The 72,089-nt window shown below is 44.6% G+C and overlaps 1 protein-coding gene across 1 annotated transcript; it reads right to left on the minus strand.

The window, feature by feature from the left end:
- Nucleotides 1-15,758: 15,758 nt before the first annotated feature.
- On the minus strand, nt 15,759-17,780 carry LOC123161246 (protein DETOXIFICATION 49-like). The gene has a single exon (XM_044579103.1). It carries the CDS (start codon nt 17,711-17,713, stop codon nt 16,151-16,153), a length of 1,563 nt encoding a protein of 520 aa, XP_044435038.1. The 5' UTR covers nt 17,714-17,780; the 3' UTR covers nt 15,759-16,150.
- Nucleotides 17,781-72,089: the final 54,309 nt, after the last annotated feature.

A 72,089-nucleotide genomic window follows, 5' to 3' on the forward strand; every position in this document is an offset into this window, starting at 1 on the left:
ACCTTGAAGACTTACTAGAGTGATTAGGCGAGGACTGGGTGTCCTTAGCTCAAGGGAATAAGATGAATACACGGTCTTCTGAGTTCAATCTCAGCCTCCCTAACCAGATGTACAGTTGTCACAACAACTGGAACTGGTCTACCAAATCATTGTCTTCACAAAGCAACTGGTTCTACCCCCTACTCTCATTACTCTTCAGCTTGTCTTCGTGAAGTCATTGCTTGCCTGCCTAATTCATTTGACTTCACTGTGTGAAGACTTATATTTGTTTAGCTTCGTACTGTCTTCCATCTTGATCCTGTCTACCTAGCTGCAGTTAGTCTTCTTGCTTTCACGGTATTGTATGCTTGACTAGTGCAGTTTTCGTTCCGCTGCTTACTATATAGGTTCAGATTGGTTGTTTGTCTTCAAAGCCACAGTGTTTTGAAGACTCTCGTAAAAATCGCCTATTCACCCTCCTCTGGTCGATAACTAGCACTTTCAGGTCTATGTAAGAGCTTTGATTTAGCAAATCCCACATACTCAACTATCATACAGTCTTCAATGATTGCTACCACTCAAAGCATATTTTTAGAACAAATAGCATCCATTGAACACAGAGAAAGATAGGGGCTTAATGTTTCACCTCCCAACTTATTTATCATATAGATAATTGTCAACAATGATAATTCATGATCAAATATACTTGAATGGCCATATATGCTTAGATATTTCCCCATCACGTGATGCTTTCCAACTAAAGAGTATGTTGGAATGAGAAGGAATACTACTGACTCTTGCATGAAAGTAAAAGATAGGCCCTTCACAGAGGGAAGCAGAGATTTGCAGAGGTGCCAGAGCTCGAAGCTTTTAAAATAGAGATGAAAATAATTTTGAGAGGTATGCTTTCATTGTCAACATAACAACCAAGAGTTCTCACTATCTTCCATGCTAGATACATTATAGGCAGTTCCCAAACAGAATGGTAAAGTTTTTACTCCCCCACCACCACCAACAAGCACATTCCACGGCTGGTCTGAATGTGCCGTCAAACTATCAACAATCCTGGGGGAGTTTTGTTTATTATTTTCTATTTCGTTTTTGATCTTTTGATCATAGGACTAGGCATCCCAATTACCAACCAGTTTCTCGTGAATGATGAGCGGAGTCCACTCATCGTGAGAATAACCCACCTAGCATGGAAGATACTGACAGCCCCTAGTCGCTACATGAGCGATTCAGTCATACAAAACAGATTATTATTTTAACATTTAGAGTTTGGCACATGCAAATTTACTTGGAACGGCAGGTAAATACCGCATATAGGTAGATATGGTGGACACTCATGGAAGAAAATTGTTTCAAGGGTTTTTGGATGCACAACTAGTATCTCTACTTAGTATAGAAATTTTGGCTAGCAAAAGATTCTAAAAAGCAAGCACCACATGTTGGAGGATCCATAACAATATAACTTCTATACAAATATACCCAAACATAACTCATTAAGTTGTCTTCCTTGTCCAACTTGAACTAATTTGGTCAAGTTTGAAAATATTTAATGGGGCTCACAATCATAGAAGATGCCCAAGATAGTACATTTATATGTGAAATCTCTCTTCCTTCAATATTCTTTCATGAATTGTTCAAGTGACCAATACTATGTTTGCTTACTTTCAATACATTTACCACCTCTACATCTTATATACAAAGTCATTACTCCCCATGGTATAAACATATGAAACATAAATAAATTCAGATATATGACATTTAATTCATTCAACCATTTACTCATGGGATATAAGTGAAGGATGAGAGTAAAGGACAAACTATGTGACGAATAAAAATATAGCTCTGAGTAAGGTATACCCATGGTTTTGAAGACGAAAGAGGGGATGCCGTCGGGGCATCCCCAAGCTTAGGCGCTTGAGTATTCCTTGAATACTACCTTGGGGTGCCTTGGGAATCCCCAGGCATAGGGTCTTTCCACTCCTTATTCTCCTCATATTGATATCTCACCCAAAACTTGAAAACTTCAATCACACAAAACTTAACAAGACTTCGTGAGATGGGTTAGTATGATAAAGAGCAAATCATTCACTTTGGTACTATCAAGAGAAGACTCATAATTGTTGTCACACAATGCCTACTATACCATATCATTTCTACAATTTATATTGAGCAATGTAATCTGTAGAAACTAGAAAACAAGCAAACTATGCATTGAAAACAGAATCTGCCAGAAATGGAACAGTCTGTAATGATCTAAACAACAACCATACTTCTGCTACTCCAAAATTCTAAAAAATTAGGACAACCTAGGAAATTTGTATATCAATCTTGTGTAAAAAATTCATATCAAAATCACGTTTCTGTGATTTGTTAAAATTCTGGCAGTGAGCGCAAAAGTTTCTGTTTTTCAGCAAGATCAAATCAACTATCACCTTAAGCCATCCCAAAGGTCTTACTTGGCAGTTTATTGAAACAAAAGCTATAAAACATGATTACTACAGTAGCTTAATCATGTGGACACAAAAGCATAGTAAGGATAAATATTGGGTTGTCTGCCAACAAGCACTTTTCTCTAATGCCTTTTTAGCTAGGCATGGTATTATATTGATACTCTTCCAAGCCCAATTCGGATGATAGTCTTAGTCATACTCCAAAAGATATAAGTGAAGTTCATGGAGAATTCTATAATTAATATAGATTAACCAATATCCAAGCTCAAAATATATAAGTGAAGCACATGAAGCATTCTATAAAACCATACTCAAAAGATTTAAGTGAAGCACAAAGAGCATTCTATAAAGTCATACTCAAAAGATTTAAGTGAAGCACAAAGAGCATTCTATAAAGTCGTACTAAAAAGATTTAAGTGAAGCACATGAAGCATTCTATAAATCATTGAAGGACTAACTCATACTATCATGGTGCATAAAGAAAAATAAAAACACAAAGGACACATATCATGTGAACAAAACAAAAACCAAGGTATACCGGTAATTGTTGAAGAAGAAAGATGGGATGCCAACTGGGGCATCCCCAAGCTTAGTTCTTTAGTATCCTTGAAATATTTACTTGGGGTGCCTTGGGCATCCCCAAGCTTGAACTCTTGCCTCCCATTATTCTTCTCGTATCGTAACTCCTCGTTCTTCGAACACTTCATCCACACAAAACTTAACAAAAAAGTTTGTGAGATCCGTTTGTAGAATAAAGAAAATCACTACCTTTAGGTACTGTTGCAAACTCATTCCAATTTCATATTAGCATTATATCTACTGTATTCCATCTTCACCATGGTTCATACCCCCCAATACTACCCATAGATTCATCAAAATAAGTGAACAACACATAAAAAAAGAATCTATCAAAAACAGGACAATCTGTAGTAATCTGGAAACTTCGTATACTTGTCTAACTCCAAAATTTCTAAAACATTAGGAAAACCTAAACAAATTGTATAGAAGTACTGAGCAAAAAGTTTCAGAAGCTTTTGACATTCCAGTAAAAAAATGTAAATTCACGCACTACAACCAAAGTTTCTGTTTTTGCACCGAACATAGCAAACAAGCAATCTAGACATCCTAAAACCAAAACTTGGCACATTTTTTTATAATACAATGAATACATACAAGGGGATAATTTTTTTTTGAGAAACTTCCATGAAAAATTCTACATTGTTTCCATGAGCATGAACACAAGTGTTCAAGGTCGAGCCTCACTTCTCCAATGTATAACCTTCCAATCACTTCTCTTTTTGAAAAAGTTTTTAGGCATAAGAGGCAAGTAATTTTTTTGTATTTTCATTCTTTTAATAATTTTTTGTTTGTTTCACCCATAACTAAGGAAAACAAAACCAAAAGGGAAAACAAAATATACTTAGTGAAGAAAGCAAACAAGCATACATGAAAATATCAACCCCATGCTATTGGTCCCCGGCAACGGGCACCAGAAAAGATCTTGATAATCCCCAAGTGCAAGGAATCATCATAGCAATTTCCAAAGGTGGAAGTGATAAGTATGGAGTGTCGAACCCACAAGGAGCTAAAGGTAAGATCAATATTCTCTCAAGTCCTATCTGCCACTGATACGACTCTACGTACACTGAACGTTTGCTTCCATCTAGAAACGAGATATAATTCTATGTTGTGGGTGTGAAGAGGATAGCTTTGCATGATATCGGTGAAATAAAATATAAAAGTAGGTGTTGTTAACATAAAGTTAGAATATATTACTATATATTATAAATAGCGAGTGTGGAATAATGATGGGTCAGTGTGCGGAATTGTCCTAGGAAATTGTTAACAAGATCGGTAGTCGTCATTGCAATTTCATATGAGGGAGAGGCATAAGCTAACATACTTTCTCTTCTTGGATCATATGCACTTATGATTGGAACTCTAGCAAGCATCCGCAACTACTAAAGATCATTAAGGTAAAACCCAACCATAGCATTAAAGTTTCAAGTCCCCTTTATCCCATACGCAACAACCCCCTTACTCGGGTTTAAGCTTCTGTCACTCTAGCAACCCACTATAAGCGAATCATGAACGTATTCCAACACCTTGATACGTCTCCAACGTATCTATAATTTTTGATTGTTCCATGCTGTTATATTATCATTCTTGGATGTTTTACAATCATTTTATATCATTTTTGGTACTAACCTATTGACATAGTGCCTAGTGCTAGTTGCTATTTTCTGCTTGTTTTTTACATCGCAGGAAATCAATACCAAACGGAGTCCAAACGCAGCAGAACTTTTTGTAGATTTTTTCTGGACCAAAAGACACCTATTGGGCCAAAGAAGTACCAGAGGGGTGCTCTGAGGGGAGCACAACCCATCAGGGTGTGCCTGGGGGTCCAGGCACGCCAGGGTGCGTTGTGTCCACCTCGGTTGCCTCCAGCACCGCCTCTTTGCTCTATAAATACCCCAATATTCCAGAAACCCTAGGGGAGTCGAGGAAAATCAATTCCAGCCACCGCAAGTTCCAGAACCACCAGATCCAATGTAAACACCATCACGGAGGGGTTCATCATCCTCATTGGTGCCTCTCCGATGGTGTGTGAGTAGTTCATTATAGACCTTTGGGTCCATAGTTAGTAGCTAGATGGCTTCCTCTCTCTCTCTCTATTGATTCTCAATACAATGGTCTCTTGGAGATCCATATGATGTAACTCTTTTTGTGGTGTGTTTGTTGGGATCCGATGAACTTTGAGTTTATGATCAGATATATATTTTTATCCATGAAAGTTATTTGAGTCTTCTTTGATCTCTTGTATGCATGATTGTTTATAACCTCGTATTTCTTCTCTGATATTTGGGTCTTGTTTGGCTGACTTGATCTATTTATCTTGCAATGGGAAGAGGTGCTTTGTGATGGATTCGATCTCACGGTGCTTGATCCCAGTGACAGAAGGGGAACCGACACATATGTATCGTTGCTATTAAGGATAACAAGATGGGGTCTATTTCTACATAAATAGATCTTGTCTACATCATGTCATCGTTCTTATTGCATTACTCCATTTTCCATGAACTTAATACACTAGATGCATGCTGGATAGGGGTCGATGTGTGGAGTAATAGTAGTAGATGCAGGCAGGAGTCGGTATACTAATCTTGGACGTGATGCCTATATAATGATCATTGCCTGGATATCGTCATGAGTATTCGAAGTTCTATCAATTGCCCAACATTAATTTGTTTTCCACCGTTTGCTATTTTTCTCGAGAGAAGCCACTAGTGAAACCTACGGCCCCCGGGTCTATTCTTTAATATATTTGCCTTCATGATCTATTTTCATTTGCTTTTATTTTTAGATCTATTAAACCAAAAATACAAAATTTCTTTGTTGCACTTTATTTTATTTGCGATGTACTTATCCAATGTATTACAACTTTCTCCCGTCCACTTGCCAATTTCTGGCGCCGTTACCCGAAAGGGATTGACAACCCCTTTAACACGTTGGGTTGCGAGTATTTGTTATTTGTGTGCAAGAGCTATTTACGTTGTGTTGTGTGGTTCTCCTACTAGTTCGATAACCTTGGTCTCATAACTGAGGGAAATACCTACCGTCGATGTGCTGCATCATCCCTTCCTCTTTGGGGAAATACCGACGTAGTTCTAGCAGGCATCAAAAGGAATTTCTGGCGCCGTTGTCAGGGAGACATCACCAACATCTACCAAGTTCCTAATCACAAATCTCCTCTCCTTGCAATTTACTTTATTTGCCATTTTCCTCTCCCTCACTTCACAAAAAATGCCTTTTTACTCGCCTTCTTTTTTTTCGTTTGCGTTTTTCTCGTTAGATCTCATCTTTGCTTGTGTTACCATGTTTCTTCTATTTGCTTGCATCTTCGCTTGCAAAAAATCTATTGATATGGATCCTCATCCAATTGGCAATTGCTAATATTTTCAAAAGATCCAATTATGATGAACCAATTTCTAGTGAATTGAGTTCACTAGATTAACTTTATGAAGTTTTGCTTGAGATTTATGGATCTGAAAATTGTGATGAAGTGTTAAACGGAGAAATTTATAAAGTGATCCATGATACCTCCTTGAATGAAAAGCATAATTGCAATGATATTATTATAAATTCTATTAATGTCAATTGTGTTAATGATATGCAAAACCCCAAGCTTGGGGATGCTAATTTTGATATGTCCACTACTTATTGCAATGATCATGATTGGGGTGATTATTCTTATGATCTTGAAAATTTATTTGAACCTCATGATGAATATGCTTGTGCTAATATTAAAAGTGGGTTTGGAAGAGTGTCAACTTTAGCTAAAAATAATCCCACATATTTGGGGAGTGTTCAATCTTATGACCTTTTTGATAAAAGTGGGCTTAGAGAGGTCATGGCTTTATTTGATGATAATCCCACTATTTTGGAAGAGTGTCAACTTTGCATTCATGTGGATCATAAAGAGAATATTTTATGTGATAGCTATATTGGTGAATTTGATTATGATCCTACATGTAATTATGAGAGAGGAAAATATGGTTGTAGAAATTTTCATGTTACTAAATTACCTCTCATTATGTCGAGATTGCTATTGTTTCTTTCTTCTCCCTTGCATATGCTAGTTTTTGCTTGCCTTGATAATTTGTTTTCCTATAAAATGCCTATGCATAGGAAGTATGTTAGACTTAAATGTGTTCTTCACATGCTATTTATCCAATCTATTACAAATTTCTCCCATCCACTTGCCAATTTCTTGCGTCGTTACCCAAAAGGGATTGACAACCCCTTTAACACATTAGGTTGCAAGTATTTATTATTTGTGTGCAGGAGCTGTTTACATTGTATTGCGCATTTCTCCTACTGGTTCGATAACCTTGGTCTCATCATTGAGGGAAGTACCTACCGTCGCTGTGCTGCATCGTCCCTTCAACTTTGGGGAAATACCGACGTAGTTCTAGCAGGCATCACACCCTACAACGGGAATCCTTCACGTGTGCGCGACACAGAAGGCACCATAGGACAGCACCAACATAAAACATACAACTCAAACCAATCTAGATCATCAATCAACCCAAAGGACAAAAGAAATCTACTCAAAACATCTTAGGATGGCCACACATTATTGGATCATAATATGTGGCATAAAGCACCATGTTCAAGTAGGTGATTACAGCGGGGTGCGGGAGAGTGGACCGCGTAAAAGAGATGAGGATGGTGATGAAGATGGTGATGTTGATGAAGACGATCACCGCGGCAATGGTTCCCCCGATGGCACTTCGGTGCCATCGAGAGAGAGAGGGATAGGTTCTCCCCCTTGTTCTTCCTCCTCCATGGCCTCCCCCCTAGATGGGGAGAGGTTCTCCCTCTGGTCCTTGGCCTCCATGGTGATGACGGCCCCTCCGTGATCCTCCTCCATGGCCTCCGGTGATGATGGCCCCCTCCGGCAGGGTGCCAGAGAGGGCCTAGATTGGTTTTTCGTGGCTACAAAGGCTTATGGCGGCGGAACCCCCGATCTAGGTTTCTTTTCGGGGGTTTCTGTATTTATAGGAATTTTTAGCGTCGGTTTCACGTTAAGGGGGTCCACGAGTCAATGACAAGACCGGAGCACCCTCCCAGGGGGGTAGGGTGCGCCCTCCGTTGTTGTGGTTGGCTCGAGACTCTTCTGGCCAACCTCTTTTGCTTCGGGGGGTTCTTTTGGTCCATAAAAAATCACCGTAAATTTCCAGCTCATTTGGACTCCGTTTGATAATTCTTTTCCGCAAAACTCAAAAACAAGGGAAAACAGAAAATGGCACTAGGCTCTAGGTTAATAAGTTAGTCCCAAAAATCATATAAAATAGCATATAAAACATCCAAGATAGATAATATAATAGCATGGAACAATCAAAAATTATAGATACGTTGGGGACATATCAAGCATCCCCAAGCTTAATTCATGCTCGTCCTCGAGTAGGTAAATAATAAAAACAGAATTTTGATGTGGAATGCTAGCAAGTGCACAAGTTTGATCAATGATAATTTCAATCAATTTTTCTAGCATCATTATATATCATAACAATAGCTCATATCATAAAGCTTCTCGTGATCAAGTAACAAGCTATTCACATGTTAAAGCATAGACCGTAAACTTTCTTGAAAACTAACAAACAATGTTCTTAGTCATCAAACAATTGCAATTCATCTTATTTTCAGGAAGGGTCTATGTAAGAGATTTGATTTAGAAAATCCCACATCCTCAACTATCATATAGTCTTCCATGATTTCTACCACTCAAATCTTATTTTTAGAACAAATAGCATCCATTGAACACGGAGAAAGTTAGGGGCTTAATGTTTCGCCTCCCAACTTATTTATCATATAGATACTTGTCAACAATAATAATTCATGATCAAATATATTTGAATGGTCATATATGCTTAGATCTTTCCCCATCACATGATGCTTGCTAACTAAGGAGTATGTTGGAATGAGAAGGAATACTACTGACTCTTGCATAAAAGTAAAAGATAGGCCCTTCGCAGAGGGAAGCAGAGATTTGCAGAGGTGCCAGAGCTTGAAGCTTTTAAAACAGAGATGAAAATAATTTTGAGAGGTATGCTTTCATTGTCAACATAACAACCAAGAGTTCTCACTATCTTCCATGCTAGATACATTATAGGCAGTTCCCAAACAGAATGGTAAAGTTTTTACTCCCCCACCACCAACAAGCACATTCCACGGCTGGTCCAAATGTGTCGTCCAACTATCAACAATCCTGGGGGAGTTTTGTTTAATTATTTTCGATTTCATTTTTGATCTTTTGATCATAGGATTGGGCATCCTAGTTACCAGCCATTTTCTCGTGAATGATGAGTGGATTCCACTCATCGTGAGAATAACTCACCTAGCATGGAAGATACTAACAGCCCCTAGTCGCTACATGAGCGATTCGGTCATACAAAATAGATTATTATTTGAAGGTTTAGAGTTTGGCACATGCAGATTTACTTGGAACGGCAGGTAAATACCGCGTATAGGTAGATATGGTGGACACTCATGGAAGAACTTGGTTCAAGGGTTTTTGGATGCACAAGTAGTATCTCTACTTAGTATAGAAATTTTGGCTAGCAAAAGATTCTAAAAAGCAAGCACCACATGTTGGAGGATCCATAACAATAACTTCTATACAAATATACCCAAACATAACTCATTAAGTTGTCTTTCTTGTCCAATTTCAACTAATTTGATGAAGTTTGAAAATAGTTAATGGGGCTCACAATCATAGAAGATGTGCAAGATAGTACATTTATATGTGAAATCTGTCTTCCTTCAATATTCTTTCATGAATTGGTCAAGTGACCAATACTATGCTTGCTAACTTTCAATACGTTTACCACATTTACCACCTCTACTTCTTATATGTGAAGTTATTCCTCCCCATGGTATAAACATATGAAACATAAATAAATTCAGATTTATGACATTTAATTCATTTAACCATTTACTCATAGGATATAAGTGAAGCATGAGAGTAAAGGACAAACTACTCCAAAAGGGTATAAGTGAAGATCAATGAGTAGTCAAATAGTTAAATAGCCATGGGAGAACTGTCTCTGGTTCAAGATTTCAGATCCAATGATTTTATTCGAATGACAAGTAAAATGAAAATACGCTCCAAGCAAAACACATATTATGTGACGGATAAAAATATAGCTCCGAGTAAGGTATACCGATGGTTTTGAATACGAAAGAGGGGATGCCTTCTGGGGCATCCCCAAGATTAGGCGCTTGAGTCTTCCTTGAATATTACCTTGGGGTGCCCTGGGCATCCCCAAGCTTAGGGTCTTTCCACTCTTTATTCTCCTCTATCGATATCTCACCCAAAACTTAAAAACTTAAATCACATAAAACTTAACGGAACTTCGTGAGATGGGTTAGTATGATAAAGACAAAATCATTCACTTTGGTACTGTCAAGACAAGATTCATAATTGTTCTCAAATAATGCCTATTGTATCATATCATTTCTACAATTTATATTGAGCAATATAAGCCATAGAAACTAGAAAACAAGCAAACTATGCATTGAAAACACAATCTACCAGAAATGGAACAGTTTGTAATGATTTGAACATCAACCATACTTCTGCTACTCCAAAAATTCTGAAAAATCAGGACAACCTAGGCAATTTGTACATCAATCCCACGCTATTGCTCCTCGGCAACGGCGCAAGAAAAGAGCTTGATAATCCCCAAGTGCAAGGAATCATCGTAGCAATTTCCAAAGGTGGAGGTGATAAGTATGGAGTGTCGAACCCACAAGGAGCTAAAAGGTAAGATCATTGTTCTCTCAAGTCCTATCTGCCACTGATACGACTCTACGTACACCAAACGTTTGCTTCCATATAGAAACGAGAAATAAAACTACGTTGTGGGTATGAAGAGGATAGCTTTCCATGATATCAGAGAACTAAAATATAAAAGTAGGTGTTGTTAACATAAAGTTAGAATATATTACTATATATTATAAATAGCGAGTGTGTAATAACGATGGGTCGGTGTGCGGAATTGTCCTAGGCAATTGTTAACAAGATCGGTAGTCGTCATTGCAATTTCATATGAGGGAGGGGCCTAAGCTAACATACTTTCTCTTCTTGGATCTTATGCACTTATGATTGGAACTCTAGCAAGCATCCACAACTACGAAAGATCACTAAGGTAAAACCCAACCATAGCATTAAAGTATCAAGTCCCCTTTATCCCCTACGCAACAACCCCCTTACTCGGGTTTAAGCTTCTGTCACTCTAGCAACCCACTATAAGCGAATCATGAACGTACTGGAACACCCTACAACGGGAATCCTTCATGTGTTCATGGCACGGAAGGCACCAAAGGATAGCACCAACATAAAACATACAAGCAAACCAATCTAGATCATCAATCAACCCAAAGGACAAAAGAAATCTACTCAAAACATCATAGGATGGCAACACATCATTGGATCATAATATGTGGCATAAAGCACCATGTTCAAGTAGGTGATTACAGCGGGGTGCGGGAGAGTGGAGCGTGTAAAAGAGATGAGGATGGTGATGAAGATGGTGATGTTGATGAAGACGATGACCGCGGTGATGGTTCCCTCGATGGCACTCCGGAGCCACCGAGAGGGAGGGGAAGAGGTTCTCCCCCTTGTGCTTCCTCCTCCATGGCCTCCCCCTAGATGGGGAGAGGTTCTCCCTCTGGTCCTTGGCCTCCATGGCGATGATGGCCCCTTCGGGATGCTCCTCCATGGCCTCCGATGATGATGGCCCCCTCGGCAGGGTGCCAGAGAGGACCTAGATTGGTTTTTTGTGGCTACAGAGGCTTACGGCGGCGGAACTCTAGATCTAGGTTTCTTTTGGGGGGTTTCTGTATTTATGGGAATATTTGTCATCGGTTTCACGTTAGGGGGGGGGGGTCCACGAGTCAACGACAAGACCGGAGCACCCTCCTAGGGGGGGTAGAGCGCGCCCTCCGGTCTTGTGGTTGGCTCGGGACTCTTCTGTCCCAACTCTTTTGCTTTCGGGGCTTCTTGTGGTCCATAAAAATTCACCGAAATTTTCAGACCATTTGGACTTCGTTTGATATTCCTTTTCTGCAAAACTCAAAAACAAGGAAAAAAACAGAAACTGACACTGGGCCCTAGATTAATTGGTTAGTCCCAAAAATCATATAAAATAGCATATAAATGCATATAAAACATCCAAGATAGATAATATAATAGCATGGAACAATAAAAAATTATAGATACATTGGAGAATCAGCTCGCGACGGTGGAACTCCCGATCTAGGTTTCTTTCTGGGGGGTTTTCTGGATTTATAGGAATTTTTAGCATTGGTTTCACGTCAGGGGGGTCCATGAGTCAGCGACAAGGCAGGGGGGCGCGTCCTCCACCCTTGTCGTTGACTTGGGACTCTTCTTGCCCAACTCTTGTGCTTCAGGGGCTTCTTCTAGTCCATAGAAAATCATCGTAAATTTTCAGCTTGTTTGGACTCCATTTGATATTCTTTTCTGCAAAACTAAAAACTGGAAAACAACAGAAACTGACACTGGGCTCTAGGTTAATAGGTTAGTCCAAAAAATAATATAAAATAGCATATAAATGCATATAAAACATCCAAAACAGATAATATAATAGCATGGAACAATAAAAAATTATAGATACGTTGAAGACGTATCAGGGACCCCGTCAAAATGTCAACAAACGGAGCATAGGAGGAGTGTCGAGCACAAAAATAACCTATTCATCATCATCTTCATCCACAAACCCTTGCGGCTACCATTTTCACCTCCATAGCCATCTCCACCACCATAGCCCTCTCTCATCCAGTTCATACTTATAATCGTGCATCTCACAAGGCATACATTGTAAGACATTTTGCAATCAATAAATCTCAAGATGTGTTCTTCAATAATTTCTTCTCGCGATCTGATCTCCATGTGTGAGTAGTTAGGTAAGGTATGGGGTGAGGCATGAGCCTTGCAACCCTAGGTATTTGGTGAAGGGATCAATGTAAGCCTTTGACACGATGTCTTGTATGTGTAAAATAAAATTGCATCGTGAAGTATCTCTGGTCTTATCTGTGATCTTCATCCCTGCAGGTACCCATGATCATGAAGATCGAGCACCGGTGACGCTAGGAGCAAGGGAAATGTGAAGTGTTATACCGAACACCCGTGATAGTAAGGTTTAGTAGGGTAACATGGATCATATCCTTGGGGATTCATGAGGTGTAGTCATTGAACGCTCAAAGCTTTTGTTTGATATTATTATCTTGATTATCCGGGCAACCCGCGAGATGGATAGAGCCTTCAATACGACAACTAATTCTTGATGCAGGACTCATGTCGATCAGGACGTTATTTCGAGACATCCCCCATTCCAAATAATGCAATCACCTCTTGATGGGTGGCTTCCCGAGCACAAACTAATATCATTCTTTATCCCAACACCAATACTATAAGTGTTTGAATCAATATTTGCTTGCTGATCCGGTCAAAAGCTAGATTTGACACTTTAGCAAAATCTTGCTAGAGACCATCGCTAGAAGGTAATCTTCCTCTCGTGGGTTCGATAACCCAGGGTCATCTCTAGGGAAATAGGTGCAGGATACTCTTTTCAGTTCCAATATTGGGTCAACAAAAAGGAGATATCAGTGCTCCCCCTGTCGCAATGGAATGGTGCGAGGTGGCCACAGAGCTAAAGGCTGCTCGAGGAGGTGGAGCGCCACCACAGGGAGGAGGCCTACGTCATGGCCGCCCACCATCGGATCTAGGTTGGCGTGTCGTCCGGCCCTCGAAAAGGAGGTGCTTGTATTGATGTGAAGGTTGCTCAACGATGTGGAGCGCCACCACTCGTGAGGAGGCCTACGGCGGAGAGGTTCCCTGCATCACGCCGCATGTCCACACGTTCTCTCGTTGGAGGTAAGGATCAAATCCCCTCTCTATCATGCTAGTTTATTTTCTATTTTTGAGGTGATTCGGGTATGGTGTCAACGATGGCAAAATCGAGCTTGCTAATGTAGGGGTGTGGTTTTGGGATTTTTGATCCACCAAATTGATCCAACAATCCGAGGTATGATGTGGTTGAATTTGAGGAGCTGGTGAGATGGATTTTTTTTGGCCACATTTTTGCTGGCGCAGTAGATGTATCATAGTGTATGGAGAACTAGGTGTATATTTCTCATGATGTTTTTCATGGTTTTTTCTCCGATCTAAACATGTGCTTTACCATGGCAACTAAGGACAAGTTGCTATCAAACTAGAGAAATGTCGATACAGTTTACGAATTTGTGATGTTGTTTTTGTCACGACAACCTAACATGTACTGGCACTGTAATTTTGGGGCGATGGTCACATGGTGAATGTGGGATTGCTCTTATCTGAAACACAGCAAATTGTAAAACATGGCGAATTCAGAAAGTTTCCACGACACGTCAAACTTGCCATCCTCCAAATTGTTTGCCACCATTTTCTTCAAATGTATATTACTGTTTATATCTCTAAAATGACAAACTTACTGTATGGATCATGGCAAACTAAACGTATGGACTATGGCAAGCTTAAACTAAGTACCATGGCAAACTAAATTTATGGACCATGGCAAGTTTAATTCAAGTATCATGGAGAATATCATGGCAAAATCATTTTACACACATTGCAATTTTCTTTTTACGCAAAGCATGAAAAAATATAATAAAAGTACAATGGAAATTTTCAACAACATCTCCCATGGGTATATTTTGTATTTCTAATATGCCCTTACAAGTTCTAGTTCATTGAGCATATAATGGAACAATCACATGACAAATGTATGACAACCCGATCCTCATAACAATTTTACCTTTTGAGAACATGGAAAATTTACTTATGTAGCATGGTAAATTTACCTTTATTGCCATGGAAAATTTCATTTTTAATTGCCAATGCAAATTTTACTTTTATTTCCCACATGGCAAATTACCTTTACTGCCATGGAAAATTTACTTCAACATACAAGGTAATTTTTTTTCCATGGCAAATTTACTTTTGTTTTGCCGTGGCAAATTTACCTTCATTGCCATGGAAAATTTACCTTTACTTTCTGGGCAAAATTACCTTTATTGCCATGGCAAATTTACTTCAACATACAATGCAAATTTCCTTTTAAATTTTTCCATGGCAAATTTACTTTTGTTTTTTTTATCATGGTAAATTTACATCCACTGCCATGGCAAAATTATCTTTACTATCAAGGAAAATTTACATCAAGCATACATGATTTTTTTACTTTTAACTTTGTCATGGCAAATTTAACTGTATTTTCATGGCAAATAAATCTTAACTTTTGCCATGGCAATTTTACTTTAACATACATGGCAAATGAACTATTTTTTTGTACGTAGCATTTTCTCATGTTTCTTAATTCTTTTAGACCAATGGGGTTTAACAGAATTTTTGTTTTTCATAAGTCATGGGCAAAATTAACATACATGGCAAATGAACTATTTTTGTACGTAGCATTTCATAAATTTTCTTATATTTGGACCAATGGGTTTTTAGTGGTAATTTTGTTTTGCATAAGTCATGGGCAAATTTTTCACACTCAATTTTGTCATGAAGTCAGTTTGGACATCACGGCAAATACTGAACCTTCCGTAATGTAACTTTTGATTTTTTTTTAAGTATATAGTAGTTGTATTCACTAGAGCATGGCAACCTTCTTATCATGTGGTATGGATTTCCTAGATATTTTTAGGTTTAAAGGTTTTTTGTTTTTCTATATACTCGCTGGGAGAGGCAGGAGCACACAACATTGCAATTCTTTTTTTTTTACATCCTTCATGGGCTAATGGCATTTTTTGGGCTTGTCCGATGGGAGGCATTTGGCTGGCCCACTGAAGGCCATCTTTCAGGCCATCTGGCTGCACGTGGTTAGTGCTGTGGGAGTATTGTAGCGAACGGCAGTTCGCTCCAACCAATTGTTCGATCTGCCGAACGTCAGTTCCTTATCGGGGACCAATATAAAAGCAAAGGAGCCCGGGCAATTGTGCATTATGCTCCCTCAATTCAACGAGGGATGCATTGATAATTCTGCTGCCTATTGTTCCAAATCCTATGCCAATGGACAACTGAAAATTAAAGGTGAAAACGAAAAAAGATACTGATATATAAATGTAAAGTACTCTATGCATATTCAACTTAGCACAGTCACCACGAGCAAGCCGTTGCCCGCCATTACACTGTCTGCGTCTGCATGGCAGCTTTTGACGTCGCCATGGGCCTCCGCGCCGGTCAGCTCGCGCGCGCGAACGGCCTGATCTTCCCAGTCCGTGCGCTGCACCGCTCGCAGCATCAGGGCCGCGCACACCAGCTGCGCCGTCAGCATGCCGGCCCACATGCCCCGGAAGTCGAGCCGTGCCGGCCAGAACGCCAGCGCCAGAGCGGCCGGCATGCCGACGCCATAGAAGGCTGAGGCGTTGATCCTCGCGGCCTTCCCCAGCCGCGCGCTGCCGCGGAGCACGCCGCAACCCGCTGTCTGCGGGCAGTTGCCCAGCTCGGCGGCGCCGAGAATGGGCAGCGCCACGGACGTCAGCCGCAGGATGGCCGCATCTGCGGTGAACATTCGCGCCCATACGCCCCTCACGGACGCCGCGAATGCGCACGCCACGAGGCCCAGCGCGGCGCCACAGGCGAGGCCGACGCGTGCCGCGAGGCGCGCACGCTCCGGCCGCCCCGCGCCGAGCTCATGCCCGACGCGCGTGGACACGGCGCAGCTGAGGGAATGCGGGAAGATATACACCAGTGACGTGGTCTGTATGAGTATTCCCATAGCTGCCACCGCCGCTTTCGGGTCGGTGAGCACGCCGCAAAGCATGACCATGATCTCGTACCACCACCACTCCAGGCATATCGACATGCAGCTGTGAACGGAGAGCCTGACCAAGCGGCCCCATTCCAGAGCAGGTTCCTCCATCGGTGACAAACATGCACCATCTTTGCCATCGCTGCCGCCATTGCCATGGGTTACTCCGGAGAAGTACACGTAGGTCACGAGGAACAGCAAGAAGTTTAGGTTGGTGCAGACGGCTCCGAGGGCGACGCCGCGGATACCGAGGCGGAGGCCCTGCAAGAGGATGCAGTTGATGGGAACGTGGAGCAGGAGCGCGGCGGCGGCTGCGTACGTGATCGGGAGCGTGATGGCCTGCGCACGGAGGTACACGCGGATCGGGTGGAGGAAGGACTGCACGAGGAGGTCTGGCAGCGAGCACATGATGAAGTCGTAAGCAGCGGCCGCAATGTCGGGGTCCTGCCCTGTGGCGACGAGGATGCGGTGCATGGCGACCCAGAGCAGGCTGACGGGGATGGACGCGACCAGGAGCAGCGAGATGGTGCGGCGGAGCGCCGCGGCGAGGACAGACGTGCGGCCGGCACCGAACGCCTGGCCGCACACCGGGTCCATACCGGCAGCCAGCCCGGAGAGCACCGAGTAGCCGGTGATGTTGGCGAAGCCGAGCGCGAGGGAGCCGCCAGCGAGTGGCAGGCGGCCGAGCCGGCCAAGAAAGATCATGGACACTAGGGAGCGCGCGTACATGAGCAGCCCCGCGCCGACCATAGGCACGGCGAGCCGCACGATGGAGGCCACCTCGGCACTCGCGCCGCCGCCGCGTCGCGCTTTCTTTGGCCGGTCATGCAGCACGGGTGGCTGGAGCAGAGCCTCGTGGACGCATCGTGCTTGCTGCTGGGAGCAATGGCACATTGCAAATTTGCAGTGTGTTGCGTGCGTGCGTGTTGTTTTGGCAGCAGGGTGCGTGCCAGATGCTAGCTCAGGTCAGGGCTTTGCTTGCGTACCTATCCATGGTGGCTTTGGATCGTATATATAAACCGTTGTGCTGACATCCTTTGAAAACTTTCGGTGTGTTTCCGTCCCATATTTTTGTGTGGGGCCTACAATATTACGGTTTGCGAAATCCCAGTCGAGCGAGATTTAGCCATGGAATTTTACTAACCTGTGGGTCATCGAGTAGTTTCTTTTTTTCTTTTGAGGGGTAATGCTTGTTTCTATCTTAGCAGATGGTGGGCTATCGCTTGGGGACATTGTCCATCCATCCCGGCCTTTTTTTATGTGGGCTATATGTTTGTGGCTTGCTGTGTTATTTCTATTTTGTTTTTAATTTTTGTTTTTCTCATAGTTTATCCGCGTAACAGTTTGGATTCTCCAATGAGTCCACATGCCACTCATGGCTTCGTCACTAGATTCAGATCCGAATTGTAGTCCTTGAAAACTGAGTCCTGCAAAGCAACGCATCCAGTTGCTGGTGGGATGCGGGTGAGAAGGACGACGAAATGGACATCACCGAGCCCCGGGGTGGCGAAGATACAAGTTGACGGAGGTCTTGCAAAAGATGGTAATAGTGGCGCATCCGTTACAGTTTGCCATGATCACATATGCCTCTTTTTGGGTTCATCAGCTATGGTATTTACCGACATTTCAGACCCGACAACATTGGAGGCAGTCGCTTGCCGTGAAGCTCTAGCGCTTGCGTTGGACTTGTCCCTCGGCAAAGTTGTTATTGCATGTGATAAGAAAGTGGTGGCGGAGATAAAGAATAGATCTGAAGGAAGGTATAGTGCAATCATTAAGGAGATTAACGCTCGGGCAAGAGAGCTCACAAGCTGTGATTTCATTTTTGAAAGCCGTACTATGAATGTTGATGCACACAATTTAGCAAAATTTTCTACTTCGCTAGATGTTGGTCACCATTTGTGGCTGGGTTTACCCCATGACCAGTTTGTTACTCCTGTAAACCGAGCTGCTACTTTGCAATAAAGTTTTGGTTTACCACTAAAAAATGTTTACTCTTCTTTTGCTAAAAAAATGTTTATTCTCCTCTATAATTATATTTAAATGTTTACTAAAAAACTAAGGTTTTCCCCTATGAATTAATATAAGGAGGAAAAGCAGGAAAAAACACTGTGGTTGGTAGCTCGTAGCTCGTAGGGCATCTCTGATATTGTTTTTAGGTGGCGTTTTCTTTGTTCTTTTTATTTTTTAGACGCATAATATTTGATATATTGAAACTGCATCTAACCTTTTTGTGCAACTAACCATATTAGAATGTCACCTTGTATTCTATTTTATGATAATTCATCAAAATACAACTAATCATGATACTTCTACATGTTTTTCTTGTATCTTATTTTTTTTGCAACTCTAATTTTTTATGCATTGTATACTTATATATTTACTATGTACTCCCTCCATTCACAAATATAAGATGTTCTAAATGTATTTGTTCACTCATTTTAGTCCATATGTTCTATTCAAAATATCCAACACATCTTATATTAATTTGAGTATACCAAATTTATCTATCTGTTGGGGTGAGGTAGATAATCTGCCATAATTTATTTCCTTTTACTTATACCCCCGTTATGATGGAAATGGAAAATTTTGATGATAGGAATACTCGAGAGCCTGTTGTTAATGTCTTATAGCCCACAATGTGAACAGTGGGAGTATTATTCTTAAAATTCTAAATAAGACTAACATATAATGTGTGTGTGCCAGCAGCGTTTGATGCTAGGGGCGGCTGGATGATGGCATTTTAATTTATTTTTGAATTTTTGTCTTCTTTCTACCATTGCACGAGAACAATATGCAAGATGATCTTTAGGAGGAAATGTTTCTAGTTGCATGTCCACCTCTTGACATGCAGTTGCCCTCGATGGCTTCGAGTTTCATGCTCGTCCTCAACACACAACTGCCCTTGCTGGTAGCCAGTTGCATGTCTGCCCCCTCGACATACAACTACAACTGGCACAACACAACCGTAACTTACGCGCGAGGGGGGGGGGGTGTCTTTTTTCTCAATTTGCATGTCATCCCTTGATAGGTAACTTCCCTTGCTGGCATCTAGTCGGATATCCACCCTTTACACATAGCTACATCCGATGGTAGCCAGTTGCATGTCCACCCTCGCACGCAACTACCCCCAACTATGTGTGCGCGCAGCATGTGGCCTTAAGGGAGGGCCCAACACACACCTACAAACTCACAACAAGACTATATATGGATCTTGGTGGGATTAGTGGCACAAAAAATCAAGAAAATTGAAGCTCAAGATTTTGTAAATGTTGAGATCAATCCAAAAGACTCAAAATGCAAAGCAAGTGATCACACATATAGAGGAGGGCAATAAAGAAACACACATGATGGGATAGTGGGGCTTGTGCAACAAAATAGCTGAGGAATATAAAATTGCCTAACGAAGACTAACTTGTGTTGCACAAACACAAGGAGAGATGCTAGCTTGATTGCACATTTGGACACCACCACTTGGAAACAACCTACATATGCAAGCAAAATGTTTTCCTATACCATGTATCTTCATGCACAAGTATATCTTTTCATTCTCAACTCATTGCTTATAAGATTGATCATTCTTTCTTGCTTAGAAGTTTTTTTTTATTTTTCTCTTCCTTTCCAATATTCTTATTGACCCTCAACCAAATATACAAGACAAGTATCACAAGATGTGCATGGGAATAAGCTATCGTATGATATATCAAATGATGCAACAATATGTTATCATATCTATGGTGCTCAAGTTTTCGTGAAGCCCGACATTACTCGAACATCTAGTCTCAATAGGTATGACGGTGATCGCAAATATGGTGGGGCTGTCATAATCGAAAGGAAGAAAAAGTTTGTGTCGGTATGGATACCTTCCTCACACTTAACCTTTCACGAAGTCGGGGGTAATCAACCTTGCTTCCGATTGAAGGTGGTCTCAAAGGATGGAGCAACCGTTGTTGGTTGCGGAATCTCGTGTATTGATGTAGTTAATGACGCAATATAAGCTAATGAAGATTTGACCCAATGGTCACTTCTGATGAAGCGATGTTGATGATCCAGTGGCACGAACGTGATGGTGGATGGAGGGATTGCGATGTCGATGGAGAACCTCAAAATGTTTTTGGCCAAAAGATGTGGAAACCTAGATGAGGGCCTCGAGCATGTTAATAGCTTGAAAGCAAGCCAAAGAGCGCTCAAATCAGAGTCCGGAGCAAAAATTTAGGGCCTAAAAGTTGAAGAAGGGTGATGCTGAAATTTCGTGCACACTCTTTGTATAGCGTGAAGTTCTGGGGGTAGGGGCGGAAGTTCTTGGGCTAGCGGATGAAGCCTAGGGTTGACCAGGAAATTTCAGTGTCAACTCTCTGTTCAGCCGAGAAGTTCCGGGTAGGGTGGAAGTTCCTGGGTCCAGAAGTTCTAGGAGTGCATGTAAGTTTCGAGGTTTGCGGAAATACGTCCGTGACGAATCCCGAATTCGTATCTGAGAATGGGGGCAGAAAAACTCGATTCGAGAGAATAATTGAAGGGGGTAAAGGAAAATTTGGGGCTAGGGAACGCCAAGGGAGGTAGATCCACTTGACAAACACTATCCAGAGAAAGAAATCAACAAAAACTCACTAGAACATCAAATCACAAGAAATTTTTTAGGCCTATTTTTTTGGAATTTTTTGAAATTGGGAAGAAAAATTCGAACAAAAGGCTAGAAAAGTGGGCGGTCGGGCTCCATCGTGTCAACTTTGCTCTGTTCCAAGATGATGTAGGGCAAGCCTCTAGAGTGGCCCGTTCTTCATTAATTGGAGGGGATTCGAGGAAGAAAATGAAGAGCATGGGGGGAAACATGAAAATCAACACACATAGATGCAATCAAACAAACATAGATAGATCCATGACCCAAATCATCCAAACAATGAGATGGAACAAGATAGTTCTTCCCCAAGTCCTAGAACAAGGCAGGCTTGATGATTCTATGACGGGAATACTTATCCACAAGTGGAGGTCTTAATATTCCCAAGGGACCCTTCTCCAATGGGTGCCTTGATCTCCAATGGAGTCTCTCTCTCACACAAGAGCAATCCCACAAGGCAAGTACATGAGCTAAGCTCTATGATATGAGATCTATTCTTAGCTATCTCTAGAATGGAGGTGGGAGAGGAGTATGTATAGTGTAATCCACGAAGGGGTGAGTTAGGGGGGAAATGGGTACATGGGGTGCGCCCGATACACTGCTCACAGGCAGGGCCAGAAGTTCCGGGATGACCAAAAGTTCTGGGCACCACATTCCAGACAAACTTTCGGGTAGGATCTGGGGTATCCAGAGAGTTTGCACTCTGTGCCTCATGGAGGTTGGATGTGGTCGGAATATCCAGGGAGAGCCAAAATTTCTGGGGCCAGAAGTTCCAGTCTGGTGCCGGAGTTTCCGGCTTTTCCAGAAGCTCATTCGTGCTTAATTTTCTTCACTTCCATGCTTCCCTTGCGGATGGTGTAGTTGTACTCCTGATCTTGGACTCATGCTTGATGAATGTGTAGCTCCGCTCACACCTATGCATGCACACAAGAGAGGGGTCAAGTAGTATACCATACTCGAAGGGCACAAGTAGTCACACATATAGGAGAAGATTCATCTTTGTATGTTTGAAGTAGATGTTGTGCTTGTCTCTTGGGAAAGGATCTCTTGACATGGTGATGTCCATAGGGTACTTTGCATTAGTTAGGTTGCGCGTCAAAAACCTCTGCCTTTATAACAACCATCCATGTGAAACCGGTGCTCGTGTCCAGTTTGTTTTCCCTTGGAAGTGGTCTAGGTACAGGAAAGTGGGCCGATGTAGGAATGGGTGTCTTCCTCTCGAACGCGCAGCACATGATCCTCACAAAACACCTTGGAGGCTGCTTCGAGTTATAGTGCTCATGCAAAGTACCTGGTTCTATCTGACATGCTTGCAAGCTTAGCATACATGATGGAATACAAAATCAAGGATGACTTTACTAGAATAGTTACCTCGATCGACACGTCAATAGGGCATTTGATGTTCTTCTCCATCGAGTCCTTTGCGTCATAAATCCTCGACTTGATCTTGGATTCAGAATGGAGGGTGAAGGTGATTATGTCACTGATTAAAATATAATTGGCCTCGAAGACAAGGGGCCACCCATCTACAAACACGACAGTCTCATGCCATTGCTTTATTTGAACGTTGCAACTTCAATGTTGGGTTGCCATCAGTCTCACGGGAAGCGGCAATGGACCTTTCAGGTGATGATGGAATGCAGTAGGCACATGCAGGACATGCAGCGCACTGTTCTCAATATGAATGCTGAACCGCTTATGAGTATGAACACCGATGTAATTTTCGAGATTCAAGGGCGACATTTGTCACTGCCCACAACAGTCGAATGCAATGGAGGGACATAGCAAATCCTTAAGGAAAAATGGTTCTATTGGAGAGAGTCAATGAACCTGGGTGGAACAAAGGGATAGCGGTTAACGGAGGGTCCTGCCGATGCACCTAATGTTTGCATCTGCATTAAAACATCAATGACATTTTTAGGGATGATCTGAGTATGGCGTAAGAATATGGTAGTAAGAAATGATTCTGGTGCTGTCACTTTCATATGGGAGCAACATAATGATTTAATATGATTGTATGCATGCAATGATTAGTGCTACCAGCGTCCAAAGAGGCTCGTGTATAGAGTCTGATGTTATGTATGATCGGCGTACAAGTTTTAAAGATATTCAGATCTACCCATAGGATTCATGCCTAACCAGATCTTTTAAGGCATGTTTGGATTGTGACTATGTTTGTAAGACTTGCCTAAGTTGAGGTGTGGCAAAGTGTGGCAAGTTGTGGCTTGGAACGAAACAACCCCCTTAGGAGGTCCAAGTAAGGGCTAGGTGACAAACTTACCTTTTGGACATTTTTGCTAATTCCTTTGCCATTGATGTTGCCAGATCAAAAAAAATCATGTTGCTCCAATCTGATTTCCTCCATGAACAACACTGACTTCCACAACCTACCATCAAGATGCTTCACACTTGCACACTGTCGTGAGATAGGATTATCGATCACCTTTCCTGAGGAATGTGAGTTAGAAGCATGCCGGCTAGGACCAGAGGATGAGAGTTGCAAAGTGGGTAGGTATGGGACTACCAATATGGAACCAACTTGGATGGGAGATCAAGAAGATGAATGGCGTAAGGTAACAGGCTCATAATTAACTAGGTGTAACCCCGCTTTATCATGGCTCAAGATGCTTCAGTTTAGGTGATTCTTGTAGCTTCTTTTCCCTTGGCTAGTGCTACTTGTTAACTATGTTGGTATTTCCCCGAAGAGGAGAGGAAGATGCAGTACAGTAGAGATTAGTATTTCTCTCAGTTAAGAACCAAGGTTATCAATCCAATAGGAGAACCACGCAATACCTCGTTAGCAACACTTGCACACAAAAGAGCAAATACTTGCACCCAACGCGATCAAGGGGGTTGTCAATCCCCTTGGAAGGTATTTGCAAGGATCAAATCCGATAGTGATAGATAGATAAATAAAATACAAAATGAAAGAATGGTGAATAAATGGCAGCAAGGTACTTTTGGATTTAATATATGATAAAACTAGACCCGGGGCCCATAGTTTTCACTTGAGGCTTCTCTCTCGGACAAAAAAAATACGATGCTAAACAAATTACTGTTGGGCAATTGATAGAAAAGCGCATAGTTATGACGATATTCAAAGCAATGATCATGTATATAGGCATCACGTCTGAGACAAGTACACCGACTCCTGCCTGCATCTACTACTATTACTCCACCCATATCGACCGATATCCACCATGCATCTAGAGTATTAAGTTCATGAAAAATGGAGTAACGCCTTAAGCAAGATGACATGATGTACACAAAGTAAATCCAACCAATATGAATAAACCCTGTTGTTTCCCCTTAATGGTAACAATACAAATACATGTCTTATCCCCTTCTACCACTGGGATATAGATCACCACAAGATTGAACCCATTACAAAGCACCTCTTCCATTGCAAGATGAATCAATCTAGTTGGCCAAACCAAACAGATAGATCGGAGAGAAATACAAAGCTATAATAATCATGCATAAAAGAATTCAGAGCAGACTCAATTAATATTCATGAACAATATGATCATAAATCCACAATTCATCAGATCCCAACAAACACACCGCAAAAGAAGATTAGATCAAATAGATCTCCAAGAACATCAAAGAGAACATTGTATTGAAGATCAAAGAGAGAGAAGAAGCCATCTAGCTACTAGCTGTGGACCCATAGGTTTATGGTAAACTATTCACACCTCATCGTAAGGGCCGCAAGGTTGATGTACAAGCCCTCTATGATAGATTCCCCCTCTGGCAGAAAACCGAAAAAGGCCTCCAGATGGGATCGCAAGAAAATAGAAACTTGCAGCAACGAAAAAAGTATTTTGGGTGGCTCTCTGTTGGTTTCCCGATTTTATAGAATTTATAGAGGTGGAATTAGGTCAGACAGAGCCACGAGGGGCCCACAAGGCATTAGGGCGCGCCTACCCCCTGGGCGTGCCCTGTTACCATGTCGTCTCCTCATTTGCCTTCTGGTCTCCTCCCGAAGCTTCTAGGATTTCTCTTGTGCAGAAAAAATTGTCGAAAAGTTTCATAACGTTTGGACTTCATTTGGTACTGATTTCCTGGAAAACCAAAAACAAGCAAAAAACAACAACTATCACTTGGCACCAGGTCAATCGGTTAGTCCCAAAAAATGATATATAATCACATAAAATTGCATATAAAACATACAAGATTGATACTATAATAGCATGGAACAATCAAAAATTATAGATACGTTGGAGACCTATCAAGCATTCCCAAGCTTAATTCCTGCTCGTCCTCGAGTTGGTAAATGATAAAAACAGAATTTTTGATGTGGAATGCTACATAACATGTTCATCATGTAATCATTATTTTATGGTATGAATATTTATATCTGAATGATTCAAAGCAATAGTTTATAATTTGACATAAAGTCATCAATACTCAGGCATGCCAACAAACAATCATGTCTTTCAAAATAAAAATGCTAAAGAACGTTATCCCTAGAAAATAATATGGCCTTGTCATTCTCCATCTTCTTAACACAAAGTATAAATCATGCACTACCCCGGTGTCAGCCAAGCAAGTGTTCATACTTTTTAATGCGCTTCAGCTTTTTCAACACCCACGCAATACATGAGCGCACGCCATGGATATAGGACTGCGGGTGGAATAGAATATGGTGGTAGATATTAACACTACAAAAAATACACTTCCGTGATGATACGTGTTTGTCACATTAGGTCGCGTTTTCTGTCATGCATGTACATCCATGACGATTTTATGATAGAATCAAGATAGTCATACCTGTGTTGTCGTAGAAGTGTTCCATGACATTACCAAAATTATCATCACGGAAGTGTCCACTTCCATGATGATAAATCGCGCGTCACAGAAGTGCTTTCGTCAAGGGTGATCGACACGTGGCATCCACCGTAACGGAATGCCGTTAAGCTATCGGGTCGGGTTTTGGATCCGATAACCCGTTAACAGCCCGGACCAATGGGGATTTTCCACGTGTAAAATCATCATTGGCTGGAGGAAACATGTGTCGGCTCATCATCGGGATAGATGTCATCCACTCATTGGACAGAAGGCGCCTATGATACGTCGACATGTGGCACGACCCAATAGAGGCCCATTCCTGTGAAAAGGCCGGCCCGTTTGACTTGGTCAAAAGGTGGCGGCCCGACCCATGGAAATCCTATTAACGGCCTATTAGCATATAGCCCATTTACAACCCACTAACCCAAGGCCCGTTATGCCCTATCCGAATTAGGCCCAGTAGCGTCATCTGGGCCATCCAATATGATTCCAGCCCGTTTTCACTTCTGGCCCATGTATGGCCCATGACGTCTTTCGGCCCATATGAGGCCCTTTGTAACTCTTGGCCCATTAACAGCCTGTGGTGAAACTGGCCCACAATGAACAGTGTATCACTTTATACCCATTAACGACCCGTGGTGAAACTTGCCCGTAATGAATAGTGTATCACTTTATACCCATTAACGGCCCGTTATTCTGTTGGGCCGTTTCCAGCCAATGTTATCTTTCAGCCTTCTCAGAGCCCATTTATTCTTGGGCTCATTTCCAGCATTTGTTTACTTACAGCCCGTTACTGTCATTTTCTGCTTGTGGGCTAAATTCAGCCCGAGGTTACAGTCGGCCCATTTGTGGCCCGTTGAGGGAGTCCTGGATTAGGGGGTGTTCGGATAGCCGAACTATCACCTTTGGCCGGACTCCTGGACTATGAAGATACAAGATTGAAGACTTCGTCCCGTGTCCGGATGGGACTTTCCTTGGCGTGGAAGGCAAGCTTGGCGATACGGATATGTAGATCTCCTACCATTGTAACCGACTTTGTGTAACCCTAACCCTCTTGGGTGCCTATATAAACCAGAGGGTTTTAGTCCGTAGGACGAACAACAATCATACCATAGGCTAGCTTCTAGGGTTTAGCCTCTCTGATCTCGTGGTAGATCTACTCTTGTACTACCCATATCATCAATATTAATCAAGCAGGAGTAGGGTTTTACCTCCATCGAGAGGGCCCGAACCTGGGTAAAAACATCGTGTCCCTTGTCTCCTGTTACCATCCACCTAGACGCACAGTTCGGGACCCCCTACCCGAGATCTGCTGGTTTTGACACCGACATTGGTGCTTTCATTGAGAGTTCCTCTGTGTCGTCATCTTTAGGCCCGATGGCTCCTCCATTCATCAACAACGATGCGGTCCAGGGTGAGACTTTTCTCCCCGGACAGATCTTCGTATTCGGCGGCTTTGCACTGCGGGCCAATTCGCTTGGCCATCTGGAGCAGATTGAAAGCTACGCCCCTGGCCATCAGGTCAGATTTGGAAGTTTGAACTACACGGCTGACGTCCGCGGAGACTTGATCTTCGACGGGTTCGAGCCACAGCCAAGCGCGCCGCACTGTCACGATGGGCATGATCTAGCTCTGCCGCCGAACAGTGCCCTGGAGGCCGCACCAGTGTCCGCTCCGACCCTTAGCTCGGAGCCGACTGCGCCGATCGAGGACGGGTGGCTGGACACCGCCTCGGGGGCTGCGATCTCTATGACGATTGAGCCGAACACCATCCCTGTCCTTTGCAAGGCTCGTAACTCCAAGGTGCCAGACTCCTCTCCGGACTCCAAACCTTCCGTGCCCCTGCCAATCGAATCCGATTGGGCGCCGGTCAAGGAATTCACCGCCGCGGACATCTTTCAGCGCTCGCCCTTTGGCGACATCCTGAATTCACTAAAGTCTCTCTCTTATCAGGAGAGCCCTGGCCGGACTATGGTCAGGAAGGTTGGGATGCGGACGAGCCAACAAGAACCAGCGCCTACAGGGCACTGGAAGGCCACCTCGTCATACGACATTACATGGTGGACATCCCAAAAGATGGGAATGGCGATGGAACAACGGAGGATGACCCCTCCAAGAAACAGCCTAAGCGCCGGCGTCAGCGGCGCCGCTCTAAATCCCGCCACAGCAAAAACGGTGATTCCGGCACGGGAGACAATAACACCCCGGACAGTGCCGAAGACAACCCCCTCCAGCAGGATTCAGCGCAGGAGGATGGAGAAGCCAGCCCTCATGAGAGAGCGGCAGACAGAGAGGTAGAGGACGATAATTACATGCCTCCCTCCAAAGACGAGGCAAGCCTCAACGACGACGAATTTGTCGTGCCTGAGGATCCCGTCGAAGAGCGTTTCAAACGCAGGCTTATGGCCACGGCAAGCAGCCTCAAGAAAAAGCAGCAACAGCTTAGAGCTGACCAAGACTTGCTAGCCGACAGATGGACTGAAGTCCTTGCGGCCGAAGAGTATGAACTCGAACGCCCCTCCAAGAGCTACCCAAAATGCAGGCTGCTACCCCGATTAGAGGAGGAAGCACCTAAACCTACATCACCAGCGCATGATACGGCCGACCGGCCACCTCGTGGCCGCGACAGAGAGGCCTCTCGGCCCTCCACTCAAGCCGCACCCCGACGCCGCTCAAAAAATACCAAGGCACGGGAAAATGCGCCAGACCTGCGGGATATATTGGAGGACAAGGCAAGGCAAACAAGATCGATCTACGGATCGCGTGGGCGCCCCACGATACGTGATGATAACCGTCACGCCGGATATGGCAATTCCGGCCGGGCCGAACACAGTAGACAAAGCTCATTTGAGCTGCGTCGTGATATAGCCCAATACAGAGGCGCCGCACACCCACTATGCTTCACAGATGAAGTGATGGATCATCAAATCCCTGAGGGTTTCAAACCCGTAAACATTGAATCATACGATGGCACAACAGATCCTGCGGTCTGGATCGAGGACTATCTCCTTCATATCCACATGGCCCGCGGTGATGATCTACACGCCATCAAATACCTCCCACTCAAGCTTAAAGGACCAGCTCGGCATTGGCTTAACAGCTTGCCAGCGGAGTCAATTGGTTGTTGGGAAGACCTGGAAGCCGCATTCCTCGACAACTTCCAGGGCACCTATGTGCGACCACCAGACGCCGATGACCTAAGCCACATAATTCAGCAGCCAGAGGAATCGGCCAGACAATTCTGGACACGGTTCCTAACCAAGAAAAATCAAATCGTCGACTGTCCGGATGCAGAGGCCCTTGCAGCCTTCAAACATAACATCCGCGACGAGTGGCTTGCCCGGCACCTAGGACAGGAAAAGCCGAAATCCATGGCAGCCCTCACAACACTCATGACCCGCTTTTGCGCGGGAGAGGACAGCTGGCTAGCTCGTAGTAACAACATGACCAAGAGCCCTGGTAATTCGGATACCAAGGACAGCAACGGCAGGTCGCGTCGCAACAAGCACAAGCGCCGCATTAATGGCGATAATGCTGAGGATACGGCAGTCAATGCCGGATTCAGAGGCTCTAAACCCGGTCAGCGGAAAAAGCCATTCAAAAGAAATACTCCGGGCCCGTCCAATTTGGACCGAATACTCGATCGCTCGTGCCAGATACACGGCACCCCCGAAAAACCAGCCAACCACACCAACAGGGATTGTTGGGTGTTCAAGCAGGCAGGCAAGTTAAATGCCGAAAACAATGACAAGGGGCTGCATAGCGACGACGAGGAGGAGCCCCGGCCGCCGAACAATAGAGGACAGAAGGGCTTCCCCCTACAAGTGCGGACGGTGAACATGATATACGCAACCCACATACCCAAAAGGGAGCGGAAGCGTGCACTAAGGGACGTATATGCGATGGAGCCAGTCGCCCCAAAGTTCAATCCGTGGTCCTCCTGCCCGATCACTTTTGATCGAAGGGACCACCCCACTAGCATCCGCCATGGCGGATTCGCCGCATTGGTTCTAGACCCAATCGTTGACGGATTTCACCTCACTAGAGTCCTGATGGACGGCGGCAGCAGCCTGAACCTGCTTTATCAGGATACAGTGCGCAAAATGGGCATAGACCCCTCAAGGATTAAACCCACAAAGACGACCTTTAAAGGCGTCATACCAGGTGTAGAGGCCAACTGTACAGGCTCAGTTACACTTGAAGTGGTCTTCGGATCCCCGGATAACTTCCAAAGCGAGGAGTTAATCTTCGACATAGTCCCGTTCTGCATCGGCTATCACGCACTGCTCGGACGAACCACATTTGCAAAGTTCAATGCGGTGTCGCACTACGCATACCTCAAGCTCAAGATGCCAGGCCCTCGAGGAGTCATTACGGTCAACGAAAACACCGAACGCTCTCTCCGAACGGAGGAGCATACGGCGGCTCTCGCGGCGGAAGTACAAAGCAGCCTCTCAAGGCAATTCTCGAGTCCGGCTATTAAACGTCCGGACACCGTCAAGCACGCCCGGAGTAACCTACAACAATACCTCCTGGCATGTCCCGAGCATGCGTAGCAATGCGGCCCCAACCCCAGCCCTCGCGAAATTGCGAAACCAGTACTACGCTTACATAATTACGCTCTGGAAATACCATGGGCATAGGGGGAGGGGCACGACCATGGTAGGCCCAGAATGTGACTCAACCGCACCAGGGGCTCCCGATTGTGCAATTCTTTTTTCTTATTTTCATGACTCCTTTATCAAGAAGCCCTGTCCGGCAATAAATCGCCGAACATACGATGCAACAGCCAGGGAAGCAGAAAGCTACGTCGAGTGTCCAGGTGGTCTCTATAACAAGCAGTATACTTGTTTTACATATCATCCTGCAGCTCGCTCCTGGAGGGGGACATGTCAAATAGTCCCTTGCTTATCGCACTATTTGTATCATTCTGCTTTTACCGCAGCTTTTTTAATAAACAATGCATAGCTTTTGCCTATTATTGCATCCTTTTTCTTATCTATATATGTTCACTTATGACATGTTGCATCCGTACGCTTTGGTACGGCCAAATACACCAGGGGCTTAAGTACCCCAAAATATGGTGTGATAAGTCCGAACACTTTCACAAGTGCGGCACCCCGAACTTATAGCATTATATGCATCGGCTCCGAATCATGTCTTGGGTCAATAGTTGGGTTTGCCCGGCTCCCATGTTTTGGTACCTTACGTTCCGTTATATCGGCTAAGGTAGCGCTGGGAGAACCACTGCGATTGTGCCCCGGTTGAGCTGGGTTAAGCACCTCAGTGGAGAAAGCTAAAACTGACCGTCATGATAGGGCGAGAGCCGGTCGCTGTTCGAGAGGTTTTCGAGTCCCTAAAGACTTATGCCGCTTAGAGCGAGGAGTCGGCTTTGTCCGGCCCAGGCGTGGATAGCGCCCCGAATTCGGTCTTCCGAATACTAGGGGCTTCGCCGAAATTTAAAATTATAGAATTCTATGGCTAAGTGAGAGTGTTCAAGCATTATAGTCCGGTTGCCTTGTTCGTTGCGTTGAGCGCCTCCCTCGAAGGACCCAAGAATGGGAAAAAGAGCGCTCAAGTTTATCCCGAACACCCCAGCACTCGTGGCATGGGGGCAGAAGCCGACGACTCGCCATCTCTCAAATTTAATAAACGGCCGCACAGAAGGTAATATTTTAAATTCACAAGCGTTGCTTAGCGCATATGAACAAGTTTTCAAGCGTACAGGATAACAAATGCGAGTTTACTCAAAAATTACATCTTTGGAGCATTCACCCGCTATAAGGCGGGCACCCTTCAGGACGCCCTCATAATACATCTCGGGCTTGCGATACTCCCTGCCCGGCGGTGGAGCGTCCGTCACAAGCTTCTCAGCGTCCATCTTGCCCCAGTGCACTTTAGCACGGGCAAGGGCCCTACGGGCACCTTCGATACAGACGGAGCGCTTGACGACTTCAATCCATGGACAGGCGTCCACCAGCCGCCTCACCAGCCCGAAGTAGCTCCCAGGCATGGCTTCCTTAGGCCACAGCCGAACTATGAGGCCCTTCATGGCCTGTTCGGCCACCTTATGGAGCTCGACCAGCTGCTTCAGCTGGTCGCTCAAGGGCACCGGGTGTCCGGCCTCAGCATACTGAGACCAGAACACCTTCTCCGTCGAGTTCCCCTCCTTGGCCCGGTAGAATGCGGCAGCGTCGAACACACTGCGGGGTAGACCTGCGAATGCTTGTGGAGAGATCCGGGTTCGGGTAAGTAACAAGTAATTCACTTTCACGTGCTTGCTTTGCATGAAGAATGCCTTACCCGCCGCTATCTTCTTCATTTCATCAATTTCCTGGAGGGCTTTTTGGGCTTCGGCCTTAGCGGCTTTGGCGCTCTCAAGGGCCGAGGCGAGCTCGGACTCTCGAGTCTTTGAGTCACGCTCCAAACTCTCGTGTTTTTCCACGAGAGCCTGGAGCTCTTGCCGCACCTCCGCCCCCCGCGCCTCCTGCTTCTCTCGCTCGGTGCGCTCTGCGGTTGCATTGCTTTCGTCCTTGGACACCGCTTCCTTTAGGGTTGCCACCTCGTTCGTGGCCCCTGCAATTCTCACGTTATTCCTGTTAGTTTTTGCAACCACATCTTTTATATACTTCCATAAGGTATTACTTACCTTCCTTGTCCTTGAGCTGCTTTTTGGCAAGGCCGAGCTCGTTCTCGGACCGCTCTAGGCTCCGCTTCAATGCATTGACCTCCGCAGTCAGTGCGGCAGAGGTCAGCAGCGTAGCCTGCATTCCCATATTGACATACTTATGTTACACTCCTGCGTACATCTTTTTAGATCCTCAGTTCGGCTTTTCTTTCCGAACACCAAACTGAGCATCAGGGGCTACTGTCTATGCGGTAATATTTTTACATATCTTAAATACATACCTCAAAGCCTGTTAGAAGGCTGGCACAGGCTTCAGTCAGCCCGCTCTTGGCGGACTGAACTTTCTGGATCACCACACTCATAACAGTGCGGTGCTCCTCGTCGATGGAGGCGTCGTTAAGCGCCTCCAGCAAATTATCCGGTGCCTCCGGTTGGACAGAGGTCACCGGTGTCACAGTCTCACCCTTCTTACGAAGGGGCCGCCTGTCAGACTCCGGAACCACTGAAGGTTCCGGTGCGGAGTCCGGCCCAGGGCCGGACTTAGAGCCCTTTGGGGTTTGATCCCCCTTGTGCCCAGAGTCTGGGAGGTTGCCTTGCGGCGCCTCCGGGACCTCCTCCTCCTGGCTGGGCCCCTTTTGGGAGCCCACCTCGGCGTCATCCGCAGCGCAAGGAGAGGAGGCGGCTGGAAGTGAAGTTCTATTCACGTCCGACGAAGCCAGGGAGCCGCTCGTTGAAGTGTCGAGCCTGTCCTTGGGCAGGGCTGCAAGGTTATATTTGGCGTTAGGAGATTTTGTGCGACAAATGAAACACATGAGTTATTCTGGTATCCGGACACTTACGATTTCGCCAGGGGCTTAGCCCTCGGTGGCCACTCCTCTTCGCCATCGTCGGCGTTGGTGGAGTAGTCCGGAGGAAGGGTCCTTCCCTTCTTGGACCCTCCGGCCTCCCCAGTTGGGGCGGCCTTCCTTTTCTTCTCTCCCCCCGCTGGGGGAGAGGCCTCTTTTTCCTCCTCGTCTTCGCGGGAGGAGTCCGCCTCGGAGTCATCGGACGATGAGTCCGACAACACCTGGCGCCGGGAACTCCTTCGGGTTCCCGTGGCCTTCTTCTTGGCCTTCTTCTCCGGCACCACGTGAGGTGCCGGAACCAGCAGCCCCGTCAATCGGGCATCCGCTGGGTCTTCTGGCAAGGGAGCCGGACAGTCAACCTGCCCGGACGTCTTCTGCCAGGCCTGTCAAAGGTAAGGGAGTTTAGATCCCGCATAGAGTCAAACTATGAAAAACAAGTGTCCTGTAAAGGGTAAAATAGCTTACCTCGCTGGCTTGACGCTGCGAGCTGAATCCGCGATCTTCGGTAGCGGATGCGGGAGCCTCGGCGCCCTTGAACAGCACCTTCCAGGCGTCTTCGTACGTAGTGTCAAAGAGCCTGCTCAAGGTTTGGTGTTGTGCCGGACCAAACTCCCACAAGTTGAAGGCCCGTTGTTGGCACGGAAGGATCCGGCGGATGAGCATGACCTGGACTACGTTGACGAGCTTGAGCTTCTTGCTCACCAGATTTTTGACGCAGGATTGGAGTCCGGTCAGCTCTTCCGAACTACCCCATGTTAGGCCTGTCTATTTCCAAGAGGTGAGCCGTGTCGGGAAGCGAAATCGGAATTCGGGGGTCGCTGCCCATTTAGGGCCACGCGGCTCGGTGATGTAGAACCACCCCGATTGCCACCCCTTTATGGTCTCCACGAAGGAGCCCTCGAGCCATAGGATGTTGGGCATCTTGCCCACCATGGAACCTCCGCACTCCGCTTGGCAGCCGCCCACTACCTTCGGCTTGACATTGAAGGTCTTCAGCCATAAGCCAAAGTGGGGCTAGATGCAGAGGAAGGCCTCGCACACGACGATGAACGCCGAGATGTTGAGGATGAAGTTCGGGGCCAGATCATGGAAATCTAGGCCGTAGTAGAACATGAGCCCCCGGACAAATGGGTGAAGTGGAAACCTAGTCGCGGAGGAAGTGGGGAGGAACACCACCCTCTCATGGGGCCTGGGGGTGGGGACGAGCTGCCCCTTGTCGGGAAGCCGATGCGCGATGTCGTTGGACAAGTATCAGCCTTCCTCAACTTTTTGATGTGCCCCTCCGTGACGGAGGAGGCCATCCACTTGCCTCCCGCTCCGGACATGGCTGGAGAAGGTTGAGGTGGGATGTGCGGACTTGGGCGCTGGAGCTCGAGTGCGCGGAAATGTATAAGCAAAGGAGGAAGAAGGCGTAGTGAGAAAGGTGGATCCTTATCCCCTTATATGGACGGACAAAGCTATGCGTCCCCACCAGCCTGGTAAAACTCGCTTATCTCCCAAGCGCCGTAATCAATGACGCGGTTGGGTTACCCACGCCCGTATTGATGAGAATCCCGGAATAAGGGGACACAATCTCTGCTTTGACAAGACGTGCCAAGGAAACCGCCTCTCTAAACGCGCTGAGGTGGGACAGTAAAAATGATTCGAATAAAGGCTTGGCCGTGGTATGATGTCACGCCACGGAATACTTCAGCAGATTGAATTTGTGTAAATATTATTCTCTCTATGGTGGTATGTGGAACTTATTTTGCAGAGCCGGACACTATCCTTGTGTTCAAAATCTTCTATGAAGTATTCGGAGGAGGAACCCGCCTTGCAATGCCGAAGACAATATGCGCGCCGGACTCGTCGTCATTGAAGCCTGGTTCAGGGGCTACTGAGGGAGTCCTGGATTAGGGGTGTCCGATAGCCGAACTATCACCTTTGGCCGGACTCCTGGACTATGAAGATACAAGATTGAAGACTTCGTCCCGTGTCCGGATGGGACTTTCCTTGGCGTGGAAGGCAAGCTTGGCGATAGGATATGTAGATCTCCTACCATTGTAACCGACTCTGTGTAACCCTAACCCTCTTCGGTGCCTATATAAACCGGAGGGTTTTAGTCCGTAGGACGAACAACAATCATACCATAGGCTAGCTTCTAGGGTTTAGCCTCTCTGATCTCGTGGTAGATCTACTCTTGTACTACCCATATCATCAATATTAATCAAGCAGGAGTAGGGTTTTACCTCCATCGAGAGGGCCCGAACCTGGGTAAAAACATCGTGTCCCTTGTCTCCTGTTACCATCCGCCTAGACGCACAGTTCGGGACCCCCTACCCGAGATCCGCCGGTTTTGACACCGTCAACCCGTTAATACGTTGGGGGCCGTTTCCATAGCTTCATCAAATACGGCCGATTAACGACGACCCGTTATGGTCGCCCCATGAACATACGAGTTCCAACTCTAGCCCGTTTATGGCCATAATGCGGTCTGTTATTGGCCCATGCTTGGCCAACCAATCATACGGCACATACAAGGCCCATTGATGATACGACCCGTAGAAGGCCCATTGTGTCTACGACCCGTATAAGGCCCATTGTTTCTATGACACGTAGAAGGCCCATTGTTTCTACGACCAGTAGGAGGGAAATGGTAACTATAGTAAATATGTAGCCCATGGTTATTCTGGCCTAGTTTTAAAAAATAGGTTATTGCGGCCACTAGCAAACCACGGAAAAAGAACTGCACTGACTACAAGCAAAGAAATAAACAAGACAATAAGGAAATAAATAAGCAACCAACTTACGCTAGGCTATCACGGCTATAACACATATTACATCCACTGGGCATCAAAGTTCGCCGCCAGTGCAAATATAGGGAACACAACAACATATAAACGCCGCAGCAAAACAAGTCCAGAACTGAAACCACTTCAGAAGAGCTCAAGAAACAATATCCCGGGTACCCATAATGCTGGCAAGATGCTTAGCAAGCTTATTAACTTTCTCTTGTTTGGCGCTTAAGTCCTCCAGCACTTGCTATTGCACCAGAAAGTATGCATCTGAATTCTGTAGGGACTTCCTCAGTCCTTCGGCTTCCTGTCGCATAACATCTGATCGATGTCTTTCAACTTGAAGTTGAGACTCAAGAAGCCGAACTGTTTCAGGCAACGAGTTTGAAGAGCTGGTGCCAGCAGTAGTAGCCAGTAACTCGAACACTACATCAAGACAGGACTTTGGGGTTGTCTCAATGTCTTCAATATAGTATTTATCAGCTTTCTTGGAGACCAACAGGGATGTCTCACTATCTTGAACCTTATCTACATTACTTCCTTTACCATTGCATAACGGGGGTACTCTTTTCCAATATTTTATCTGCATTCTAAAAGAGAAACAAACAAACACATCACAGGTTTACAATGTAGTATATGAAACTCATTTTGGTAAACCAGTTCAGTAGTAAGGTGGACAGGAAAACAACATGAAACAAACATATATCTATGTAGTATGGTCATTGTATGGTCTATATCATTCTAGTTTATGTTACCAAATCAAGATAGATACAGTTCGAATCATATCTATTTAAGACAAAGCAGCATAGACAGAATATAAGTGCGGGAAACTACATAGCAATAACAACACTTGTAATGTGCATGGCATGAGAACATAACTGTTTATTCAATTGAAACTGAAATCAACATAGAGCAAGTTACAATAGCAAACAACCAAACACATTAAAGAAACAGGTTTAAAACATACCTGTTGCGCCATTGGAGTTTCAATTGCATCCTTCAAATTTGAAATTAGTTGGTATGAGTAAATACAGTGATGCAAGAGCAAAGTAGTATGAACCACAGAACCTGACCTGAGAACAATTCTTCTTCTGCTTTAAGCGTTGACTTGGGGTTCTGAGTGGTGGTCCTCGTGCTTTGGGCACTGCAGTTGCCTTACTAACTGCTCGTGTTTGGGTGCTCTGTGGTGGATACGGCGCTGTGTCAACGGGAACTAGGTTACTATCTGCTGGGGTTGGGGTTAGAAGGGGTGTGGCTGGTTCTCTGTCCAACTGGGTAGGGGTACAATCTGCATGAGTCTGGGTTATGCGTGGTGGGGCTGGTTCTTGGGCAAGCACAACCGTGGTTCTATCTGCACCAACAGGTAGCACGATCTTTTTTGAAGCCCGTGTTTTTACTCCCACAGATACTGCCATCATTCCCTCCAATTGAAATGGCTGATAAACAATAAAAGTAATTGAATGTATAGACATTGTAAGATAGATAGGTGCAATGGATAGTAGGGAAGAAAACAGGGCATGAAATAATTCACATTTATGTTGTCTAACCAAACAGAATAGCAGGACAGAATTTCACATATATGATGGCTAATTAAACAGGATAGCATGACATAATTTCACATGTATGATGGCTAACTAAACAGGATAGAATGACATACTTCAAGATATGATGACTATGTAAACGTGATGACATGATATAATTATACGATGTGTCTATTTAAGTGGTTGGCATGCCATAAATCACAAACATGCCGTCGATGGAAACATGATGGCATGATATAATTCACGGATAGAATGACATAATTTAAAATATGATGACTATGTAAACAGAATGAGATGATATAACTATATTATGTCTTTAGAAAATGGGTTGTCATGCCATAATTCAGATACATGATGTCTATGTAAACATCATGGAATGACATAATTCAAATATATGATTTATATACTAAGGAAGTGAGCAAAGGGCAATCGCATATATGATGTGTCAACTAAGGAGATGGCATTCAATATTGTGTATATGATGTAAAAACTAAGCATTGCAATACAACATATGCATGATATGAGTAATATAACCCTGCCAAGTTTGAGCATACACCTTAGGGGGATAATAGGACTGGTCATCTGCCTCTGAATCCTCCTCTGAAGAGCTATCTATAACGAGCAAGATATCTGCTTCAGCACGTAGCATTGTCTTCTCTGAAGACCTTGTTTTCACTCCAGATTTCTCCATCACCAATTCAAATGGCTGATGCACAGGAAGAGCAGTTGAATATACAAACATTGTCGACAAAAGCAATGAGAAATACAAAAAAAGGGACGACATGATATAATTTACATATATGACGCTTGCCTAAACAGCATGGCATTGCATAATTTGTTGGAAATATGCCCTAGAGGCAATAATAAAAGTATTATTATTATATTTCCTTGTTCATGATAATTGTCTTTTATTCATGCTATAATTGTATTATCCGGAAATCGTAATACACGTGTGAATACATAGACCACAATATGTCCCCAGTGAGCCTCTAGTTGACTAGCTCGTTGTGATCAACAGATAGTCATGGTTTCCTGGCTATGGACATTGGATGTCATTGATAACGGGATCACATCATTAGGAGAATGATGTGATGGACAAGACCCAATCCTAAGACTAGCACAAAAGATCGTGTAGTTCATTTGCTAGAGCTTTGCCAATGTCAAGTATCTCTTCCTTTGACCATGAGATCGTGTAACTCCTGGATACCGTAGGAGTGCTTTGGGTGTATCAAACGTCACAACGTAACTGGGTGACTATAAAGGTGCACTACAGGTATCTCCGAAAGTATCTATTGTTTTATGCGGATCGAGACTGGGATTTGTCACTCCGTGTAAACGGAGAGGTATCTCTGGGCCCACTCGGTAGGACATCATCATATGCGCAATGTGACCAAGGAGTTGATCACGGGATGATGTGTTATGGAACGAGTAAAGTGACTTGCCGGTAACGAGATTGAACAAGGTATTGGATACCGACGATCGAATCTCGGGCAAGTAACATACCGATAGATAAAGGGAATTGAATACGGGATTGATTAAGTCCTTGACATCGTGGTTCATCCGATGAGATCATCGTGGAACATGTGGGAGCCATCATGGGTATCCAGATCCCGCTGTTGGTTATTGACCGGAGAACGTCTCGGTCATGTCTACATGTCTCCCGAACCCGTAGGGTCTACACACTTAAGGTTCGATGACGCTAGGGTTATAAAGGAAGTTTGTATGTGGTTACCGAATGTTGTTCGGAGTCCCGGATGAGATCCCGGACGTCACGAGGAGTTCCAGAATGGTCCGGAGGTAAAGATTTATATATGGGAAGTCCTATTTTGGCCACCGGAAAATGTTCGGGATTTTTCGGTACTGTACCGGGAAGGTTCTAGAAGGTTCTGGAGTGGGGCCCACCTGCATGGGGGGACCCACATGGACGTGGGTAGTGGGGGCAAGGCCCCACACCCCTGGTCAAGGCGCACCAAGATCCCCCCTTAGAAGGAATAAGATCATATCCCGAAGGGATAAGATCAAGATCCCTAAAAAGGGGGGATAACAATCGGTGGGGAAGGAAATAATGAGATTTCTTTCCTCCCACCTTGGCCAATGCCCCAATGGACTTGGAGGGCAAGAAACCAGCCCCTCCACCCCTATATATAGTGGGGAGGCGCATGGGAGCTACAAACGAAGTTCTGGCACAGCCCTACCTCTCTCCCTACTCCTCCTCTCCCATGGTGCTTGGCGAAGCCCTGCTGGATTGCCACGCTCCTCCACCACCACCACGCCATTGTGCTGCTGTTGGATGGAGTCTTCCTCAACCTCTCCCTCTCTCCTTGCTGGATCAAGGCGTGGGAGATGTCACCGGGCTGTACGTGTGTTGAACGCGGAGGTGCCGTCCGTTCGGCACTAGGATCATCGGTGATTTGAATCACGACGAGTACGACTCCATCAACCCCGTTCACTTGAACGCTTCCGCTTAGCGATGTACAAGGGTATGTAGATGCACTCTCTTTCTACTCGTTGCTGGTCTCTCCATAGATAGATCTTGGTGACACGTAGGAAAATTTTGAATTTCTGCTACGTTCCCCAACAGTGGCATCATGAGCAAGGTCTATTGCGTAGATTCTTTGCACGAGTAGAACACAAAGTAGTTGTGGGCGTTGATTTTGTTCAATATGCTTACCGTTACTAGTCCAATCTTGTTTCGACGGTATTGTGGGATGAAGCGGCCCGGACCGACCTTACACGTACTCTTACGTGAGACAGGTTCCACCGATTGACATGCACTTGGTGCATAAGGTGGCTAGCGGGTGCCAGTCTCTCCCACTTTAGTCGGAACGGATTCGATGAAAAGGGTCCTTATGAAGGGTAAATAGCAATTGGCATATCACGTTGTGGTTTTTCGTAGGTAAGAAACGTTCTTGCTAGAAACCCATAGCAGCCACGTAAAACATGCAACAACAATTAGAGGACATCTAACTTGTTTTTGCAGGGTATGCTATGTGATGTGATATGGCCAAGAAGAATGTGATGAATGATATGTGATGTATGAGATTGATCATGTTCTTGTAATAGGATTCACGACTTGCATGCCGATGAGTATGACAACCGGCAGGAGCCATAGGAGTTGTCTTTATTTATTGTATGACCTGCGTGTCATTGAAGAACACCATGTAAACTACTTTACTTTATTGCTAAACGCGTTAGTCATAGAAGTAGAAGTAGTCGTTGGCGTGACAACTTCATGAAGACACGATGATGGAGATCATGATGATGGAGATCATGGTGTCGTGCCGGTGACGATGATGATCATGGAGCCCCGAAGATGAAGATCAAAGGAGCAAAATGATATTGGCCATATCATGTCACTATTTGATTGCATGTGATGTTTATCATGTTTATGCATCTTGTTTGCTTAGGACGACGGTAGTAAATAAGATGGTCCCTTACAAAATTTCAAGAAGTGTTCTCCCCTAACTGTGCACCGTTGCTACAGTTCGTCGCTTCTAAACACCACGTGATGATCGGGTGTGATGGATTCTTACGTTCACATACAACGGGTGTAAGACAGTTTTACACAGCGAAAACACTTAGGGTTAACTTGACGAGCCTAGCATGTGCAGACATGGCCTCGGAACACGGAGACCGAAAGGTCGAGCATGAGTCGTATAGTAGATACGATCAACATGAAGATGTTCACCGATGATGACTAGTCCGTCTCACGTGATGATCGGACACGGCCTAGTTGACTCGGATCATGTAATCACTTAGATGACAAGAGGGATGTCTATCTGAGTGGGAGTTCATAAGATGAACTTAATTATCCTGAACATAGTCAAAAGACCTTTTGCAAATTATGTCGTAGCTCGCGCTATAGTTCTACTGTTTAGATATGTTCCTAGAGAAAATATAGTTGAAAGTTGATAGTAGCGATTATGCGATCAGTAGAAAGCTTATGTCCTTAATGCACCGCTCAGTGTGCTGAACCCCAACGTCGTTTGTCGATGTTGCGAACATCGGACATACACGTTTTGATAACTACGTGATAGTTCAATTAAATGGTTTAAGTAGAGGCACCAAAGACGTTTTCGAAACGTCGCGGAACATATGAGATGTTTCGAGGGCTGAAATTGGGATTTCAGGCTCGTGCCCACGTCAAGAGGTATAAGACCTCCGACGATTTTCTTAGCCTGCAAACTAAGGGAGAAAAGCTCAATCGTTGAGCTTATGCTCAGATTGTCTGAGCACAACAATCACTTGAATCGAGTGGGAGTTGATCCTCCATATGAGATAGTGATGTTTCCCCAAAGTCATTGCCACCAAGCTGCTAGAGCTTCGTGATTAACTATAACATATCAGGGATAGATATGATGATCCTTGAAATATTCATGATGTTTGACACCACGGAAGTAGAAATCAAGAAGGAGCATCAATTGTTGATGGTTGGTGAAACCACTAGTTTCAAGAAGGGCAAGGGAACAAAGGGATACTTCATGAAACGGCAATTCAGCTGCTGCTCTAGTGAAGAAACCCAAGGTTGAACCCAAACCCGAGACTAAGTGCTTCTGTAATAAGGGGAACAACCACTGGAGCAGCATTACCCTAGATACTTGGTAGATGAGAAGGCTGGCAAGGTCGATAGAAGTATATTGGATATACATTATGTTAACGTGTACTTTACTAGTACTCCTAGTAGCACCAGGTATTGGGTACCGGTTCGGTTGCTAAGTGTTAGTAACTCGAAATAAAAGCTACGGAATAAACGGAGACTAGCTAAAGGTGAGCTGACGATATATGTTGGAAGTGTTTCCAAGGTTGATATGATCAAGCATCGCACGCTCCCTCTACCACCGAGATTGGTGTTTGCGTTGAGCATAGACATGATTGGATTATGTCTATCACAATACGGTTATTCATTTAAGGAGAATAATGGTTACTCTATTTTTGAATAATACCTTCAATGGTCTTGCACCTAAAGGAATGGTTTATTGAATCTCGGTCGTAGTGATACACATTTTCATGCCAAAAGATACAAGATAGTAATGATAGTACCACTTACTTGTGACACTGCCATGTAAGTCATGTCGATATAAAATGCATGAAGAAGCTCCATGTTGATGGATCTTTGGACTCACTCATTTTTGAAAAGTTTGAGACATGCGAACCATGTCTATTGGTGTATACGCATAAAGAAACTCCATGCATATGGATCATTTGGACTCACTTGATTTTGAATCACTTGAGATATGCAAATCATACCACATGGGCAAGATGACTGAAAAGCCTCGTTTTCAGTAAAATGGAACAAGATAGCAACTTGTTGAAAGCAACACATTTTGATGTGTGCAGTCCAATGAGTGCTGAGGCATGCAGTGAATATCGTTATGTTCTTACTTCATAGATGATTCGTGTAGATGTTAAGAATATTTTCTTGATGAAACACAAGTCTGAATTATTGAATGGTTCAAGTAATTTCAGAGTGAAGTAGAAGATCATTGTGACAAGAGGATAAAATGTCTATGATATGATCATAGAGATGAATATCTGAGTTACGAGTTTTGGCACACAATTAAGACATTGTGGAAATTGTTTCGCAATTAATACCGCCTGGAACACCATAGTGTGATGGTGTGTCCGAACATCATAGTTGCACCCTATTGGATATGATGCATACCATGATGTCTCTTATCGAACTGCCACGATAGTTTATGGGTTAGGCATTAAAGACAACCACATTCACTTTAAATAGGGCACCACGTAATTCCGATGAGATGACACCGTATGAATTATGGTTTAGAGAAACCTAAGTTGTCGTTTCTTAAAGGTTTGGGGCTGCAACACTTATGTGAAAAGGTTTCAGGATTAAGCTCGAACCCAAAGCGGATAAAGTACATCTTCATAGGACACCCAAAACAGTTGGGTATACCTCCTAATTCAGATCCGAAAGAATATAAATTGTTTCTAGAATCGGGTCCTTTCTCGAGGAAAGGTTTCTCTCGAAAGAATTGAGTGGGAGGATGGTGGAGACTTGATGAGGTTATTGAACCGTCACTTCAACTAGTGTATAGCTGGGCACAAAGAGTTGTTCCTGTGGCACCTACACCAATTGAAGTGGAAGCTTATGATAGTGATCATGAAGTTTCGGATCAAGTCACTATCGTACCTCGTAGGGTGACAAGGATGCGTACTACTTTAGAGTGGTATGGTAATCCTGTCTTGAAGGTCATGTTGCTAGACAACAATGAACCTATGAGCTATGGAGAAGCGACGGTGGGCCCAAATTCCGACAAATGGTTAGAAGCCATGAAATCCGAGATAGGATCCATGTATAAAAACAAAGTATAGACTTTGGAAGAACTACTTGATGGTCGTAAGGCTGTTGAGTACAGATGGATTTTAAAGGAAGACGGACGATGATGGTAAATGTCACCATTAAGAAAGCTCGACTTGTCGTTAAGATGTTTTCTGACAAGTTCAAGGAGTTGACTACGGTGAGATTTTCTCACTCGTAGCGATGCTAAGAGTCTGTTGGAATTATATTAGCGATTACTGCATTATTTATGAAATCTTGCAGATAGGATGTCAAAACATTGTTTCCTCGACGATTTTCTTGAGGAAAGGTTGTATGTGATACAACCGGAAGGTTTCGTCAATCCTGAAAGATGCTAATAAGTATGAAAAGCTCCAGCAATCCTTCTAAGGACTGGAGTGAGCATCTCGGAGTTGGAATGTATGCTTTGATGATGATCAAAATTTTTGGGTTTGTACAAAGTTTATAAGAAACTTGTATTTCCAAAGAAGTGAGTGGGAGCACTATAGTATTTCTGATGAGTATATGTTGCTGACATATTGTTGATCAGAAATGACGTAGAATTTCTGGAAAGCATATAGGGTTATTTTGAAAGTGTTTTTCAATGGAAAGCCTGGATTAAGCTACTTGCACATTGAGCATCAAGATCTATAAGGATAGATCAAAATGCTTAATAATACTTTCAAAGGAGCACATACCTTGACATGATCTTGAAGGTGTTCAAGATGGACCAGTCAAAGAAGGAGTTCTTGCCTGAGTTGTAAGGTACGAAGTTAAGACTTAAAGCTCGACCACGGCAGAATAGAGAGAAAGGACGAAGGTCGTCCCCTATGCTTAAGACGTAGGCTCTTCAGTATGCTATGCTGTGTACCGCACCTGAAGTGTGCCTTGCCATGAGTCAGTCAAGGGGTACAAGAGTGATCCAAGAATGGCTCACAGGACAGCGGTCAAAGTTATCCTTAGTAACTAGTGGACTAAGGAATTTTCTCGATTATGGAGGTGGTAAAAGAGTTCGTCGTAAAGGTTATGACGATGCAAGCTTGACACCTATCCGGATAGCTCTGAGTAGAGAGACCGGATACATATAATGGAGCAATAATTTAGAATAGCTCCAAGTAGAACAGTTGTTTGGAATAGCTCCAAATAGAGCGTGGTAGCTGCATCTAGGAGATGACATAGAGATTTGTAAAGCACACACGGATCTGAAAGGTTCAGACCCGTTGACTAAAACCTCTCTCACAAGCAACATGATCAAACATAAAACTCATTGAGTGTTAATCACATAGTGATGTGAACTAGACTACTGACTCTAGTAAACTCTTGGGTATTAGTCACATGGCGATGTGACCTGTGAGTGTTAATCACATGGCGATGTGAACTAGATTATTGACTCTAGTGCAAGTGGGAGACTGTTGGAAATATGCCCTAGAGGCAATAATAAAAGTATTATTATTATATTTCCTTGTTCATGATAATTGTCTTTTATTCATGCTATAACTGTATTATCCGGAAATCGTAATACACGTGTGAATACATAGACCACAATATGTCCCTAGTGAGCCTCTAGTTGACTAGCTCGTTGTGATCAACAGATAGTCATGGTTTCCTGGCTATGGACATTGGATGTCGTTGATAACGGGATCACATCATTAGGAGAATGATGTGATGGACAAGACCCAATCCTAAGACTAGCACAAAAGATCGTGTAGTTCATTTGCTAGAGCTTTGCCAATGTCAAGTATCTCTTCCTTCGACCATGAGAGCGTGTAACTCCTGGACACCGTAGGAGTGCTTTGGGTGTATCAAACGTCAAAACATAACTGGGTGACTATAAAGGTGCACTACAGGTATCTCCGAAAGTATCTATTGTTTTATGCGGATCGAGACTGGGATTTGTCACTCCGTGTAAACGGAGAGGTATCTCTGGGCCCACTCGGTAGGACATCATCATATGCGCAATGTGACCAAGGAGTTGATCACGGGATGATGTGTTACGGAACGAGTAAAGTGACTTGCCGGTAACGAGATTGAACAAGGTATTGGATACCGACGATCGAATCTCGGGCAAGTAACATACCGATAGACAAAGGGAATTGAATACGGGATTGATTAAGTCCTTGACATCGTGGTTCATCCAATGAGATCATCGTGGAACATGTGGGAGCCATCATGGGTATCCAGATCCCGCTGTTGGTTATTGACCGGAGAACGTCTCGGTCATGTCTACATGTCTCCCGAACCCGTAGGGTCTACACACTTAAGGTTCGATGACGCTAGGGTTATAAAGGAAGTTTGTATGTGGTTACCGAATGTTGTTCGGAGTCCCGGATGAGATCCCGGACGTCACGAGGAGTTCCGGAATGGTCCGGAGGTAAAGATTTATATATGGGAAGTCCTATTTTGGCCACCGGAAAATGTTCGGGATTTTTCGGTATTGTACCGGGAAGGTTCTAGAAGGTTCCGGAGTGGGGCCCACCTGCATGGGGGGACCCACATGGACGTGGGTAGTGGGGGCAAGGCCCCACACCCCTGGTCAAGGTGCACCAAGATCCCCCCTTAGAAGGAATAAGATCATATCCCGAAGGGATAAGATCAAGATCCCTAAAAAGGGGGGATAACAATCGGTGGGGAAGGAAATAATGAGATTTCTTTCCTCCCACCTTGGCCAACGCCCCAATGGACTTGGAGGGCAAGAAACCAGCCCCTCCACCCCTATATATAGTGGGGAGGCGCATGGGAGCTACAAACGAAGTTCTGGCACAGCCGTACCTCTCTCCCTACTCCTCCTCTCCCATGGTGCTTGGCGAAGCCCTGCTGGATTGCCACGCTCCTCCACCACCACCACGCCGTTGTGCTGCTGTTGGATGGAGTCTTCCTCAACCTCTCCCTCTCTCCTTGCTGGATCAAGGCGTGGGAGACGTCACCGGGCTGTACGTGTGTTGAACGCGGAGGTGCCGTCCGTTCGGCACTAGGATCATCGGTGATTTGAATCACGACGAGTACGACTCCATCAACCCCGTTCACTTGAACGCTTCCGCTTAGCGATCTACAAGGGTATGTAGATGCACTCTCTTTCTACTCGTTGCTGGTCTCTCCATAGATAGATCTTGGTGACACGTAGGAAAATTTTGAATTTCTGCTACGTTCCCCAACATAATTCACATACATAATGCCTTGGAACAAGATAACATTGCATAATTCACATATATAATGTCTTGCAACAAGATGGCATTGCATAATTAACATATGTGGTAATTAGACACTAAATAGGTGGCGTTCACACAAAGCATGTCTAAACTAAGCAAATGACATAGCAATGCAGGATACCATACGCACGATATGAGCAACATAACCCTGCCAAGTTAGAGCATTCACCTCGGGGGGGGGATATGACTGGTCATCTGTCTCTGAATCCTCCTATAAGGAGCTATCGGTAACCAGCAAGACATGTGCTTCGTTAGATTGCATTATCTTCTCTAAAGACCTTGTTTCCACTCCAGATTTTTCCATGACCGTGCTGAATGGCTGATGCACAGGAAGAGTAATTGAATGTACTAAAATTGTTGACAAATTTAACATGTAATAAAAAATGATGGCATGATATAATTCACATATAAGATGACTGGCTAACCAGGGTGGAATTGCAAAATTCACATATCTGATGCCTGGCTAAACAAGATGGCATTGCATGATTCACATATACGATAAAGAAACTAAACAGATGGCATTGACACAAAGCATGTCTAAACAAAGCATATGGCATCTTTAATGTATACAGTAAGCAATGCAAGGCACCATATGCATGATATTACCAACATCAGCATGCCAAGTTAGAGCGAAGACCTCATGGGGTAAATAGGAGTGGTCTTCTCCTTCTGAATCCCCCTCAGAACAGTTATCTTCCTCTTGATTATGATCCGAAATGGGTGGAGGAGGGGCTGCCTTTGCACCCACCATGGAGCGACGTCTGCATGAAATTTTATTGCCACGCAAGGCTCGTCTCTTTTGCTCTACGTGATCAGTTCCATTGTGTACAATAACTAGCATGCATAGGAATAAAACATTGTGAGATTATGTAAGGAGTGCATGCACAAATCCAGAGTGATGGTAGCAAACTATGGATAGACCCAAAACCAATGATAGCAGGCAAATAATAGCTTTAGTTAAAAAATACAGATAATGGCTCCTTTAATGTTTGTTTGCACGCAACATGAAACTCATAGTAGACACCCGAGATTAACCAGATAGTAGACATATAATACTGATTGCTGCCCCAATATGTACCCCACAACCATTTAAAAACTCAAGTTTCAGTATTAGTTTGGACCTGACTCGGAGTCTAATAGGTGAACACGCCGATAATGTAACATGTCATCATATTAAGCGATGCATAACGTAAGCAGGCACGGAAGAGTGTGACCTCTCTTGCGGACCCATGTAGTCCTCAAGGTCATCTGCTCAGTTGATGATGGTAATGCAGTTGTCGTGGCTACCGGCGGCGGGGAAGAAGATCTGAGGCGGTGAAAGACAGTCTGGAGAGCGGATCCCTGTTGTGGTGAACCCTTCTATCGTTGGAGTAGCTGAGCTGGGGTGGAACACAACGCCGCAGGAGCAGGACAAACCACACAAGGTTTTCTGTGACACATATCTGTAACAGAAGTAATTGAGTAAGGGCTTGTTTGAATTTGAGGATTCTAACAATGTAGGGATAGGAAATAGACAGGAATAGGATAGGAACGCACATGCAAAACAGAGAATTTAAAAACACAGGATTTCTGCCAATCTGGGTGTTTGATTCACAACAATTGGAAGATCACAGGATGCAAAAAAGCATGGTGAGATTAAGTCAAACCACAAGAAAATGTATGGTTATAATGCTATTATGCTAATATATCTTAGTCTTGTGCTTGATGAATAGGAATACGAAAAGGAGGACAAGTGGAAATTAGAATTCCTACGGTTTTTCTTTCAAGGAGACACTAAAGGAACAAATCCTACAGTTTTCCTTTGCTCCATTCCTTTGCACCAAACTCATGAAAAGTAGTACCATAGGAAACTTTCCAATTCCTATGTTTTTCATTCACTTTTCCTTTCAAGCACTCGCGATTCTAGTAGGCAGGCTTGAGCAAGGAAAATCCTACACTTAATTTTTTTTGTGCTACTTCTGTTACTTTGGACCCAGGCCACTGCCATACTAGCTCAACTCCCAGGCCCATCGACAGATGCACAGCTCAAACGCGCAGAGATAAATAATGATGGCATTCAAGAGAGTCCATCACGAATAGCTAAGTTGCCTGGTACCTCACTCCTTGTCATATAGTAGGATAAATAATCATATTTCCCGTTACTACGTGTGCTCAGTGGACAATATATATAACATGTAGAGTAAAAAAGAGATGCAACAAGTGTACAACCTCTTTGGCGAAGCCATGTCGATCTCAGCGTGATTGGGTTGGCTGGTGAGGATGCTCCGGCTGACTTGGCTGTCGGAGGAGGGGAAGAAGATCTTAGGCGTCTGGAGATGGAGCCCGAGGTACTGCTCCGCTATGATGGAGGGTTTCATCGTTGGAGCAGCTCCGGTGAGTTGTACAATGCTGAGGCTAAAGCAGGACAAGAGAGACAACGTTAACCTGAGTGGAATTCTAATAGCATCTCCAATACATGACGTAAAATACATAACCACAAAGTGCTAGATGCAAAATACATCAGCCGCTCATTTCTGAACTTAACTGTCAAGACTGAATTTTGCTGTCGAAACTGAATTTTACTGTCGAAACTGAACGCGCTAGCAAGGTGAGGCTACACATCAGTCGACTGACTTTTTCATCTCTGGTCAGTCGATTTTGCAGCCATTGGATATGAAATCAAGGGCCTGTAGTTCATCTTCAACCTCCACCCCCCTAAGTCGCCAGCCACCACCGGCCAAATAGCAGCCCCCCGCCCCCACCCGGAACCCTAAGATAGATAGTGGGGTACCTCTCTGGTGAGCCCCCGTTCCCGCCGCGGCTGGTTCTTCCTTCACCCCGGTGAGCCCCCCCACCCCCTGAAAATCGACTGACCCAAAAGTTGATTCAGTCGACTGAAGTGTAGCTAAATCGGAGCAGCATCGCAAGCAAGAGCAAGACGAGAGCAGCAGCACGAGCAAGAGCAATAGCAAGAGCAGACCAGGCAGGGGACTGAGAGCAAGAGCAGAGCAGCAGCGCGAGCGAGAGCTAAAGCAGTAGCAACTCCTACTTATGTGGACGTCGCCGCCGAGGGAGCGACACCGTGCAGGAAGTGGCCGGCGACGCCGCCATGGATGGAGCCGCGCCGTATAGGCTCGGGACCGAGCGCCGGCATCACCGTGAGATCGAATCAAGAAGAAAATGCGGCGATTAGTGTACAACCTCTTTGGTGGCGCCGATTAGGCTGCAGCTTCATCCGAGGAAACGGTGATGATGATGCTCTTCCGGTGGTGGAGGTAAAGACAACAATGTGGGAATGGTGGTGGCGCGGAAGACGACGGGAACATTGGGGCAGCTCCTTAGAGGTGGAGGACGAGGTGGCTGAACCGGCGGGACGACGAGATCGACGAGGATCCTCATCCGGTATGGTGGATGAGGGATGTCGAGGTGTTGCTGTGGACGATGTCGTCGGGTAAGAGGCTCCGGCTGGGTGGCGGACAGAGGAGGGTGTGGGGCTTTGTCGTGGGTTTTTGCGGCCTCAGTGTACGAATGGGTGGGCGAATGGGATGGGAGTGGGGAACCATGGCCTAGGACGCGCTTGTCCGAAATGTGGGGTAAGTTACAAAAGTACCCCCACCGATTTGAGGTGGTTCTTTCGGTTCAGGGGTACCACGGGCATTTCGCGTGTTGGGATTTCACAGGAGGTGGGAGTTCTCGTGCGCATTGTAATTTCAGAATAGCAAGGCGCGGGTTGAGATGGAGGGAGTTTTTGGAGCACAACGAGGCAAAGATATATCTTAAATATTTCGGGGTAACAAGGCTCGGGTTGAAGAGGCGGGAGTTTCGCAGCACGATAGACAGAGACGCTAGCTTGAATTTTCGGCATAACAAGGCGCGGCTTGAAATTTCGGGAGAACAAGCTTAACGTGTACCAAAAAAAGACAATTTGCACCTCAACACGCACAACAAACACACAAACACCATTTAGACTAGAGTAAGGTACACGTGCATTGCACGCATGGGATTTGGCAATCAAATTATGAATAAATACCACATTATAGCATGTAAGCTTTGAGTCATATATGCATGATGCAGATGTTCGTTTAATTCTTATAGTTCATTTCATTCAAAATCATCTAGTTTTTATAAGAAAGCTAATCTATTTTAAGATTCATGGAATTGTTCGTTGTAAGACATAAAGTAAAAACAAATAGTGGCAAATCATGTTAAAACAAAGAAGAAGTGCTTGTGTTTTGAGGTTTTTGCATTATGCTTAAGTTCAACCGTGGAGTCTTCTAGATTGTACATGTGGCGAAATGTGGTGAAATCTAGATGATATCCAACGGCCAGTAGTGCTCAAATTTGCCATCTTTGGACCATCGGATTCGCCTCATCCAACGACCATCTTTCAAAGTTAAAGTTACCCACACACAATATAAAAACATATAAAATATAATATATATATATATATAGGGGTATAGATATAGATATGTGATGCAAAAGCCACCCATCATCTCCAATTAGAATAGTGTGTCCATGCACGGATGCGACATGGACAAATGATGTCTGCCATCGGTATCTCAAATTCAAATCAGTCTGACCTTGTTCAATGTGTATACATTACAACATGCTCATTTCCAAACCACACCGCGCAGATCTCTGTTATATTCATGCATGCATGGGTTTCAAACATCAGGATCTCTTATTCAAATATTTGAATTCAACTTTACATTGATTATGACCTCACCTAGTCTTTTACACCCACACAGTTGTCTTCTCTTTATAATTGTACCACTAACTTTCTCTCGTGCATGCATGCACACACACTACCAGTCAACATTATCTATCACACACATGCAATCTTTTTCTTCAGGTCGGTCTCCCATGAAGGCACACACCCACACACATCCCCCTCTCCATCATACCGGGCATTCTTTATCTCTCACGCGTGCATGCGCAACGATCGATGTTCCTCTATGTATGTGTGTATATAGCTAGGTCTTTCATAGTTTTCCACACAAACCGATCAATCGATATATCCAGTGAGGTCTCACCTTGTTTCCCACATCCACATCGATCAATCTATACCTCTCTATATAGGATTAACATATATAGCTAATACACCCACATTAATTATATATCCAACGCCCCCCTCTCATCATCTATGCCTTCCGCTTCATCTCTGAGATGTGCGCACAATGGTGAAGATAGGGGGCAGCAAGGGCCCTGCCCCCCCTAACATCACTATATATCGAGGCTAATATGAATGTCATTAGACAATTGCTGCTAAAAATGGTTTAAGTTCATGAATTGACCCTCCTCATAAAGGATTTGCAATGTTTGCCCCCCTAGCTCATTTATTTCTCATGGCTCCGCCACTACGCGCAACAGCGCAGGTTCTCACCCCCTCTCTCTAAACATCAATCTCGCACTTGTGCACTCCTTCATAGTCTCCCTCCACTCACCCCCTCGCACCCTCTTCTAGCCCCCATCGGATTTTTCCACATGTACAATCTAGCAGACTCCATGGTTGAACTTAAGCATAATGCACAAACCTCAAAACAACAGTGGTTCTCTTTTGTTGTAGAACATTCCGTATCATAACTGCCCAAACTTTTTTTCTAGTTGAATTTCCATTATTTGTTTTTACTTCATGCTTTACAACGCACAATTCCACGAATCATAAAATAGATTAAGGGCTTCTTTGATTCAAAGGATTCTCAAAGGAAATTTGGAGGATTCTAATCCTGAGGAATTTTTCCTATCTTGGTTGTTTGATTCGTAGGATTGTAAACCATAGGAATTTTTCCATATGATTCATTTGCACTAGATTTCATAGGAAACATCCCATCCACTCAAACCTCTTTGAATGAATTCTACGTTTTTCTGTGCACAATCAAGCACTCATACGATCCTGTAGGATTCAAGACGACATTCCACTATAATCCCATGTTTTTCCTATTCCCGCCTTTTGGAAATCCTATGAATTCAAGAGGCCCTTGCTTTTTTATAAAAACTAATTTATTTTGAATGAGATGAACTATAAGAATTAAACGAAGGTCTACATCAGGCATACATGACTCAGAGCTTACATGCTATAGTGTGGTATTTATTCATAATTTGGTTGCAAAATATGATGCATGCAATGCACGTGTACCTTACTAGTACTTCGAGTATGTGCAAAACACGTAAATTAGAATTCCAATGGCACGCTACATTCATGAAGCCACGTGGCACATGTGGAGGCGTTGTCGCGACATCCTTGTGTGGATTGATCACAGTGACGTGTTGCTGCTTCCAGAAGAATGTACTCGTCCTCCATGAGCCATACTGTTGGTACATGCACGAAGCGAAGATGTGCACGCACGCACTCATTCCCTCGCACACACATGCGGGTACACAGACGGACGCAATTTTGTACCAAGATCCACCCCATGTGATAATTTGACGCATGTAAAGTCGTTCACTTCATTGATGGTCAATTAATACAGTGCGTGCAAATTGAGTGGACGTGAGGGCGGAAGAAAGACATTACTACTCCACTGCGCGCATGCGAGTAGTTAAATCATGGATTGCTAGTAGTACTTCCATTGGTCTCCTTCGTATTTTGTGCCAATTTTTGACAGTAACATAATATTTACGCATTTGAGCAGTGTAGTCTACTTGAAATTTATGTTCCACTAAACTCATCGAGCGCCGTTTCGGGCCTCGAAACCACAACCATCAATTAATCTTTACCTTGTTCCCATTCCATTCGAAAGCCTGCTCACACCTAGTAGTACGTGCCAAACCTGAACGTGTTTCCACTATGCAGGTATTAGTACTAGTGCTAGCACTTAGGTTATAAAAAGGGGAACTACCTAACCGAAAATTACTCTACCTTTCCTCCTCATAAGTGCTTCTTCTTCATCCGTCCTTGCCATGGCCGGTGAGCAGAGCTCTAGGTCGAGAACTACTCGTAACAAGGGAGCGGCAACCAAGGCTGCGGAAAAAAAAGAGAGGGCTCGCCACCATGTAGAGACCTCGAAAGATCTCTCACAGGCAGGCGATGGCTCCCAGGAGCGCCCTAGCCGCGGAGGCGAACATGCCGAGCCGGTGGCGCTGGAGTCGTTATCCCTCAATGGGATGCCCGATCAGCTCAATAAGCACCTCAATAAGCAGAAGGAGTTCAACCAAGGCTTGGTGAAGCTGCCGAAGGAGAGCCTCGACGACATGCCCACTGAGCTCAATAAGCAGGGGGAGTTGACCGCTGGCTTGGTGATGCTGCTGAAGAAGAGCATTGCCTCGGAGAAGAAGGCGACCGGTGAAATCCTACAACTTCAGGAGGACAAGGCGAAGCTCTCCCACGAGCTCGACCTATTGAAGGAGAAGAACGCCGGCTGGAAGAAGCTGCATGAGAATAGTAGTTCCTCGATGAAGATGCTATAGGCCCTCATCATGGAATAGAAGGAGGAGTTGGCGAAGCTCCACATCGAGCACCCGGCTGCTGTCAAGGTACGTAATGCGGCCGTGGAATAGATGATGAAGGCTCGCGTCGAGAAATCTCCGCGTCATGGACAGAATGAAGAAGATGGCGGAGGAGAGGCGCAAGGAGATGGAGGTCGTGGAGGCGATGAAGAAGCAGTTATGACTCCGCGGTGAATTAGATCATTTGGGGTGATAATCTTCCTTCTTCTTTTGCTCTTGTGTTTCATCTTTTGCTTCGGGTGTTTCGCCGCACGTGTCACGTTCTCTGCGAGGCATGAATAGAACAATGCTTTTTTTTAGGGAATGAATAGAACAATGCTAACAATGAGATGACTAGCAAATTAGATCATTTTCTATTGCCATATGGCACTGGGCTGCCGTGTTTCGTGCTCCTCCGTCGTAGTACTACTCCAGTGGAAAACTTGAGTATACCGCACGGTTCTTTGCTCCTCCTTAGGTCGTCGGTGCATTTATACAAGCAGTCAAATCACAAGGTCCCACCTTCCAGCAGTAATGAGCCGTCAAATCACAAAGTCCCTCTCCTCTCGTGAAACCGACCAAGGTAGACTGCCCCGCCCTCTAGCCTTTTAAAAAATGTATACTTTTGTACAATAGTAGTATCGATGGATTGCGCCATGGAGCAAAACTTGAAATTGAAAAAAAGGTGGTACATATAGAGAGCGCTCGTCGCCAAATTATGCATATAGTACTATTAAAAAGGCTAGTCACAATAATGGTGTCCAGCCAACCCACCCCTCAAATAAAACTAAGCATCTTGGAATTATTTGACAAAACTAAGCACCCTGAAATTCTTTGACAACTAAACTGCTGGCTATATGATGTTGGCCATATATATTGTATGTATATAATGTGAAGAAATGAGTGGTAGTACTATACCAACTAAAAGATGAAATGTAAGAAATACTAGTATGTACGTACTGAAGAGTTAAAGTAACAGGAAGAAACATAACATAGTTCTGCTGGGGGCTTAGCACAACACACCCTTCAAATTAAACTAAGCACACCTGAAATAAAACTATGCAACTAATCCGGTAGACAATGCATTAGAACCACCATGAGCAACGACACTACCACCTTACTCGGAGTCCTCGTCCACGTCCTCGACTTCGTCCTTGTCCCTCTTCCTCTTGGTCGATACTTCTTTGCTTGAACCGCACACTTGGCTCTTGCTCTTCATCCAACCCTTGTTGATATTGAAACAAAGGTAGCCATCCATTGCAGCGTAGTGGATGTGGTCTATATCTAGTACATTCCGCTGCCATGCATAACGATGAAACGTGTATTGAGGTTTCTCCAGTTTACCGTACGAAGGATGAACCATGGCTCCTGCCAGGGTCAGCATTGAAGGTTGGCCACCGGAGGGTAGCAGCCGATTCTTCTGGAGGTCGAAGTGTTGGAAATATGCCCTAGAGGCAATAATAAATAAGTTATTATTATATTTCTTTGTTCATGACAATAGTCTTTTATTCATGCTATAACTGTATTATCCGGAAATCGTAATACACGTGTGAATACATAGACCACAATATGTCCCTAGTGAGCCTCTAGTTGACTAGCTCGTTGTGATCAACAGATAGTCATGGTTTCCTGGCTATGGACATTGGATGTCGTTGATAATGGGATCACATCATTAGGAGAATGATGTGATGGACAAGACCCAATCCTAAGACTAGCACAAAAGATCGTGTAGTTCATTTGCTAGAGCTTTGCCAATGTCAAGTATCTCTTCCTTTGACCATGAGATCGTGTAACTCCTGGATACCGTAGGAGTGCTTTGGGTGTATCAAACGTCACAACGTAACTGGGTGACTATAAAGGTGCACTACAGGTATCTCCGAAAGTATCTATTGTTTTATGCGGATCGAGACTGGGATTTGTCACTCCGTGTAAACGGAGAGGTATCTCTGGGCCCACTCGGTAGGACATCATCATATGCGCAATGTGACCAAGGAGTTGATCACGGGATGATGTGTTACGGAACGAGTAAAGTGACTTGCCGGTAACGAGATTGAACAAGGTATTGGTATACCGACGATCAAATCTCGGGCAAGTAAAATACCGATAGACAAAGGGAATTGTATACGGGATCGATTGAGTCCTTGACATCGTGGTTCATCCGATGAGATCATCGTGGAACATGTGGGAGCCAACATGGGTATCCAGATCCCGCTATTGGTTATTGACCGGAGAACGTCTCGGTCATGTCTACATGACTCCCGAACCCGTAGGGTCTACACACTTAAGGTTCGATGGCGCTAGGGTTATAAAGGAAGCTTGTATGTGGTTACCTAATGTTGTTACGAGTCCCGGATGAGATCCCGGACGTCACGAGGAGTTCCGGAATGGTCCGGAGGTAAAGATTTATATATGGGAAGTCCTGTTTTGGTCACCGGAAAAGTTTCGGGCGATATCGGTATTGTACCGGGACCACCGGGAGGGTCCCGGGGTCCACCAAGTGGGGCCACCGGCCCCAGAAGGCTGCGTGGGCCAAGTGTGGGAGGGGACCAGCCCCTAGGAGGGCTGGTGCGCCCCCCACAAGGAGTCCAAGGCGCAAGAGAGAGTGGGAGGGGGCAAACCCTAGTCCAGATGGGCCTTAAGGCCCATATTGGTGCGCCTCCCTCTCCTCTCCCCCCTTGGCCGCCTCCCCTTTGGCATCTAGGGCTGGCCGCACCCCTTGGGGGTGGGAAACCCTAAAGGGGGCGCAGCCCCCCCTCCCCCCTATATATAGATGAGTTTTGGGGCTGCCATACACATGAGTTCTCTCCCTCTTGGTGCAGCCCTACCTCTCTCCCTACTCCTCCTCTTCCATGGTGCTTGGCGAAGCCCTGCGGGATTGCCACGCTCCTCCACCACCACCACGCCGTTGTGCTGCTGCTGGATGCAGTCTTCCTCAACCTCTCCCTCTCTCCTTGATGGATCAAGGCGTGGGAGACGTCACCGGGCTGTACGTGTGTTGAACGCGGAGGTGCCGTCCGTTCGGCACTAGGATCATCGGTGATCTGAATCACGACGAGTACGACTCCATCAACCCCGTTCACTTGAACGCTTCCGCTTAGCGATCTACAAGGGTATGTAGATGCACTCTCCTTCTACTCGTAGCTGGTTTCTCCATAGATAGATCTTGGTGACACGTAGGAAAATTTTGAATTTCTGCTACGTTCCCCAACAGTGGCATCATGAGCTAGGTCTATTGCGTAGATTCTTTGCACGAGTAGAACACAAAGTAGTTGTGGGCGTTGATGTTTTTCAATATGCTTACCGTTACTAGTCCAATCTTGTTTCGACGGTATTGTGGGATGAAGCGGCCCGGACCGACCTTACACGTACTCTTACGTGAGACAGGTTCCACCGATTGACATGCACTTGGTGCATAAGGTGGCTAGCGGGTGCCAGTCTCTCCCACTTTAGTCGGAACGGATTCGATGAAAAGGGTCCTTATGAAGGGTAAATAGCAATTGGCATATCACGTTGTGGTTTTGCGTAGGTAAGAAACGTTCTTGCTAGAAACCCATAGCAGCCACGTAAAACATGCAAACAACAATTAGAGGACGTCTAACTTGTTTTTGCAGGGTATGCTATGTGATGTGATATGGCCAAAAGGATGTGATGAATGATATGTGATGTATGAGATTGATCATGTTCTTGTAATAGGATTCACGACTTGCATGTCGATGAGTATGACAACCGGCAGGAGCCATAGGAGTTGTCTTTATTTTTTTTGTATGACCTGCGTGTCATTGAAGAACGCCATGTAACTTACTTTACTTTATTGCTAAACGCGTTAGTCATAGAAGTAGAAGTAGTCGTTGGCGTGACAACTTCATGAAGACACGATGATGGAGATCATGGTGTCATGCCGGTGACGATGATGATCATGGAGCCCCGAAGATGAAGATCAAAAGGAGCAAAATGATATTGGCCATATCATGTCACTATTTGATTGCATGTGATGTTTATCATGTTTATGCATCTTGTTTACTTAGGACGACAGTAGTAAATAAGATGATCCCTTACAAAATTTCAAGAAGTGTTCTCCCCTAACTGTGCACCGTTGCTACAGTTCGTCGCTTCTAAGCACCACGTGATGATCGGGTGTGATGGATTCTTACGTTCACATACAACGGGTGTAAGACAGTTTTTACAAAGCGAAAACACTTAGGGTTAACTTGACGAGCCTAGCATGTACAGACATGGCCTCGGAACACGGAGACCGAAAGGTCGAGCATGAGTCGTATGGTAGATACGATCAACATGAAGATGTTCACCGATGATGACTAGTCCGTCTCACGTGATGATCGGACACGCCTAGTTGACTCGGATCATGTGATCACTTAGATGACCAGAGGGATGTCTATCTAAGTGGGAGTTCATAAGATGAACTTAATTATCCTGAACATAGTCAAAAGACCTTTTGCAAATTATGTCGTAGCTCGCGCTATAGTTCTACTGTTTTAGATATGTTCCTAGAGAAAATATAGTTGAAAGTTGATAGTAGTAATTATGCGAACAGTAGAAAGCTTATGTCCTTAATGCACTGCTCAGTGTGCTGAACCCCAAACGTCGTTTGTGGATGTTTCGAACATCGAACATACATGTTTTGATAACTACGTGATAGTTCAGTTAAATGGTTCAAGTAGAGGCACCAAAGACGTTTTTCGAAACGTCGCGGAACATATGAGATGTTTCGAGGGCTGAAATTGGGATTTCAGGCTCGTGCCCATGTCAAGAGGTATAAGACCTCCGACGATTTTCTTAGCCTGCAAACTAAGGGAGAAAAGCTCAATCGTTGAGCTTGTGCTCAGATTGTCTGAGTGCAACAAATCACTTGAATCGAGTGGGAGTTGATCTTCCAGATGAAATAGTGATAGTTTCTCCGAAGTCATTACCACCAAGCTGCTAGAGCTTCGTGATGAACTATAATATATCAGGGATAGATATGGTGATCCTTGAGGTATTCGCGTTGTTTGACATCGCGAAAGTAGAAATCAAGAAGGAGCATCAATTGTTGATGGTTGATGAAACCACTAGTTTCAAGAAGGGCAAGGGAAAGAAGGGATACTTCATGAAACGGCAAATCAGCTGCTGCACCAATGAAAAAACCCGAGGTTGAACCCAAACCCGAGACTAAGTGCTTCTGTAATAAGGGGAACAACCACTGGAGCAAGATTACCCTAGATACTTGGTAGATGAGAAGGCTGGCAAGGTCGATAGAAGTATATTGGATATACATTATGTTAATGTGTACTTTACTAGTACTCCTAGTAGCACCAGGGTATTAGATACCGTTTCGGTTGCTAAGTGTTAGTAACTCGAAATAAAAGCTACGGAATAAACGGAGACTGGCTAAAGGTGAGCTGACGATATATGTTGGAAGTGTTTCCAAGTTTGATGTAATCAAGCATCGCACGCTCCCTCTACCATCAAGATTAGTATTAAACCTGAATGGTTTATTGAATCTCGATCGTAGTGATACACATTTTCATGCCAAAAGATAGTAATGATAATACCACTTACTGGTGGCACTGCCATGTAAGTCATATTGGTTTAAAACGCATGAAGAAGCTCCATGTTGATGGATCTTTGGACTCACTCGTTTTTGAAAAGTTTGAGACATGCGAACCATGTCTATTGGTATATACGCATGAAGAAACTCCATGTAGATGGATCATTTGGACTCACTTGATTTTGGATCACTTGAGATATGCAAATCATACCACATAGGCAAGATGACTGAAAAGCCTCGGTTTCAGTAAAATGGAACAAGATAGCAACTTGTTGGAAGCAGCACATTTTGATGTGTGCAGTCCAATGAGTGTTGAGGCATGCAGTGAATATCGTTATGTTCTTACTTCACAGATGATTCGAGTAGATGTTGAGAATATTTACTTGATGAAACACAAGTCTGAATTATTGAATGGTTCAAATAATTTCAGAGTGAAGTAGAAGATCATTTTGACAAGAGGATAAAATGTCTATGATATGATCATAGAGATGAATATCTGAGTTACGAGTTTTGGCACACAATTAAGACATTGTGGAAATTGTTTCGCAATTAATACCGCCTGGAACACCATTGTGTGATGGTGTGTCTGAACATCATAGTTGCACCCTATTGGATATGGTGCGTACCATGATGTCTCTTATCGAATTACCACTATAGTTCATGGGTTAAGCATTAGAGACAACCACATTAACTTTAAATAGGGCACCACGTAATTCCGTTGAGATGACACCGTATGAATTATGGTTTAGAGAAACCTAAGTTGTCGTTTCTTAAAGGTTTGGGGCTGCGACGCTTATGTGGAAAAGTTTCAGGATTGATAAGCTCGAACCCAAAGCGGATAAAATGCATCTTCATAGGACACCCAAAACAGTTGGGTATACCTCCTGTCTCAGATCCGAAAGCAATATGAATTGTTTCTAGAATCGGGTCCTTTCTCGAGGAAAGTTTTCCCTCGAAAGAGTTGAGTGGGAGGATGGTGGAGACTTGATGAGGTTATTGAACCGTCTCTTCAACTAGTGTGTGGCAGGGCACAGGAAGTTGTTCCTGTGGCACCTACACCAATTGAAGTGGAAGCTTATGATAGTGATCATGAAACTTCGGATCAAGTCACTACCAAACCTCGTAGGATGACAAGGATGCGTACTACTTCAGAGTGGTACGTAATCCTGTCTTGGAAGTCATGTTGCTAGACAACAATGAGCCTACGAGCTATGGAGAAGCGATGGTGGGCCCAAATTCCGACAAATGGTTAGGAGCCATAAAATCCGAGAACAGATCCATGACTTTGGAAGAAATACTTGATGGTCGTAAGGCCATTGGGTACGGATGGATTTTAAAAGGAAGACAGACAATGATGGTAAGAATTACCATTAAGAAAGCTCGACTTGTCGTTAAGATATTTTCCGACAAGTTCAAGGAGTTGATTACGGTGAGGTTTTCTCACTCGTAACGATCCTAAGAGTCTGTTGGAATTGGATTAGCAGTTACTACATGATTGATGAAATCTTGCAGATAGGATGTCAAAACATTGTTTCCTCGATGTTATACTTGAGGAAAGGTTGTATGTGATACAACCGGAAGGTTTTGTCAATCCCAAAAGATGCTAATAAGTATGCAAAGCTCCAGCAATCCTTCTAAGGACTGGAGTGAGCATCTCGGAGTTGGAATGTGTGCTTTGATGATGATCAAAGATTTTGGGTTTGTACAAAGTTTACGAGAAACTTGTATTTCCAAAGAAGTGAGTGGGAGCACTATAGAATTTCTGATGAGTATATGTTGTTGACATATTGATGATCAGAAATGATGTAGAATTTCTAGAAAGCATATAGGGTTATTTGAAAGGTGTTTTTCAATGGAAAGCCTGGATTAAGCTGCTTGAGCATTGAGCATCAAGATCTATAAGGATAGATCAAAATGCTTAATAATGCTTGACATGATCTTGAAGGTGTTCAAGATGGACCAGTCAAAGAAGGAGTTCTTGCCTGAGTTGTAAGGTACGAAGTTAAGACTAAAAGCTCGACCACGGCAGAATAGAGAGAAAGGACGAAGGTCGTCCCCTATGCTTTAGACGTAGGCTCTACAGTATGCTATGCTGTGTACCGCACCGAAAGTGTGCCTTGCCATGAGTCAGTCAAGGGGTACAAGAGTGATCCATGAATGGATCATAGGACAGCGGTCAAAGTTATCCTTAGTAACTAGTGGACTAAGGAATTTTCTCGATTATGGAGGTGGTAAAAGAGTTCGTCGTAAAGGTTACGTCGATGCAAGCTTAACACCTATCCAGATAGCTCTAAGTAGAGATACCAGATACATATAATGGAGCAACAATTTAGACTAGCTCCAAGTAGAACAGTTATTTGGAACAGCTCCAAATAGAGCGTGGTAGCTGCATCCAGGAGATGACATAGAGATTTGTAAAGCACACACGGATCTGAAAGGTTCAGACCCGGTGACTAAAAACTCTCTCACAAGCAACATGATCAAACATAAAACTCATTGAGTGTTAATCACATAGTGATGTGAACTAGACTACTGACTCTAGTAAACTCTTGGGTATTAGTCACATGGCGATGTGACCTGTGAGTGTTAATCACATGGCGATGTGAACTAGATTATTGACTCTAGTGCAAGTGGGAGACTGTTGGAAATATGCCCTAGAGGCAATAATAAATAAGTTATTATTATATTTCTTTGTTCATGATAATAGTCTTTTATTCATGCTATAACTGTATTATCCGGAAATCGTAATACACGTGTGAATACATAGACCACAATATGTCCCTAGTGAGCCTCTAGTTGACTAACTCGTTGTGATCAACAGATAGTCATGGTTTCCTGGCTATGGACATTGGATGTCGTTGATAACGGGATCACATCATTAGGAGAATGATGTGATGGACAAGACCCAATCCTAAGACTAGCACAAAAGATCGTGTAGTTCATTTGCTAGAGCTTTGCCAATGTCAAGTATCTCTTCCTTTGACCATGAGATCGTGTAACTCCTGGATACTGTAGGAGTGCTTTGGGTGTATCAAACGTCACAATGTAACTGGGTGACTATAAAGGTGCACTACAGGTATCTCCGAAAGTATCTATTGTTTTATGCGGATTGAGACTGGGATTTGTCACTCCGTGTAAACGGAGAGGTATCTCTGGGCCCACTCGGTAGGACATCATCATATGCGCAATGTGACCAAGGAGTTGATCACGGGATGATGTGTTACGGAACGAGTAAAGTGACTTGCCGGTAACGAGATTGAACAAGGTATTGGTATACCGACGATCGAATCTCGGGCAAGTAAAATACCGATAGACAAAGGGAATTGTATACGGGATCGATTGAGTCCTTGACATCGTGGTTCATCCGATGAGATCATCGTGGAACATGTGGGAGCCAACATGGGTATCCAGATCCCGCTGTTGGTTATTGACCGGAGAACGTCTCGGTCATGTCTACATGTCTCCCGAACCCGTAGGGTCTACACACTTAAGGTTCGATGGCGCTAGGGTTATAAAGGAAGCTTGTATGTGGTTACCGAATGTTGTTCGGAGTCCCGGATGAGATCGCGGACGTCACGAGGAGTTCCGGAATGGTCCGGAGGTAAAGATTTATATATGGGAAGTCCTGTTTTGGTCACCGGAAAAGTTTCGGGCGATATCGGTATTGTACCGGGACCACCGGGAGGGTCCTGGGGTCCACCAAGTGGGGCCACCTGCCCCAGAAGGCTGCGTGGGCCAAGTGTGGGAGGGGACCAGCCCCTAGGAGGGCTGGTGCGCCCCCCCACAAGGAGTCCAAGGCGCAAGAGAGAGTGGGAGGGGGCAAACCCTAGTCCAGATGGGCCTTAAGGCCCATATTGGTGCGCCTCCCTCTCCTCTCCCCCCTTGGCCGCCTCCCCTTTGCCATCTAGGGCTGGCCGCACCCCTTGGGGGTGGGAAACCCTAAAGGGGGCGCAGCCCCCCCTTCCCCCTATATATAGATGAGTTTTGGGGCTGCCATACACATGAGTTCTCTCCCTCTTGGTGCAGCCCTACCTCTCTCCCTACTCCTCCTCTCCCATGGTGCTTGGCGAAGCCCTGCGGGATTGCCACACTCCTCCACCACCACCACACCGTTGTGCTGCTGCTGGATGGAGTCTTCCTCAACCTCTCCCTCTCTCCTTGCTGGATCAAGGCGTGGGAGACGTCACCGGGCTGTACGTGTGTTGAACGCGGAGGTGCCGTCCGTTCGGCACTAGGATCATCGGTGATCTGAATCACGACGAGTACGACTCCATCAACCCCGTTCACTTGAATGCTTCCGCTTAGCGATCTACAAGGGTATGTAGATGCACTCTCCTTCTACTCGTAGCTGGTTTCTCCATAGATAGATCTTGGTAACACGTAGGAAAATTTTGAATTTCTGCTACGTTCCCCAACACGAAGGGGTTGCCTACAACGAGGCCTATCTGAACCAGGACTTCTTTGTCGTTCGTAAAGTCTACAGTAACGAATTTGACTAGGTTGCTCTCGAGAAAGTTCTTAAAATCCAGGCATTCAACATCGGCATGGCATATGTGGTAGACCAAGCATAAGTCATGCACGCAAACCTGGATCACAGTGGGCTTCTCCCTCTCTTCATCCTTTAGATCCTTCTCTCGTCCCAGGACCGTGGTGTACTCAACATCTAGCCCAGCGACCCACTCATCATCTGAGTTTTCGAACATGTGTCTGAAGTGAGAAAGGCAGCCTTTCACCGTCGCAGAAGAACGAGTGTAGATGACGTCAAACTCATCGCCAGTGATGGTTCTAACCTTGTACGCACCGCCGATCATGGAGATTTGGGACGCCATGGATTTGGGAGGCGGGTTAGGATTAGTGGAACTGCCGTAATGTGGAAGGATGGGACGACTAGGAGCAAACCACCGTAATATTAAAAGACATGCGAGGACGAGTAGGAGCGAACTGCCAGCGTGCGAACGGTAGGGTAGTGGCTTTCCATTCTCCCATGATACAGGCTTCCGAGAGCCCTTGGATCTCAGATCAAACGGTTGCATGGCGTGATTCTAGACCTATGGGTGAATATCCTATCCTGGAGGGTTATTCTGCAAATTTTCAGCAACTTACCATGCAACCGTTTGATCTCAGATCCAAGGGCTGCTAGCAACCCGTATCATGGTCGCACCTACCATGACCGTTACGCCGCTCGCGCGGTCGTGCCCTTGGAGATTTAACACGGTGCGTTAGGCTATCTGATGTTGGCATGTCATACATAGTCATCACTTAGTCACTCATACTACAACAAGGTTAGCTATAAGGTTGGCTATAAGTGTATTTTTTTTACTTCTCTTTATCTCTTTCTTCGTACTCTCTCCGTCCCATAATATAAGAACATTTTTGACACTAGTGTAGTGCCAAAAACTTTCTTATATTATGGGACAGAGGGAGTAGTATTTATTGCATTTGCCAAGGAGTGACCTCTTCCAATGAAATGGTGTGCTTATTAGTTTTTTGTTGCTAAGTTTGCTTCATTTAATTAGCTATAGACTCAAAATTGTCTTTTCACCTAGGTACACGTGCTTAGCACCATTTCTTCCTTGGGTCACCAAACTAGTCTCTCTCTTCTTGATTAACTTGCCACATCAGACTTTATGCCTATGTGGCAAGCTCAGCACCTGTAGGAGCAAGTAGTAAGTACAATAGTGCGCTTTACATGACATTTTTGCATATGTGGAGGAAAGATAGGCAAGGAAAAAGTGGATAAGTGGGCTCTCATGCAAGAGCCAGCCTCTACTACATGGTGGAGCATTGGGAGAGGCACCTGTATGGAGGTGGTCAGGAATCTGGAGACTCACGCCGGTCATAGCGCCACAGTTAAAATGATAATGGCAAGTCAAATAACGGGGCCCCACCTGTCCAACAGTAACTTGCTGTCAAACCACATAGCCCTACATTTGCAGCGGCCTACTCCCTCATCTTCTTGCATCTCTGTCGAACCGACTAGGTGGAAATGCCCCGCCTACCACACAGTAAAAGCCCCGCATTCGACTTTTAAATAGTACAGTATACTAATTTTGTATCCATGGATTGCGCCATGGAGCAAAGCCTCTAGAAAACGGCGGTACACATGTACGGAGTATACAGCACGCCCGTCGCGTTCGCGTCGCACCCCAGACGGTCGGTCGGTGTGCCACGCTGCTCTCCGAATGGAACACGCGTCATATTGCGTTTGCACACACATGTGGGACCGCAATTGAGAACCGACCATAGGCACACTCCCCGGCCCCGCAAGTCGGGTGACTTAATAGAAGAGGGAGACGAGTGATAGTACTAGAGAAGTGTTGTACTACGTTGGTGCCTAGACGATCCCTGCAAGACACGGAAGATCAGTTCATCCATGCATGTGACCAGACTCCAGCAGACACGCCCGGATTGGCTATCGTCTACATATCGTGCAGGCTGTGTTGTACATGGCTGTAGTTGTGGTGAGAAATCTAAAAAAAGGTTTCTTGTCATCTCGCAAAATTAGGTGTCATGTGCTTCGGATCACTGCAAGGGTTAAACAGCGACAACTGAGTTGGGCTAGTCATTGGGGGCACATGCACGAAGACTACTCGGCTGCCATCTAGGTCAAGCCGGCTATGTTAATTAGGACATCTATCGACGGACCCCTTTTCTACGAGTTTATCTTTAAGTTGAGCTTTGTTCCTCGTCTAGTTTGTCGGTCAGGATTCATGTTGTCTCCTTTGGGCAGTGAGGTTATGATTTCTTGTCATGTGGCATTTTTTCGTGTTATATGTTATAATCCGGTGCTTCAGATCAAAATGACGACAACTGCGCCTCCGGGCCACGTGCATGAAGACTTCTCGACAGTCATTGACGAGGTCAAGCCGGCTTCGATAGACAAAAGAAAACTAGTAATCCACTATATAGGCAGGAGCCTCCGCACTTGCTTGCTAGTGTTGCTCTCTTCACACTATCTCGTCCTCTCCAGATCTAAACACGACAGCGGTGGCCACACACACTCTCTCTCTTCTCATCGCTGGTCACAGATCCTGCCAGATCCTCTCCACAGGGGAAGGTGAGAAGGTGCAATGTTCACGCGGTCGTCCTTGGCGACGGCTCTTACCCACTGCTGCCGCATCCCGATCAGCCTGCCTTGCCGTTCTCTCCCAAGCACCGCTGGCGAGGGAGGGCCTCCGACCCCTTCTTCCTTGCTGCCGTAGCGTGGGCAGATCCGGCCTCCCGCCGCCCACCTAGCAACATCCCGACGACCATTAGGTATAACTTCCTTCGAAACCGGCCTTGCTCTACTTCCCGAGCTCCTGACATCGCTGCTTTTGTATCTTTTACTATTTCTCATGCCCCCTCGTAGATAGGATCAATTGGTTGTTCAAAAACCACCTAATTTTTTACGTTAAGAGGTAAAACTAGTTCATGCACTCGAATCTAGTACTACTTGGTTCAAACAACGAAGAAAGGGGGTGGGGGGTGGGGGAGGATTTGTTACCTGAATCTAGGACTTGGTCAAAAGAGGAAATAATGGGGGCGAAAAGTAGCAGAGACTGGCTATCCAACTGGTCTCTAGGTCTAATAGGGAAATAAATGGAAACGCAGTACAAACTCAATATAAACCCAATCTATTGGTTGAAAAAGGAAAGAAAGTGGGGACTGGGCGACAAGTCAACAGAGTAAATCCGGCACTAGATTTGCTAGCCTCACACAGTATAAGGTGGCTATACCGAACAAAAATGGGACCAACCCAGATATCATATTATGATATTTGTTGTCCCGAGCCACTCTTATGTAATGCCACTGGTAAAATGTAGCAGTCACACTGTTAAAAGTAAGGACACATTAAACCAATGTTCTTTTCAATGTAATGCCTCCAGTAATATGAATCAATGGCACTTTTTTACATGTCCTGCTAAATTTCCCATTAAGATAAGTTGGTTCTTTTCGTTAGAAATGCAACTGTCCTGGTCCGCCTACTCTCCCGTGCCCAAAGTAATGTCGTATTTAACTGTTGTCATAGTTAATCCTAATGCCCACACTAATATCTAGCAATGCCACTGCTTTAGAAATTGCTACTGTCCTTGTAGGATTGCCATTCAGATAAGGAACATGCTTGTTTTCATTTGATGCATGTTACATCACTTGTTAGTCACCCTCCTTTCCACCTTTTTTGTGCAAACAGAGATATACATTTCACGCTCGATCTTAGTTGAACTGCACAAATGATATCCAAATTATAGTTGAACATTCCAGGAGCTTCACAACCAACCTTGATGTTGCTCAAATTTATTGCAACTAATGAAGAAGAAGCTCTGTGCGTTTTGTTTTCTGATGGAAATGGAACCGGGGCTGGAGCCCTTTTCTTAAATTTTTTTGAAGAAGAAGCTGCTAGCTCACAGGACATTGCTTCATTTTAGGTGAACTGCACCAAAAGGTCCCATGAATTGAATCATCCATGTTGGTGACTGAAAGAGCCAGCTTCAGCATCCCAGTCTAAGCACCCCCGGCCTCCATCCTTGCGACGCATGGTACACCTCGTTTGCCACCTGCTCGACCCTAGTGTCACTGATAAAATGAAGTAATAATACAGTTAAAATAGAGCGAGTGTCCTCTCTATCATTTCATTTCCAATGTACATAAAGAATGTGCTTCTCTTTGTTAATGTATGTTTCATCAACTAGTCTCATTGTTAATGTTTAAGCGTTTCTGCAAAATTGGGGTGCTTAATTTTGGTTGATCTGGACAAAAGTAGAGATTTGAATGTCTCAAGGCGCCTCCTTGTACTACCGCTTTACATTGATGTTCATCACTGGCAGAAGGTGTATCTGGGAGACTTGGGATGATTTCCAATATGAGGCGTACCATATGAGGCGTCACAGGGCCCATCTCTCCCTCACAACATGGCAAACTATGATACTATCGCAATATTTTCTTCTATTTATTTTGTGTGTCTCATCAGCTAGTGCCACTATAATGTAATCACACTTTTTCATTATCTGTGCAAACAGGGTTATTCAGCTGCATTTTGGTGGAACTGCACAAATGTACGTATGGAACCGGCATATATGCTGCTCCTCTCCTCTTCCATTCAAAAACCACCGCCGGCAAGTGAAGGTGCTGTGGAGAAGTAGATCGATGGAGGAGTACAACCGATACGTGAGGATCGCAGACGGGGACCTTGTGAAGCTAGCTAGGATGTTGGAGATCCAGTCTTGGTTTGACAACAAGGACCAACTAGCGGCGACGGTGACATCCATGGCCAAATATCTGCAACAGAGCAAAAAGGCAGCAATACTCCTGGAGGGAGTCGCGCGGTAGTGGTGGGAGTATCGATCCCTAATGGAGAATCCACCAGAGATTGATGGATCGAGCATTTACAGGGTGCCGTTTGTGAGGGTGTCCTGCTAGAGCGAGCCGGTGGAGTCTTCGTCAACCGAACCCAACTGCAAGAGGAGAAAAGCAGTTGGCCCGACGATGCTTCCCCGCCATCCTCTCCCTCGCTGTTCACATCGTCTCACGGGGCGGTTGTCTGCCGCCGAGGAATAGGAGGGGACTGGCCCCCAGCCCGATAGTCGGGCAGGTTGTGAATTTTCAGGAGGAGCTTAGGGTTGTCAGTATTTGCAGGTTGTGAATTGTGTTTTGTGTTGTGTATTTTGAGAGTACTTTCAGATATGAATGTCTTTTTAGTTTCAGATTTGCAGTATTGAGCATATGAAGTATTTTATGAATTCTAGAGATCTATTTTGAGCACTTAAAAATGTAGTTTCATAGGAGTATAAAAGTGCAGACAATGTGATTCTCAGAGAAGAAACTGCAAGTTTCAGTTTCAGATAAGAAACTGCAAGTTCAGTTTAAGATAAGAAACTGCAACTTTCAGAGGCAGAGCATTTATATTAACACGGCCTTTTCAAATAGGGTTAACATCATGTTGGAAGTTTTATTCATGGTCGAAAATGGAACTACCAGCCAGTTAACATCATGCTGATCAACATTCATGGATAGCACATCTTCATATGATGTACAGTCAAAATGCCCACGCAATGTCGAGTCTGCGAAACAGAGACAAAACGAGGGACGAAGTTTTGGCAAGTGTTGGACGTGGTGTGCGTAGATGACAATGGGGACCCACATGTCAATAAAGGCATATGCAAAAAATTTGGAGATATTTTCCCTGCACAGGTGGAATCGAACCCGGGCGGAACAGCTGTCGGGTAGTGTCACTTGGCCACTAGGCTAGTTCAGAAGTTTCATTAATAATAAGGCACTTCCTCAGGTGGTCGGATCCCCTCCTACGCCTTTGTGCGCTCGCCGCGACGCCGTTGTCTGCCATTGTGAACATGCTGAACAAATGAGAGGAATCTAGAGAGGACTGTACGTGGAGAGGCGGACAGTCGGGACCCACTAGGTCTATGGACGTACGCAAGCAAGTGCCTCATCAGAAAAATACTTCCTCCTAATGCTATACTGACATTGGGGCCCACGGGTTTGTCAACATAGTTACATTTTTAGGTGCTTCAACGTAGTTACTACAGGAGATAAATTCACAACGAAGCCGGGGAGCTGGTAGGTATTATTTATTATCACTGGGGCAACAAGTATTAGCTGGGTTTTGGGCTGCCCCGTCTAGGCTTTCATTTTTAACATGCGCAGTCCACGACCTCGGATGGGAGGTCCATAGGCCTGTTTGTATTTTCTTGAGGGCCGTCATGTATCGACCGGCCTATGGACCTCCCATCCGAGGTTTTATTTTTCCTGGAACATCGGCAGCCCAATTTATGTATTTTTTTGAAGAAAATGCAGAGGTCTGTTCTATTTTTCTATATAAGAATAGGAACGTCAGGTCCAACTTATGTTTCCCTTCTAACTATATTATATATATTTAAATTATTTTATATGTTATTATATATTATTTTTATTGTCATCATATATTTAAAAGATACTTACATATGTAAGAAAACAATATCCCACATCTTATTAACTTATAAAAATAATTTATTAACAATAAAATCCTCGATTGTTTTGGCACGAAAATCCAAGTTATTGTGTACAAAAGCTTGGTAAGATTTAAGGACGAATGTAATAATATCACTTATTATTTAAATATATTTATAACAAAATGCTCAACCCCTTTTTATTTTTTGATAACATTGCTGGCCCAACCCAACATTGTAATTATAATCAGCCCAGCAAAATCGTGTATTTCGAGAAAGTGCAAATGGCCTGTAATTTTTTAGGAAATAAAATAAATGGGCCGCATGGACGCTACATTATTTGTTCACCCAGCCCAGCTAATGGACTGTAATTCAAAAAAAAAGATCAAATTGACTGTAAATTCTACCGTGCAAAAAAAGACTATAAATTCTGAAAAAATGGGTTGAATACGTGCCACATTTTTGCAGGCTGAAATGTGGGCCAATAGGTCGAAGCCAACACAAGTCATTGTCAATTTAGTCAACAAATGATTCTGACATGTTAGCCATTGGATTTACATCCAACGACCGGCATCCATCTTCAATCTCTCGTCTTTTTCCTCCAGCGCCACCGGGACCACCTCCCGCCTCCTGCTGCTAGCAGCTCTTCTTAGCACACTTCGCCATGAAGCGCTACTCCACCGTTGGCCAGGCCATCCCTC

The sequence above is a fragment of the Triticum aestivum genome, chromosome 7B (assembly GCF_018294505.1).
Source record: "Triticum aestivum cultivar Chinese Spring chromosome 7B, IWGSC CS RefSeq v2.1, whole genome shotgun sequence".
Classification (NCBI taxonomy): Eukaryota; Viridiplantae; Streptophyta; class Magnoliopsida; order Poales; family Poaceae; genus Triticum; species Triticum aestivum.

Excerpts from the sequence above, each read along its gene's own strand:
- LOC123161246 (XM_044579103.1), bottom strand. The coding sequence starts at position 17,713 with ATGTGCCATTGCTCCCAGCAGCAAGCACGATGCGTCCACGAGGCTCTG.